The sequence below is a fragment of the Corapipo altera genome, unplaced genomic scaffold (assembly GCF_003945725.1).
Source record: "Corapipo altera isolate COAL_440 unplaced genomic scaffold, ASM394572v1 1, whole genome shotgun sequence".
Lineage (NCBI taxonomy): Eukaryota > Metazoa > Chordata > Aves > Passeriformes > Pipridae > Corapipo > Corapipo altera.
Window position 1 is genome coordinate 39,633,043 of NW_020884873.1, and position 72,089 is coordinate 39,705,131.

Sequence of the window (72,089 nt, forward strand, 5' to 3'; positions counted from 1 at the left end):
ATTAAATGAACGTACATTGCTCTCGGAACAAAGTTCTTTATTATTAATGGAAATTCATGATTACTATTAATTACACATTTTTGTGTGCTTTCATTTTAACTTGTCATCAATTTCCAATAGCAAAATGATGTGTTCCAACTTTGAACATTCTGAACTTTACTAAATTGTGTCAAGGGTAGAAATACCATGAGGATACTGAAGCAAATTTTAAACTCTTCCTTCCCTACCCTCTTCCTAGCACCCTATTGGGTGCTAATATGTGCAGTCAGGCATAGGAGATTAATTCAATATACTCATATTTTTTATTTGCATGCAAGTTAGCTAGCTAATGAATGAAATCTAGTTTCTGGATTTTTTTTTATTATTATTTTTACAGGGACTGGCAACAATTCAAGAAATAATTCCTTGAAATGATTGTATTATGACTCATCAGAATATATCTCCCGAAATCAATCTATATATGTAAAACTGACATAGAGGCTGAACCACTTTGCAATGGCAGATGGCAAGACAGATGTTTCAAATGTATTAGAGTTGTAAAGAAACATCAGCACTCTGAGGAATGAATACATTGTCTTCAATGATCCTGAAGATGCCAAATATATTGGCATGAGACAAGGCAAATTCTGCTTTATTGTTATTTTAGAAGTGTTTCATGACCATGACTAGGAATACTATTTGACCTGATCTGTCTTTGAATTCCAGTGTAGAAATTTAAAAATACAGGAGCCTGCTCAAAACCCTGCCAAACCAATTAGGAGGAATATTTACATAGGAAAGAAGCTAGATGGTCAAATCATATAGGAACAAAAAGTAATAAGGAGTAAACATTTAAACAGGCATGTCATCAATGTGTTTGCCTTGTATCTTGCTTCTGACTCTGTGAAAATTGTTCAAATCTTATTCACAAATCTCCCTAATTTCATTTTACTGGTTTTTTTTACAATTTTACTTTTCCTAATTAAACACACTTTCCTGCTTAAACTCTTATTCTGGCATGCTGTCTGTGACTTTCATTCAATGTATTTACTCATTTCATCTCATTAGGATCTCACTGTTTGCTTAACTCTTTCTAGACTGCAATTCTCTTTGCAAAGAAAAAAGAGGAATCCTTCCTTCCTTCCGTCCTTCCTTCCTGCTTTCCTTCCTCTCTCTAATCTTATCAAATTTGAATTCCAGGCGTTCATTCACAATCAACACCTTTCACTTCCAATTCTGCCAATTCTGGATATATTTCTTAGCTTTTTTTTGCTGGTGTGGTGTCAGAGTAGGACCACTGGGAGGTGGATGGAGGTTGGTGATTGAAGGATGACTGCATAAACCCAAGAGGAAGCAAATCTGTTTAGTGCAAAGGAAAGGAGAACCTGGTCTAGGGACTGGGGCTCACATGTAGCTGGCAAGGGGTTGTATACAGGAAAATAAAGAAAGGAGTAGTGAGTCATTTCTGGAGAATAGAGAGGTCTGAAAGCTGAGAGACTGACAGAGATAAAATTCGAAGTGATACACAGTAAGGTGAAGCATAGACAAGATAATTTAGATTTAGCTGCAAGTCTAGGAAGTAAAACATGCATTTTAGCAAGGGCATAAAGAAAGAAAAAGTGATTTAATGGCAAGTTGCAGGTTATGGAAGAAAGACAGAAATGAGACCATGGGAAATCAGAAGATATTGCAACTTAAATTAAGTCTATGGAACACAAAAGCTGTTAGAGGAAATATGTCTCATATACTATGATGACTTCATCTGTTGCCACAGATTTAAGGATGAGTCACCAGGGATGAATATTACCTTATTAATTTAAAGAGGATAAAATGTTAATACTAATCTCAAATGGACAACCCCCCAAATATAAAAAAAACTAGCTGCAAGCAATTTATAGATATTAAATTAAAGGATTTATTGCTGTTGTGTCTAAGGAGAATTGAGCAAAGGAAAACAGGAGGTAGATATGACTTTTGGGGGCTCTCTTTTCTCATTTTTGTCTTTATAGATTGTGATTGTTGTAGAATGCTACTGTACTCTTTTTACTCTTTTCTTGGTTTCCTTTATAGCAACAGCAAAATGAATCCTTCTGTTTGTAAAACAGAGAGAAACATCTAGCTTTGAAAATTCAGTCCCTTCCTTCTTTTACTTTACTACAATGATGATAACAGAGTTGAGTCCAAATGCCAAAATCTAAACCCAAACTCACAGCAAAATACCTGACAACAAGCAAACTGCACAGACAAAAATGAGGATACCTTCTGAATCCTTGCATAACCTAAATTTATCTATCAATGATATTTTATTGTTAAATACGTTTTTATTACTATTTAGCAAGTTCCCAAAATTGTCTAACTGCTTTATGGAACAGAAGAAAAGTACAAGATTCCACCCCTAAGAATCTGTGGCTCTGATTCAGATGTGAAGCAGCAAGTAAAGAAGCAAGAAAAGAAGTATAAGGAGGAAGAGCTATCCAACAGAGTAGGCAGGTTGTCTGGCTGCATTTCACCTCTGTGGTCAGCTAGCTAAAGTTACATGCAAGAAGAAAGACTTCACAACTGTCCTAGACTCAGAATCACAGAGGGTTAAACTGTGCATTATGTCTATCTCCTCTCTAGCATTTTTTAAAAATGTGTGAAGAGTGTATAAGACTTCCAAAAAGCACTGACTCAGCTGGTAGATGCTAAAACTAATGTGCTAACATTTTACTGGCCACTCTCTTATGTAATGAATGGGGAAAAACTGTTTATCTCATTTAGCTGTGTAGTTACCCCTTGACATGGAGTAACCACTCTCCCTATCCCACCTAGCAATTTGCTTTTCTTTTTGCCATGGAACCTCTAGACACCTGTGATTTTGCACAGTGGTTGAAAGTTATTCATGCTATTTTCAAACAGTGCAGGACACAAGTTTCCAAGTACTAAGATGCTACCAGTACCCTGATCCCAACAGATCTCTTTTACTTTTTTCATGATGACAGGTTTGCTTTCCTAGAGTGAGGAAGAGATGTTCTCTCTGGTGGCCAGATTATAGGCTGTGTTGAGGTCTCAGTGTAGTCCCCAACATTAAGAGAATTGTGACTATGTCAGCTCTGATTTTTGTGCTAAGAAAGAGGGGAACAGCCTTGTAAATACAATGTAATTGCGGGTTTCAAGAGAAGGATTTCCTTGGGCATTTAGCAGTCAAAGAGGAAGATGTTGGTTCTGGTCGCTATAAGGAACATGAGATTTTCCATAAAAGTAGATAAAATCAAGTAAGAGATTTTTATGTTTCTTTGTTTCAGCTGAGATAGTTACATGGAATTGTACTGGATAAGTGAAAAAAAAAAAAAGACATTAAATGAGTGTTCCGGAAAGATGTTTCTTCTAAAGTAAAAAATATTCTACCAAAAATGAGATTGCCAGTGCTGCATGCAGACAAGCTTTATATTATCTGTGTTCATAAAGTAAGAATGATTACATCAGTAAAGAGTGATTCATAGTTAAGCGGTGCCTTTCAACCATACGACATCTATTGAGAACAGTGTTCTCCAGATGGAAGCCAACTAATGCACTAACAACATAATTACAATGATTACAGCTGTGACAAAGGGTATGAGTGGCTTTCAACTACAACATACAACAGTTTACAAGAAATGCATTTTTGTTAGTTAAGTATGTTGAAATTTTAGTTATGAGAGCAACCAGAATGAAATTGGACCTGTTGGTTTATACTAGACACTGCAGAAACTGATAAGAATGGAAGCTATTAAGAATGTAAGAAAAAAAAAATCTAAACCCAAGATAGCATTCTGCCATTATTGTTATGATACTGCTGTGATGCCTGTGAGTGTTCATGTGCATATATATGATGAAAAGAAGAATAGTTCCTGTTTTCAGATGCTCACTCACAAGAAAATAGACTGAGGGATGCGATTCTTATCACTGGATTTCTGACTCTGGCTCCCTGTACAGTTACTTGAAATGAACAGACTCTTTAGAAGTGTGATTTATTTTGCCCTATTTTAAACTTTGACTTTTGAGTAGAATTATTTTTGAAGAAATTTATTTGCTCCTCTAAGGAAAGAGAACTAGGATGTACTCACATATGCGCACTCCCATTGTAAAAGTCTTCATTAGATCAGAGGCATTATACCTTTGAATGAATACAAAACCACAGCTGAAACAGTGCTGACATAAATAAGACCATTCATCTAAGTTAAGAATAACTGTAATACCCAATATAAGGTGTCCTGTGTGTATCAAAACAAAAGAGAGCTTTGAGAAAGGCAGGAAAGGTGATTATTTAAAGAATACTCATCCCAGAAACAAGGCAATGTGTGGAAAATAGTGAAGATTTAAAGATTTAACAACAGTGAATATTGCAGGTATGTTGTAAATGGAACTTTGCCTCTGAGGTGACAGTCTGTGAAGGGCTTTCAAAGCAGAGGAAAATGTGGATTTGCAGAAAGGTTTTTGGTCAGCAAATACAAAAGGAAAACTCATCCTAAAATCCAGCACCATGAAGTATGCTACCCCACAGATCTTTGCAGTTTGACATGACCCATCCATATATCTTACCTCTCCCAAATCCACCATAGGCACAAATCTGCACTGAAATTTCTGTTTCTGAGGAGACAGGTCACCCACAATCTGATGTGTTCATACCACTACAGATACTGCAACATCACTGAGCAGGCTGAATGATAAAAAGGACAGCATTTATTAAGTAGAACTTTAGGTCAGATAATTTATTAAAGAGATGGAAAAAGTTTGCATAAAATGAAATATTTTAGTAACATTCTGTTAAATTTTATTAAAAATCTGGGACCTTAGAGTTCAAAGAATAATTCCCCTTCCCTGTTTCCTCCCAGCAGCTAACCCCACCAGATCCCAGCCCTTCACTCATTTAAAAAAGGTGGGAATATCATCTCCCTATAGGCATGATTTTCGTGTTGATCCCCTCTAAATTGTTTTTACACCTTCTAGGTTCAAGATAAATGCTCCTTCCTTTCCTTCTGCATCCTTAATTCTTATATCCAAGTGCAGTGAAACAGAGCACTGATAGCTTATCTAGCAGCAGAACCAAAAATTAACTTTGCTATTTAAAGCACTTTCTGCCTTATTAAAGTTGGAAGCCTTTTTCAATCTGCAAATTGCATATCACAACAAGTATTAGCTATACATATGTTCTATTTAATTAATATTCTTTATTGTACCTTAGCTTTTGGCAGGGACTACTTGTTGCAACCTATTATTACTTACTGACACAGACTTGAGAAATGTTCTGTCAAAACCATCTTCTTTCTCTTTTATCCCAATCTGTTATTTTAGAGATATCTAATACTAAAATAAATAAAAAATCGAAACATATTTTTAGGTACTGTTTGGAAAAGAACAGAATAAATCGGAAAGCAGCACTACAAAGCTGCGTACATCCAGGATGTCCCTGTTGCTTAAGCATTTTTTCCAGTTCTGTTCATCATATCTCAAAGGGATAGAGTATAACTAGAAAAATTACTAAGAGAGGCCACAAAAGTCACCAGAAACATGAAAAAACTTTTCTACAGAGGCTGAGTAGAGAAAGGGATTTTGGATTGGGAAAATACATCCAAATATCAATAAAATGGAAATTTATATAAAGGTGACATATAATTTATTCAGTAAGTACCAAAGTGAAAGAAAAAGAGTACACTGACTGATATTATTTGGCATGTTTAGAATGAACTGGCAGTAGAACTAAAGATTAAACTGAGATTAGTTTTCCCAATAAGTTGTGCTGTCCATGTTTTGGGCAAGTTCAAGGGAACAGGCTTGCCCAGGCTTACTGGGTATCATGGTCCTAGTGGTCTCCATCTCAAGAATTCCCTGGATGATTGTTCTCTAGTAAATTTCAGGATTTTCATTGGAAAGGAGGGGGTGGAATAACTTTTTGTATATCCTTGTCTACCAGCCCCCAGTTCAGCAGGACTAAATCAGTTGGCTCACATCACCTTCACCAGCAGTTTCAGATGAGCCATCTGACTTTGCTTGAGCTGAAAAAGTTTTGCCTTGTTGAATACTCAAGTCCATTTGGCTCAGACAAGTTGATTCAAGCAGTTTGTAGATGACTTCATTTTAACCAACTTGATACTTCAGTGCTTATAGAGTTTTCATGCTTCTAACTGAATTTACAAATAAAATCTTGGGCAAAAGCTTGTAAATGTGATTTTTCCATAATCTCTGCATGAATTAGGTCAGGTGCCTGTGCACCATAAGAGAATTTAAACGTCCGTTCCAATGGCAGTCATAATCTACCAAAGTGCAGGCATTTAACAGGAAATTAAACAATAAAATTCTGTCAGACATGGATTATGTGCCTGTTGCTAATTTGCTGCTTTGGTTCTCAGAGCAGTCAAATCCAATCTCAAAGCTCAGATCGTCTACAGGGCGAAATGCTCATCTTGTTAAATTTAGTGGCAAAATTGTTCTTGTCAGGAAAGTCAGCTTTTCAAGATAGTTTTCCATAGAAAGATAAATCATTTTGAGGTTATAGAAGTCTTGCTACTGCATAATTTTGTTAGCTATTGAGTTCATACGTTTAAAATTTATTTCAGTTCTACTTTACCTTTTCTTTTTATTTCTTATTTTGACTTGTTCTTTATCTTTTTTTTTTTTAAGCTCTTACCCACTGGGAAATAAATCACACTTCCATTTGATATTGGTAAATGCAAGAACTGCTTCCATTTTTTTCCCGTCATTAATCTCTGTACTTCTCCTTGTACCATTGCTCTTTAACTAACACCAACTTGTGTAACAGCAATATGTTTAGGGACTTCATATTACTTGGTGATTTTGCTGGTCCATTTTACTATGACTTGGCTCGTGCTTCAAGGAACTGATCGCATTTACTGGGCACAACACAAAAACATTGTTATTGAGGTAAAGTATGTGGTTTATGTATTTTTTAGTGTCTAATAGGGTTTTTGCAATATTTATTTCCTCCCTTCATCAACTCTTCTGATTCTTGGCCTTCTGAAGTGAAATTCCATCTGGTCCATCCCAAATAAAATGTACCTCAGATGTTTTATCTGAGTTTTTGTTTGAAATAGAATAATTTTTAGAAATGGTAGAATTTACGCTGGATCCCCCATTGTGCAAGTGGTTGTATTTGGTCCTATCACCTATATAAAAATTTGATATGTCAAATGCCAGGGACTAAGACACACCATAGCCTGTATTAAGGGAGGGATCTATTTGTTGATATTCCTTCTATGCAATAACAACAACAAAGAAGACATGCTTGTTGCAGATGAATCTCTAGAGGTTCAAAATTTTCATTCAGATAAGCTTGTTGACTTTTTGATCACTATTTGATGATTATCCAATTAACTTTTCGATTTAATTATTCATTAAAATGATGGAAAAAAGTAAGGAAAAGTTAGTACTTTCATATTCAGAAAGTGCAGGAACAGTTTCAGCTAAAGCAGGATTCTGGGAGATGAAAAATGGGAACTAATTCCCTGCTATTTAAGAATGGATTTGTGATTCCTGAAGTATGTTCATTTTTTGTTGTTAAAACTTGAAGGAGGCTCGAGCTGTCCTCAGAGCCCTTGTCCAATAGCAAGTGTTCCGATAATATTTTTTTTGCTGCACATTTATTATAAAAAATAACTGCAATGTCTCTGATACAGTTAACTTCATTGAAACAGCTGGCAAATTCTAGTTTTTAAAAAGAGGACCACCGTTGAGCATTCCAGTTGCAAAGAGGATATAAATCATAATGAAAAAAATCATGGTGTATAAGAGACAAGACAATATGATCAGTGGTGGTATACAGAGGGCCAGATCACACTTTTCACAGTACTTAATCAATGCTAATAAATATGTGTTTGCATCTGTCTTCATTTGAGCTTAAGCTGAAGTTAACATGCTAGCTTGCTGAGACCTCCTTTATTATATAAAAATCCTTTTTTTAGTGTAAGATGGGAAGCATGGATCAGTGCTTTACTTTGTTAACAGGTATATTTGAAACCCAGATTCTGATGAGAAATATCATTTTTAGAATTTGTTCTAGTGCATTTTCACATAAAATATCTTTGCTGTGTTAGGTTAGAAATTGAGGCAGAATTCCCACATTCTTCAGAGAAATAGGCCTAGATAAAAACAGATACTGGGAAACAAGGAAACGAGAAATTTGAAAAATGAAATGCTTGCCCTGCCCCATTTTGAATTCAGGTTTGGTGAAAGTTCTGGATATAGTGCTCACCATGGCAGGGAAGTATCCGCAAATAGTCACAATGAAGCTTTGCTAATGTTAAAGGGACTTGGCAACTTGGAAAGTAAGTTACAACCACAAACTCCATACTTTCTAGGGGGCCACAAACTAGAGGATGGAGCAGAACTGGCAACACTTGCTGATATGCTTTTCCTCAGGGACCCTTTTAATGGAGAAGAAACACTGTATTATTCCAAAGGGACACTACTAATCCCAAATATCTTCTGACAAATAATGAATACTATAAGATCACGAAGACCTTTCTAATGCTTACTCATATCCAGCTGAGCAGCATCAGCAAGTTTTGAACTCAGACTGAACTCAGGTTCTGAGTTCATGATCCAAAGATGTGTCATGAGCTCCCCGAGAGCACTCCTGAATTTCCGTGGTGTTTTGGACTGACAGATATGAACAACTCTATGCCACATACTGAAAGGAAATAATAGCTGGGATGCCGAGGGTGACACCAATACACAGAGGTGGTGAAGTCAATAATACACCTGAGCATCAGACTGGCCCAAAACAGAGAGGACAAGTGACCATACTGTTTCCTTCTGTTCTCTAGTCTCTTTAGGTCTGGATCTTGGGAAAAAGCATATGGGGAAAATGAGCTGGGGGGGGGGGGGGGGGGGGGGCAGGGCAGGGCAGAAGGGGTTAACTCTCAGCATAGGAAAATGGATTGATTTGTTTTGGAGTGGTGGTGGTGGGGTGGTAGAGAAGGAACATATCTATAGAAAGAGTCTTTCTGGCTCCTATCAATGTCCCTTTGCTGGACAGTTGTTGGCACTTCAGATGAAAGTAAAAATTACCCTGAGAATACATATAGGCATAGGCAGAAAATGTCTTTCTGACCATTTCGGGACAAGAGCCAAGAGATCTGGGGCTTGGTTTGAGCATGCTGTTAATGTACAGCTGCCAATACTATCAGCTTTCTGAGGTGATGCAGGGAATCTGGCTCTTCCTGTGGGACAGGAAAGAAACAGAAACATCTGTGTACACATACACCCCATGGAGACCACTATGACAAGCCAAATGAATCTCAGACATAGAGATTGAAAAACATATTAAAGGGTACAAGCACACCGAGCCTACTTTCTCTTGGTAAAACTGTCACAATGTTAAATTGCCTTGCATCTCTCAAATTGTTCTTTCTGCAAGATTGAAATAGTCTTACTTTCAGCTGTATTCTGCAGGACTGCATATAACTTTTTTAGCAAGGTGGAAAAAAGATCTCATCCCTGCAAACCTTTCTGTATGCAAGTGCAGTCACCTAGCTGTGCCTTCACAGTCTCTTGTTAAACTGGTTGAGTTGTTTAATTCTCACATTTAAAAGGTTAGTTTCCTGCTTGGGCCATTTTTCCATCTCTCTTTTGAACTCTAGTTTGTATTTTTGTGTCTTTATTAATTTGTATGAGAATGGCTGCTTCCAAAGCTGTGTACTGCACCAGGTCGCAGTTTAGTTTTCTGCAGTCTTCTCGGGAGTGTGCTCGTGTTTCAGGATCACCTTACTCTGGACCACAATCCTGGGCACAGTGCTGATAAGAGGGGTATTTTCTCTCCCCTCCATCTCATATGTGGGAGTTTCCTTTCTGGAAACTGAGCAAGTAAGTGCTTGTTCTTTCCTTGTGAAGAAAATTAAGATATTGCAGGGGAAAAGTTTTCTGACAAGCCAAACAGAAGGATAGGAAGGAAGGAACAGTGAGTGACAGGCAATCAGGTCTCTGTCTGCAAGGATAGATGTGGGAGGTGAGCATCCCAGAAGCCCAGAACCCTAGTGCTGCAATTCCAGATCAACATAAACACTAGAAATCTGTTATTTCAACATGCAGTCGGATGAACAGGACCATACCACCTCCTGCACAGTCCTGAATATGCTCCTTTTCTTTTTTTCCATTTAAAAGGACTTCCTAGCTCTTTTTGTTTACATTCAGATGTCACTTTGAAATGGTGATGTGATGTCTCTAAGTTTATTGTCACAATATTCTAACACATAAGCAGTCTCTGACCTACAAACTTCTAGTCTTGATGCCAAACATATTAAAACTTGCAGTAGGTTATAAGCATTTAACTAGGGAATGCAGTATTCTGAAGCAGTAGTTTGTCTTCTTCATTACTTAATGCTCCGCCAAATTTTGTGTCAATTGCAAAGTTTATCAGCAATGATTTTACGTCATCCTGTAGTTTTCATATTTGCTGTATTTTATAGTACAATGCAATTATAAGGCAATATTCTGTTGTTGACTGGTGAAGGGACTCAAGCACAAGTCTTATGAGGAGAGGCTGAGGGAGCTGGGGTTGTTCAGCCTGGAGAAGAGGAGGCTCAGGGGAGACCTCATCACTCTCTACAACCCCCTGAAACGAGGTTGTAGCCAGGTGGGGGTTGGTCTCTTCTCCCAGGCAGCTATCTGCAAGACAAGAGGGCATGGTCTTAAGTTGTGCCAGGGAAGGTTTAGGTTGGATATGAGAAAGAATTTCTTTACAGAGAGGGTAATCAGGCATTGGAATGGGCTGCCCAGGGAAGTGGTGGATTCTCCGTCCCTGGAGGTTTTTAAGACAAGATTGGATGTGGCACTTAGTGCCATGGTCTAGCAACCACAGCGGTAGTAGATCAAGGGTTGGACTTGATGATCTCGAAGGTCCCTTCCAACCCAGCTGATTCTATGATTCTATGATTCTATGAAGACATTTGTTTTGATTACTTAAAATAAAATGCACAAATTGTCATAGGAGCTTTTAAAAATAATGCAAAGAAAGGATAAATAATACAATACAACTATGAAACCTGAAATCTGCTCCAAACCATGACAAATCACTTCTGCACTGCTGTAAAGGACAAGATACCATACAATTATCTTTTGGCATCTCAACAAACAAGAGTATATAGTTCTGAGTGTTACTCTGCCCTTCAGATCAGCCAGAGTGAGGCCCCTTTAGTTCAACTCATGGCAAATCTGAGACTGCTTTGACACAAGGACTCATTAAAGCAGGTAGTTTTTAGCCTGAGTGTTTCTGCCACTCTGTATATGGCATGAACCAGCTCCCTCTAACTTTCCTGAGAAAGGCTCAAAGCCTGTGAGCACTAAAAATTTTTTCTGCAGCACACAGTCTAATGATCATTCTTAAAGAGAAGTTATCGTTTCCATGCAAAAAGAAACTTTAGGAAATTCAGGACTGCCTTGGTGCTTCTAGAGTGGCCTCTGTGTGGTGGTCCTGTGCTTCACAGACCTGGATTGAGTGGTGTTTGGGGTGCTGTTATGATCATAATGTTATGATTGATGATGCATTGTGACAGTGAGCAGGTTTCCCTGCGAAAGCAACCAAGGTTACCAGGTTACTTTGCATCTACGAGTGTTCTATTAGTTGAAACACAGTTTTCTCATTCTGATGCTATTCAGTATGTCCAAAGACTTCTTCTTCAGTATGTCCAAAGTGTATCCTTTCAAAAACTCAGAGTATTTTATGTTAGGATTTATCCAGAATCCAGAACTTTTCCTACTTGCCGTATTATCACTAATGACCACTTAAAGGTTATACACCATTGGCTAAGCTACCAAAGGACAAACGTACTTCAGAGCCATCGTATGCCTTGCATGGTTTCCTGAGATTTTCAAGGATGTCATTTGCACAGATTGATATATTGGAGAACTATTCTTATTTCTAAAGTGTTTTATCTCAAATAGGTTTACTTTTTGAAATATGACTGGATTATGTAAGATTTTAAATAATTCAGCCACCATTATGTTGAAAAGTAAAGAAAGGCCATTCAAGGATGTTGATCAGTTAGCTAGACAACTAGAGAACTGTAGATCAGTTAGCTAGATCAGTTAGCTAGACAACTATACTGAATAGCCAGTGTTATTCCCCTCTAATTATCTTCTAGTGCAGTTTAAAGCACCCTATATATCTTGTTAGACATTATTTATACAATGTTAAGCAATGATCCCTATTATGTGGCTATACTGAATTGTTATAAGACTGAATGGAGTCATAGTAGACTTCATTTATTTATGAGCAGAAAGAGCACCATTAGAGTTAAGTTAATGTTAAATTGCCTGGGGCTTGGGTGTCAATAGCAAAATATTTATTTTCTTATTTTAAAAATGTTTCACTTATTAGGGGCTTTTTGGAGTGTGCTGCATTGAAGAAGCCTTTTATGTGTTGAAAAAGCATTTTTCTCTGAAAGTTTGAAATTTTTTTACAGAAATCATTCTGCTATAAGTTGACTATGTTGTTCTTCCCTAGGAATTTTTATGATAAGACCTCTTAATTATGTGTGGTCAGATTTCTGTATGTGTGGGAAAGCCCCGTGAAAATGTTTGTCAGAAGCTTTGCTAGTATCAACCCAGCTGCAAGAATCAGTGCTTCCTAGAGGACCACATTTCCAGCTGGAACAGAGAGCCTGGTCACGCAACTGTCAGTCATGTGCTTGTTCCTTTAATTGCTATAAAGGGACTCCTGGCATGACTAAGGATTAATCAAGAGAATAAAATTTGTTAGGTCAGGTCCCAATTCCGGAATGTGATTAATTCATTGCTTGTAAAATCATGCTGCATTTTTCAATATTATAAAATACAATAATAAATAAACAGGGCTTATATGACTCTGAGATTTGTTGAGGATTGTCATGAATTCCAGTTTGTGAATTAGAACTGGCAGGCTGTGCAAGAGTTTCAAGCCTAGTGCGATGGATCTCCTGGGAGCTATTTCAGCTTTTCTAGTTATTCAAGCACTGATGTGGATTCTATAAGAAGCCAACAGATTTAAGAGGAAAAGAATGGGGAGGACGGGTATAGTAAGTCAGAAAGGTTTTTCATGTTATAGAAAATATCTGGGAACATTGTTGTGTGCTTCAGGTCTGTGAGATTTTGACCTTTTGTTGGCTAATGATTATAGTACCCGATTGTCTCCTTTAAAGTATAAAAACCCCAAACTAATAAACAATAAAAGCTTTTAAATATATTGGTCCACTCTGCTAACTGTCATGAATCTGATGACTTTTCGACATTAATTTTTATTGGTATAGCCTTTTCCCTTATATTTTTCTTCTGTTGAGACTGACTACATTTACCCAATTAAATCTATTGCCATAAGAAATCAATACATATTCCTTGATAATGATTTGGGCTTCTCATTTTAAACTACTTCAATTTTCTGAAGAGGTGGGCTGCTTAGAAATGAATGTATTCAATTAATTTTGGTTACTAAGGGTGTCAGGAAGAGGTTTCACTCTGCTTGTTGAATCACTAGAGGGAGCTCTAGATGCATGGGAAGGGAAGGCTTTGTTCTCAAACCGCACAAAACTCAAGAAACTGGAAGAAATACCTTTCCCAATGGACAATGATTGCTAAATGTCTAAAAGAGGAGGAGAAACTTTTTTTTTTTTGAAGTTAGAGCATTTTGTACATTTGTTTCCCAATCATACACACCTCACAAGCTAATAACTACAGCATTTAAAGGCTGGTAACACATAGTGTCCAGTTAAAAATTTTGCAATTTTTGAAAAATGCATAGGACCAATGCTCTCAAGCAATAGCAATCAAGTGGCTGGTTTGTCAGAATGGATGAGATAGATATTCAGTAAGTTGGAACTAAACCTTTCCTCTGATGCAATGCAATGATTCTAAAGCAGCATAACATCTCTGTAAGTCTGCTGATCTGATATATGATATGCATATAGAGCAATGGTTCTTACAGTGCTAAAATGGGGGTAATTTTTGATGGGCACAGGGGCATTTATTTTGGTGAAACATAAAGTGGAGGGAACACAAAATACCATAAGCATTTTGAGTGTTTATTATTTGCAAAATTGCTTCAAATGCCTTAAGAAGGCATTTTGGTCTGGCCTATACTTGAAATGTTTTTGGTTTATTTTCAGTGTTTTTAAGGAGATTCCTTTATCTTTACATGACACAAAAATCTGTCAAATGGTCTAGTATCTTTTCAGAGTTAGCACTGATATCTCTGTTCCCTAGAATATTTAATTTGAGTCAGTAAAAGTTCTATAAATAAGCATACACAAGCACAAAGAGTATGAGGATGGAGCTCATCTTTTGAGCTAAGTAGTCATCACTGGGGTCATTCCAATCTCAGTTAGCCAAACAACGTATAAAAGCAGTCTTTTAATATCAGCTTTATATATCTGCTTTCCTAGTAAGTGGTGTTTTCTGTGTTAGTCTTTGAATATTTGTTCCCACATATAAAGTAATCTTCTTTAAAAGATATATCTTGGAAATACTACATTTTACATTATAGTCTTATATAAATACCAAGAAATAACATACAGTGTCATCAGACTTTCTGAAATTTTATCAAATATACCTGTTACATGTCTTGTTACATGTGTATGATAATTGCATTATGTTTAGGGAAGATTGCAATAAAATACTATTTTGTCATCACTCAGTAATTTGTACTGGGACAGAAATTCATAAAATGTTCTATTCAACCCTGTTTTTTTTGTAATATTTGATGCCACACGCCAACAGTGCTGCAGAAAATAGAAAAAATAGCTCTGTATTTTCATGCCATTATTGATGATATAGAAGTGTATGGCTCATCAGAATAAACTAGACTGGCTTAGGATTTATGGAAATATTCACCGTTGACTTCCACAGTATTCATACAGTATTCACTGATTCCATGAGGAAGGAGGAGAAATGCTTTATTCTCGAGGCTGTTATCTGATGAGCAGTGCTGTAGAGGATTATGTATTTTTAGGTACCATCAGTGTTACGTGATAGTCACTGTTTAGTGAGTGGCCTTGTTAGCTGAGTGAAGCATGTTCACTTTTACAATCCCTCATGAACTACTTACATGTGGTACAATTTTTTGGATTTCACCTGCTATGAGCTTCTATGAGATATCTATACCTCACGGATATGTTAGAGATAACATATTTATACTTTGATGTCATTTTAATCTAATAATAATATGTTTGGGCATGAAAATTGTAGGGAAAAGCAAAAGAAGCTTTCTTCCCTCCCTTTCTTTTTAAGGCTAGAAATTATAAAGATGTTTCTTCCTCCATACAGTGTTTTTAATGAAATAGGAATATGAAATATGACATTTCTTCCAAGAGTTTTGCATACTGGTTTCAGAAAGATCTATTTAAAGCTACTCAACATGTGTAAAAGCAGGATTGGGCCTGTGGAGAGAATCTGATGAAATAAGTGTAAGAAAATCTCACAAACTCTGCTTCTGTGTAGCATTAGGATGAATCTTCTATAATTTTGAAAAAGGCTAAAATTCTCCTTTTTATCTGTTTTAGTTCAAATGTTTATCCACAGTAACATAAAAAACCACAAAAACCCCTCTGGACATATGTCCATACATGTTTTTCTTAACGAGAGCAAAATAAAAAAGGTTGTGATGTGCATATTGTTCAGTGCTACAGAATTAAACTCATATCATTCTGTGGTGTTTTGTTTCTAAAAAAAAGATTGTTTTTTTTAGCCCTGCTTCTGCTTTTACCACATCTTTCTGAAATGTTGTGCTAGAGACAGGAGAATTTATATGACGCAGTTAGTCCCCAGATTTTCTTTCCTGAAAATAGGCTGTTAAACAATTTAAGCGGTAAATGGTACCACAGTTTTCTCCAGAAATTGGCAAGAAAGCATCTGTGCTGAACACAGTCTCTGTCCTAGCCCATGTTCTCAGTGTTGCTCATTCAGTGATGGGAGGATTCTTAGCTTTGCTGTATAGGCCAAGTCACAATGTAGCTCACAGTGCTTTACGTTTTCCAAGCACTGTGTAAATATTAGTGGGTCTTTGTGACACCTCAGTGAGGCAGGTAAAGATTAGCAACTTCATTTTCCAGGAGGTGAGATATACCTGTAGGGAAGCAGTGTCCCAACTGCTTTTAGAACTGAGAAGTCTCTTCCCAGTGAAACACAGTGTCTTGGGCTCAAAACCCACAGAAAAATCAAGCTGTACAACTATTACCATAGAGACAGTAGTAAGCAAGATAATTAATATAGGTCTGATATAGAATGCCAAGACATAATGATAGTGTCACAAAGTGTATTTTAAGGCTTGAAATATGTAGAGAGTTTAAGAAATTGTAATTATCACTCCCTAATATTTTTGTGGTCATTTTGATTCGACAAGCTGGAGACATATTTCATGTAGTAGAAACAAATGTACTGAACTCATGGTTATGTGTGCACTGTGTCTAGACACTAGGGCAATTATAAGGAAAATTACATTTTCATTTCTATGCAAACTGTCTTGTTAATCTGCTCAGTATTTCCTTACCTAAACATTTTGTTCAGCAGTTCTCTTCTTTAAAGAAGGTCAAACAAGCTCTTTTCAATGTTACTGCCTGCTGGAACTATAATAGGGACAATAATAATCACAGTTCATTATTATCATGCAAAAAAAACCCTCTTTTTTTTTTTTTTTTTTTTTTTTTTTGTAGTGGAGATAGCTGGTTTACTCTTAAAGTTTCAACATTTTATCTCTATAACATTTGAAAGAATGTATCAGGGACCAAGATGTGGTGAGTTCTCTTCCCAAAAAATACCTGTTGGTCTTTGTGCTCACTGCTTTTCTAGTACCCCCAAGAACTGTAAAAGGTGACTAACCATTTCCTTTCTCTCCAGCTGTGGAAGAAAAGAGAGAATTTTGCTTTTCAGGACCAAATAGAAATTCCCACTGGCAATATCATATAGCAGGCTCCCAATTCCAACATGGATATAAAGCTTAATGGCTTGGAAACTTGGTCTTTTAAAAAACCAGGAAGAGTGCTTTTAGATCTTCTCTGACTGGGAAAACAATTGAATCCCAGGTATCTGCCCTCCTAGAAGGCAATATAACTCACATCATCGTGATGAAATCACCAACACAGTCATCTGGAAGAAGAGAATAAACAGTGCAATTGTAATTAACAAAACACACTTAAACTGTTTAAGAACTTAGGTATGGAAAATGATGCCTTACTCTGAACACAGCTCTCACGGAAGTGTTTCACTCTAGCTTCCAGACAAGTGACCAGGTCCAGGAGCAAAACAGTTGTTGTATGGTTTAAGCATTTTCTTCTGGCTGTTTTAGGTGTCCCTTTGTACAGCTGACTGTGAAGCCCTTTTGTAGATGCCTAAATCCCATGTGACAATAATGAGCTTTGGATTTACCACTGTAGAAGGAGCTGTCTCAGCACTGCTGGAGCTGAGTCTGTCAGTGCACTGTAGTGTTGACCATCACAGTGCTGATGAATCTCTAGGTGTACAATGACTGAGAAGAAGTTCCAAGATTTTTCCCATCTGAGACTAAATCATCCTCAGTGCAATCCCACAGCACCTACAGGATGGACGAGAGATCAGACCCAGCCAACACGGGTTTAGGAGAGGCAGGTTCTGTCTGAGCAACCTAATCTCCTTTTATGATCAGGTGACCCACCTGGTGGATGAGGGGAAGGCTGTGAATGTGTCTACCTGGACTTCAGCAAAGCCTTTGACACTGTCTCCCACAGCATACTCCTGAAAAAGCTGGCAGCCCACGGCTTGGACAGGGGCCCTCTGTGCTGGGTTAGGAACTGGCTGGAGGACCGGGCCTAGAGAGTGGTGGGGAACGAGGTTGCATCCAGTTGGCGGCTGGTCACTGGTGGTGTTCCCCAGGGATCAGTGTTGGGCCCAGTTATGTTTAATATCTTTACTGATGATTTAGATGAGGAGATTGAGTCCATCATCAGCAAATTTGCAGATGACACCAAGTTGGGGGGGAGTGTCAATCAGCTGGAAGGCAGGAGGGCTCTGCAGAGGGACCTGGATAGGTTGGAGAGTTGGGCTGATTCCAACGAGATGAGGTTCAACAAGGCCAAGTGCTGGGTCCTGCACTTTGGCCACAACAACCCCCTGCAGTGCTACAGACTGGGGACACAGTGGCTGGAGAGCAGCCAGGCAGAAAAGGACCTGGGAGTTTGGATTGACAGAAAGCTGAACAGGAGCCAGCAGTGTGCCCAAGTGACCAAGGTCAATGGTATCCTGGCCTGGATCAGGAACAGTGTGGCCAACAGGTCCAAGGAAGTGATTTTTCCCCTGTACTCAGCACTGGTGAGGCCACACCTGGAGTACTGTGTCCAGTTCTGGGCCCCTCAGTTCAGGAAGGATATTGAGGTGCTGGAGAAGGTCCAGAGAAGAGCAACTAGGCTGGTGAAGTGACTTGAGCACAAGTCCTATGAGGAGAGGCTGAGGGAGCTGGGGTTGTTCAGCCTGGAGAAGAGGAGGCTCAGGGGAGACCTCATCACTCTTTACAGCTCCCTGAAAGGAGGTTGTAGCTAGGTGTGGGTTGGTCTCTTCTCCCAGGCAACTATCAGCAGATTAAAAGGGCATGGTCTCAAGTTGTGCCAGGGGAGATTTAGGTTAGATATTAGAAAGAATTTCTTTACAGAGGGTAATCAGACATTGGAATGGGCTGCCCAGGGAAGTGGTGGATTCTCTGTCCCTGGAGGCTTTTAAGATGAGACTGGATGTGGCACTTAGTGCCATGGTCTAGTAACCACAGCAGTAGTGGATCAAGGGTTGGACTTGATGATCTCAGAGCTCCCTTCCAACCTGGCTGATTCTATGATTCTATGATAAATATATTCTACTCTTGTATAAACTTTCAGAGTTAAATTATTTGTTCTGAATTCTTACAGCAACTAATAATAACCATCTTAGAAAATGTAGTTGTGACTTATGAAATGAGAGGCTGCCTGTGAATGACTAAATATGAGGAAATGACCACTGCAGAAAATAGAACAGTAGGGAATGATTTAGTACTGCAATTATGCAAACAAATAATAATCTAAACTACTCAGAAGGTATTTTACCGCTGCAAATTGTTATCACTGTCAACAGTTTCTTGAAATCACAAGCTGTTTGCTGAATTTCTGAATTGTTCCTACTAGGGAACATATTTCTATGTAAATGAATACTATTAGACAAATGCTCCTGTGGAGATGACACAAGTTCCTTTCCACATTATCACAAGTTCTTCCCTTAGGCATATTGCAGGGAGAAAAAATAAAAAGCCATTCTGATTATTCAGTGTCCTATTTGTTTCTAAAATGCAGCAAATTTCAAAAATAGTATACGTGTCTGTCTGTGTATAAATCTTCTGTAGGACATATGTCTTTTCCTAATTTTTAGAGAATATGGGAAAATTAAATGCCCATGTCGGTGCTGATTCTTGTTGACCTGGTCATGATAGAGACATGTACTTGTTCTGCTCATGAAACTCAGGGCCTCTGTTATCCTTCAAATTAACTGAAACCTGAAAAGATGCAGTTCTGAATATTTCAGGACATTCTTTTAAACCATATTTTAAATGAAAATGCTGAAAAAGTTTGCTTTGTTGTCTCTATCATCTCCTTTTCACCACCTATTTTCTTGACACAATCAGTAAGACTTTGTTTACTTTATATATAAATAGATATTTACAGTTGTATCTAATGGTTTAAGAAAAAAATAGTCACCCTCCATCATTTTTGTACAGTAAAGGAGCTTTATTGGCTACTCATCCCAACTGTTCTGAAGTTTTTTGAGAAGTTTCTGGGCAGAAATTGTAAGGTTTGAAAACTCAGTGGAAATAACAGTGGTGAATAGTAGTTTCTAGTGAAGATGTAAAGGCCACATGAATAAAAGAAACAGAGAAAGAACTGGAGAAAGAAAAAGATCTGCTGTAAGAATGTTAGAATATAATTCTGGCCTCTCTGATGATGATTTGCTGTCTCAGTTTTCCTTGTATTTGTTCAGGATATATTAAGACTGAGTTTACTTCTCTTGTAAAGAAAAACTGTGTGTATGTAATTGTTTCCTTCAGGAATACAGACATGGTTTTACAAAAAACTGAGGAGCTGAAGATTCTAGTTAGATTCTAGCTTCAAACAGAAATGGACTTTTCCTCTTATTGTAGTGGGTCAACATTTCAAATTGGAAGGGAAAAAATTATTATTTGTGCACTTTCCTTGGTCTATGTGCCTTAAATTATTGCCTTATTCACTGAGGTGATATGTTACAAAAATTAGAAAAGCAAGAAAATTTGGAGATAAATAAAGGACTATGTAGATAAATCTTTTCCTTCATTTTAGTTAATGTTATTTAAGCTGTAGTTCATTAATGATTTTGACTTCACAACAAATGAAATATTCCCCAGTTAAGACCAAGGAGGCATTGTCAGCTTGAATTTGGTCCTAGATTTAAACTGAGAAAAAGGAAGATTTAATTAAATCTAACAGTGGCAGGAAAGCTTTTGTAATTAAAAAGACTTGAACTGTCCCATGTTGGTAGACAAAGATTTTCCCGCAGTCTTTGAATCCCAAATTATGTAATACCAAGAATATGACTTTAAAGACAATTACTTTAGTTCAACGAAAAATAAATTGATTTTCACTTTCCACTGCCTCAACTGTAGAAAATTTGGATTGATATTAAACAAAAAGTGAAAACAAAATAAAATTATTTTAGTCTGTCTTTAAAGATCAATGATCATAGCAAATATATGTAATCATAGAAATATTAAGGTTGGAAAAGAACTCTTAGATCATTGAGTCCATCCTTCGACCAAACACCACCTTGCCAACTAACCACAGCAGTAAGTGCCACATCCAGTCGTTAAATATAAATTGGTTTATAAAGTATTTAGTATAAGTAGCAGAAATTTTGGTAGTAAAGGTGGGGAAATGATTCTTGTCAGAAATTATTGATCCATAAAAACATTATCAGGGCTAATTGGCTGGAGTTTTTTACCAAAATGAGATACTTGTAGCCTTGTTTAAGCATGCTGCACAAAAGGTACCCCTTCTCTTGAAGTTACTGTTGCTGGCTGATAAAGTGTCATTTTCCTTCTCACACTCAGAATGTTCCTAATTTAGCCTTCCTTTTTTTTTCTTTTGCACTTAGTTATATAAATATTATAAAGACATATTTTTCTCACTAATTTCCTTTCTGCTTTAAAAATACATATAGGTTAACTAATTCTTCACTATTGTGGTGCCATTTGTTTAAGTAGTTACAAAATATGGCTATTTAATATTGTGATGGTCATGAGTCTTAGGCACCTTGAATAGAAAGACCAGTTTTGATAAAATTTAAGAAATGATTTAGCATAACAGGCATTGTTAAGAAATAAAAATCTAATAAACTTTGTTTTAAAGTTTAAAACTGGCCTAACTTATCAGTCCTCTAGAAAGTCTAAATGGTGGTTTATAGTTCCCAAAATTACTTCAAATTCTTAAACTATAAATTCCTAAATTCCTCCAACTCCCTTAAGAGGATCTCCTATATTGTCTAAATCTCTATATATGTCTACACACATATTCAGTTGCACCTCATTCTGCCTGGAACATTCAGGAGGAAGATGCCACCCAGCTTGAAGATAGACCTTAATCTTCCCTTCGTCAGTCTCTTGAGGCTGAAGAAGGAAGATCCTGTAAGGCCTGAGCCATAAAGGCTCTTTGGATTTTCAGCACCTGAAGTACCAAGGATATCTTGAAGACTAATTTATATTTTCCTCGGAAATATGATCCGGAAAGAGAATTTGAATTTTGACCTTGCTTAGAAATGTTAAGATAGTCTTTCTTTTCATTGAGCAGATACACAGTGTGTTCAAATATGTAAACTAGGAACATCCACTGAGGAAATAAAGCTTCCTCAAGAAAATCCACTCTCAGAATTAAAGCTGTCACATGTGGGGTACTGTTTTGATACTTCTCCCACCTTCTTCTCTACTTCCTTAGAGAATTTTTTTACTTTTGATTTTTTTTAAAAAATATTTGTGAAATTCATGTATAACAATGATTGAATCTTTTGATAATAACATCTGATTTTGTTTTTTTTTTTTTCAATGATTGGGCCACTCATTTGCCTAGGATATGCCTTAGAAATTAATATTCTTCTAATAATAAGTATGCATTTCACATTGCTGTGACAATGGAGCCAAGTAAAATTTTTACTAGCTTTATAAGGCCAAAAGTACCCATAATGATTTCTCTGCTTGAGAGTTCTCCAATAGTCTGAGCTCCCTCTCCTCCCCATCTGGGCCAGGAATCTCTCATTCCTGACTGTCTGTGAACTAGCAGATGAGGACCTTTTCTCACATGCAGGAGCTGCAGGTTCAGTATATCTTGCACAGAGGAGCATCTAAACTTTAGTTTGCTATTTTGAGGATGGAAACTGTGTATAGCACCTTCAGTTCCGTAACACTTATCTATCAGGGTTTCATTTTGGAAACACATATGTATATATATATTTATGCTTAGAATCCTATTTACACTTTTCTCTTAAAGTGAAATTTTGGAGAAATGAGGGTACTGACGACTCATGTTTCCTATTTTTTTTCATCCTAAGCCATTAAAAGCATGTATAATTAAGCGCTAGTCTTTATACCTTGCTGACTTCTTTTGTCTTTCTGGAGGAGTTGTGGGGAGTTCTAATCCAGCATCCTTTGGAGCTGTGGTAGCCTTCTGCCCCTCTCCTTAACATGCCTCTCTCTGATAAATATTTATTATTTTTGTGATCTGAGATATGATGATTCTATCTGCAAGCAGAAACCTTGATTTTAGGAATATATTATAAAAATACAGAGATTAAAAACTAGTTTCTGGTTTACAGATTTGTGAAATAAAAAAAAATGACTCAGTGTCTGAAGACAATAAGCAAGCCACTGGCCCATATTCATAAGGTTTGATATGGCAACTCCATGATGCATCCTCTGAGTTTGATGAATTACACTTTTACTGAAGAAGATGAAAATATGTCTATGTTTGGTGCATATATTTGATGGAATTATGAGACCATGTGATATTTTTCTTTTGACAAAGCTTTATGGAATTCACACTTTATAGAATGAACATTGAGCTACTGAATGAATCATAAGTACAACATGGACATTTTCATTGGCTGGGGCAAATTGTCAGGTGATATACCTAAAAAAAGATAGCTGACTCATTTCATTGCTTAAGATCTTTGTTTGACCATCAGATATATTCAATTTAGCATTTGTAATTATCAAACAGTTTACCTTTGCCTGGCAATTACCTACATCCTATTTACAACATTTATATTAGTTTCTCTTAAAAGTACTTTTAGTAATTGGCTTTAATATCTAATTAGTTCATAATTGTAGCATACATTCAGAAAAGTAAAATATACAACAGCAGAAGGCCTACTTTGAAAAGGGTGAGAATGTTGAAGTAATAGGAACAAATAAAAGTGATATATATTTTCAATTTGCTCATTGAAATTGAGGGGATGAAGGTCACAAGATTATTTTTTCTTCTGAGTGATAATTCAGATCACAGCTCCAAACAGGCTGGAAGCCTGAGCCCTAAATTATAATATTTTAAAGAATAAGAGGCAGGGGTAAGTTTCAAACTAAAAAAAAAATCACAACAAACTTTGCTATAAGTATTCCATAAACCCCATGTGTAGATGACGTCAAATGAAATGAAATCCTGTGAGTCCTCACTGACTATTCAGGATCAAGCCCTTTGTGAACCAAGTATTCTGTTACATATACTGGAGATGTTATGGAAGAAAGAGACCCTGTGGTCCAAATCAATTCATGGGAGCACTGGAGCTGCTTTATTTTTTAACAATATGTTTTCTAGGGAATGGAATACACATATTTCCCTCTAGGAAATGATTTTTTAATATCTTGTAGTCATACTGCTTATGCCTTTCCCAGTATGATTTTCCAAATTTCCAGGGGCAGACAGAGACACTGTGGAAAGCAGTTCCACATACTGTCAAAGACTGGTATTCTCACTGTGTGTTACAGTTCCTTCAGCTCTGGATCAGGCCAAGGGGAGCAACTACACTATCAGCAGATTCACATTAGGTCTTCATTTTGTTTATCAGTATATTTTTATCTTTCCCCTCTGATTTGCATACAACAAAAAAATGTGGTCCCAAATGCCAAAAGGGACATGATGCAAGGAAAAAGTCATTTTTTCTGTGCTGATGTCACTAGTAGCATGACATCAAGAGAGAGATTTACAGTGGAAATGGTCATAAAGACAACAAATTTTGCTGTTTAATATAACTGTCAAATATATCTTTCGTCTCTTTTTGTCTGTTCCTATATAATAAGGAGACAAAGAAACAGAATTGTTGGAAGAAAGTTGCTTTATGAACTTAAAAATTTTTTCCCTTGTACTGCAGTTATTATGACAATAATTGTCACCTAACAGCAAGCAATGTTGGCTCCACAGCCATACTCAGATATAGAGGCTTGTGTTAGGATTTCTGCTCTTTTAATATAATTTAATTTTGGTTATGATCTAATCAACAAAAACACTAACTTACTGGCCTGCCTTGTAAGTTTTTCATTTGTGAATATAAAAATTTAATACTATAATGAGTACTCATAAAATCAATGTTTTGATGTTTTTGATGCTAAAGATCTTAGTTGTTTGCATTAATATGATATGGTTTTTGAAATGCAGAGTAGAATGTAAAGTAACGCAAGTAGAATGAATTTGAATTTTCAGTTTAATCCCAGGCTACAAGTTTACTCTGTTCTCCATTCTCTCTGGTTTATTTGACACCAGTTTAGTTTTTGATAGGATTTGGGATATTGTCTTTGTGGATCATAGAATCATAGAATCACAGAATCAGCCAGGTTGGAAGAGACCTCTGAGATCATCAAGTCCAACACTCGATCCACTACTGCTGTGGTTGCTAGACCATGGTACTAAGTGCTACATCCAGTCTCTTCTTAAAAACCTCCAGGGATGGAGAATCCACCACTTCCCTGGGCAGCCCATTCCAATGTCTGATTACCCTCTCTGTAAAGAATTTCTTCCTAATATCTAACCTAAACCTCCCCTGGTACAGCTTAAGACCATGCCCTCTTGTCTTACTGATAGCTGCCTGGGAGAAGAGACCAATGCCCACCTGGCTACAACCTCGTTTCAGGGAGTTGTAGAGAGTGAAGAGGTCTCCCCTGAGCCTCCTCTTCTCCAGGCTGAACAACCCCAGCTCCCTCAGCCTCTCCTCATAGGACTGGTGCTCTAGTCCCTTCACCAGCCTTGTTGCTCTTCTCTGGACCTGCTCCAGCACCTCAATATCATTCCTGAGCTGAGGGGCCCAGAACTGGACACAGTACTCCAGGTGTGGCCTCACCAGCGCTGAGTACAGGGGAAGAATCACTTCCTTGGACCTGTTGGCCACACTGTTCCTGATCCAGGCCAGGATGCCACTGGCCTTCTTGGCCACCTGGATGAGTCAAAAAGCAAGCCCTTCAAGGTTAGGATTATTTTTCTCTAAATCAGTGGTCATCTTGTATGTTGTGATGAATCTGTCTTCAACAAGAACGAAAACAGGCACCGTTAGCTGCAGAAAGATGTAACTCTTCTACAAGAGGGGATTGTGTAAAACTGTAGTTAGATTATGAAAACAAACACTTCCCCTGTCCATCTTCTTTCATATCATCTTCTCTTTCCTTGCTTTTCTACACATGCTTATCCTAATCACAGTACACAGAACAGATTGAAACATCAAGTATATATATATACGTGTAGGCAAAGACTAAAAGATCATGCTGTCAGGAAACATTTGCAGATACATATAGAAAAAGATGAAAATAAAAGATATTTTATCTTTATATTCTTTGTCATAAAGAAACTTTCCAAAGTAGAATAGGTGCTACCTTACTTCTACAGAAGCGATAGCATTGCCTCTCAAAGTAACAATAGCATGGATACACTTGGGAAGAGAACTGTGCTCTGAATCAGGATATCCCTTTGGCACTCTTTCCATATAGAGTCCAAGATATAAATTAAAGTTGTTTTCCTGACAGAACTAGAGTTAGTTTCTTTCTTCATCTGACAAGCCTTATTAGTGGATGGCAGTGCACTTTTCACCTTGTTTTGCCAGAAGGAGTGATTCTAGCCCATAGGGAAAGTAATATTTCTCTCTCTAGGCAGCTCATAAACTGCCTTGTTAGGAACATTATGGGGTGATGCTCATGTTTCAATAACAGCAAAACCAGACAGTGCAGTAATGGTAATGCTCATTTCTTTCTCATTCAGTTTGTATTACAAAGGAGATAAATCCTCTAGGACCTTTCAGAAAGAGGATAAATGAAGACTCCAAATTTCGGTTTGAGTCATGACTACAACAGCAGGAGGTTTTGAATCAACAGGAAAAAAAATACAGCCTGCAACAGCTTCACAGAGATAAGACAAAAAAGTCAGTGTCATTCTACTAAAAAAAGGAGGAAAGTTTTCTGTGATTTAGATTAATAAAGCATGACAGAAATACGAAGACTTGCAGATAACTATTTTATATTAGAAATACAAATCTGATGATGAATAACAATTAATTTTTAGATTAACAACAGTTTCATAAGTCATATCCAAATATAGCAATATTTCTTTAATAGTTTAATATATTTTAATAATTGTCAAGAACATATAGGAGATATTAAGCAAGAAAAAATACAGGACTTGTCATCAGACCAATGATTTCTCCAGTCTATTCCCTACTGGTCCTTTATACACTCAATTCAGCAATAAACATCTAGACTGACTAAATCAGTCACTGAACATCTTCAGTTTGTCTTTATCTCTCACCCAGCTTCACCAGGAAGTTATATGATTGCATAGGCAGAAACTCTAAACTAGATACCTAAAACTTAGATGTTTTTCTCAGGGTCTTTACATCTATTAATCTTTTTCTCCTATTTCTTTATGTTTTTTTGAAAACACATCATAAGACCCCAAGATCTGAGCTACGAGCTCACCAAGGGAGTTTTATTTTAAAAGTATACAAAACTCCAACAATATCCCCCCTCTGGATATATTCAAAGAGCCTTTCTTTTGACAACTTAAGAGAGAGCGTAAAGGAGAAAAGTCACATGCATTTTCTCAGGAGGTACTTTACTGGTAAACTTTAGCAAATAAGAGATCTTGGCAAAAGTTTAAGGTTTACAACTAAAACAAAGCATTTCACAAAACATTGACTTAGCACATGCTAACATACAAAATCCATAGCTAACATAGCAAAATCCAACCCATTTGGTCCCAAGTTACCCAAAATATTAAGAAAAGAGAGTAAAAGAAGAAAAAGGGTTAAAGAAAGAGAGGGAAAAAGAGAAGATTAGATCTCAGAGAGTCCTGTGCAAGTCCACCTTCCATGTGGGCAGGTGGCAGGTGTCAAGTGAAATTGGACAGCATGTTTGGGGTTTTTTTAATGTGCTCTGACCCCCTGAGGCCATGCCTCCCAGGTGGGACTCCCGGCCCACTGAGCACTCCGAGGCTCTGGGTGGGGTGGGGAGTGGTGCTCCCACTGTGCCAGCCCATCAGAGGCTGGGTCAGGGCCTCCAGGGGGTGGTATGGGCTGTGCTCCCAGGCTGCCTTTGACTGACAGCTGCTCCAGGACTGGCCCAGGACACTTGCAGGGGCTGCTATGTGGGACAAGATCTTACCCCACCTCCGTGAAATTCCACCTGTCCCTCTCCCTGCCTCCCTTTCCCCCCAGTGGAGTTGTTCCAACACTATGTAATAATCCAGTCTCTCACATGCATGACCAGAACTAAATGCGGTATTCCACATAAAAATATATATATAAAAAGGCAAGCTACTGTATGTGCTAATATGTTGAGGATATTTTATCTTTCTTTGTATACCACCTAACATTTCTTTCTTTAGCCAAAGTGAGTAATGAGTAGAAGTTTTCACTGTACTATTGATAGTGATGACAGGGTTCTTTTCTGTATGCCTCTGGTTACTTTATAGCCTTATAGTGTGTATGAACTCTTAATATTATATCTCCTTTCAGTGTGCATTACCTTGCATTTGTGAACAATTAAAGCCCACCTGCCAAACTTTTCAGTGCTGTTATGTTATTAAATAGTAGGAGTTAAATATGTATATGAAAGACTAGAGCTGTGAAACTCAAAAGGTTTTTCTCCAATTTCTTTTTGCTTGGAAGGAAGGATATTGTTGCTCTGGACTTGGTATGTGTGAATAATGGCCACATTCTATCTTTGAATGCACATAATCAGAGAGTAAATAAGTAATACTTTTTGTAAACCATTACAGACATTAGCTTTTTGTCAGAGATGTTCTTAAACAGTTGCAATGGGTGCTACATCTAGTGATCCTGAACTCCACAAAGCCCTATTCATCTTGGTGACTTTTCATTCTATTTACAAGTCTCAGTGCCCTTATTGGCAAGAGAAACACTGAAGAAATATTTCTCTATTAAAACACACAAACAAATAGTTTTAATCTTCTTTCATCTATTTATATTTATACATACATACATACATACATAAATGCATATATATATAAAGATTGTCTTGCACCTGGGGCCCAACATTAGCAAAACATTCTTGGCCATGCTTTGTTCTAGCCTGGGGCATTTCAGCTCTTTCACCTGACACAGAATTATAAGGTTAGAAATTGTCAGATTTCTTAGTGTCAGGTTCCGTGCCTTTACATGATAAGAGGTATATTTCCATAGCTATGCCACCTACAGAACTTCTTTCTGAAAGGACATTGGCAGAAGAGAGATTGGGCTAGAATCAGAGGTCTTTGCCTAACCCACCGTCTGTGCAGTGGCCCTTTTCAAGCAGCCATGAAAATCAAGATTTGGAATTGGAATGGTGACTTAGATGCTTTAATTCTTAGATGTGTTATCGTTAAAAAACATGGAAGAACCTTTATTCTGGAAACCTTAGAGATTGGATGATTCTATTCAGGCCAAGTGTCTGGAATGTCTTTCTCATCACGAATTTCCCTGGAGTCAAATTAGCATAAGGATTTCCTGAACAAGATAATATTGGCTCTTGTCATGTAATAATTTCCTAAAATATCATGTTATTTCTAGTGCATTTTTTCTTTTTGTATCTATATTAAATTTCATTTTTGATGGCATGTTGTCTTTTTTTTTTCTTTTAAAATATGGAAGAGATTTTGCATGGCTTAAGCTTCTGGAGACCTACTAGAGTGCTATATGAGTTATGCTTTAAAATATATCAAATAATTGATGGGGTTGTGAATAATTGTTTTGAGGTATTTTGCTTTAGAAGTAATGATTTTAGCCCTCTCTTGGACTATTTAGGAGGATTTTTAGTTTTCTTTGTGAATTAATGAATCTATCAATTTTCTCCTTCCTGAAGCAATAGTTGATCTTTACAGCATAACCCGTCTAGCACTGTGGAACCACTAGAAAATTCAATTGATCTTGGGAAAGGAAAAAAAGTCATCTTCCTTTATTCTAATTCCTCCCAACGGTCACTTTAATTTTCACCCAAGGGCAAACCATTTTTATTTAATTCCACTTGTCTTTTCTAATAAATAGGCATATTAACAATGTCCACTAATAGAGATGATAATTTTTCCATTTTAATCTTGAAACTTTGCCTATTCATGATTCAATCAGAGATACATTTAAATAGGGCATACAGTAATTTCTTTGGAACTCTGATAGTTTCTTTTTGACTCAAAGCAATAAATATTTTGTATTGTATTATCAGGGACAAATGGTGAAACACAAATACTGTAGAAGTCAAGGTGAAACACATCTCTAATGTTACAATTCCTAATAAGCATGGTGATAGATTTGACTTTTATTCCAAATAGTTTTAAAAGGTCTTTACTGCTAATAATTTGCACTTCTCCTTCCTCTCAGTGACAATGTAGCCACAGCAGCAAGTCATGCACCTCTACGAGGGGAGGTCAGAACAGGTCTGTATATTTACAGTGTTTTACATGGAGTTGTCTGTCTATGTTGACTGCATGTTGTTACTGAATTAGGTGTTCAAAGCTCCTTGAAAGCAAGCTGACCATAAACATGTGCCTTCAGGAGTATGGGTTGCTCAGCTGGGAAGTACCCTGGTGATGATGATGTGTAATTTTTTACTAAGCCTATGTCTTATATATTTTTGTTTCTACTCATTTTAACCACTCCTTGTTGGTGACTTTACCAGCAGTGCCTGCTGCCCAAAACGTCCACCGGCTGAACAAAGACTCAGTGTGAGGAAAATGCTGTCTTCTTAGTCTTTTGAGGTAACTACACTGGGAGAATGCTCTAAATGATCTGACTCCTGCCCTCCTGGGCCTGTTTTAGCCTGAAAAAATATATGACTTCTGCAAAACTTATAGCTTCTGTGCCCCAATCAACTAAGGCTGGTGGGACAGCGTCATGCTTGGGATATGCAACAGCCAGCAACAGATGATAAACTTTTGGAAGTGGAAAGTCACCAAGGCCCTTTGTTTGCAACTGACACCATGACTTGTCAGATAGAATTTCAGGAGCCTATACTGATAAATCTGGAACTTAGAGGGTCTAACCATTCCAGGGCATGCAAGGTTGTGACTGATGTTTCAATGAGTATCCACTGAGCCCTCACTTTTGGATACTACAGGCAGCAGATGCTAAAAAGCATGTCTGACTTCCATTCTCTGTTGCTTCTGCAGCGTGGAGGCTCTTGTGGAATGTAGACTCCAGCTTGATGTCTGGTGGCAGGATAGTGACATCTGTGCAGGAGACAGCATGGCAGCATTGTCTGTATCTATTTCCCTTTCTGAACCTGATTCCAGAAATATAGAAAAGCTGCTGATAATCAAAACACTTAATCAATCTCTATGATTCAGTTTGTTTTTCACTCCATGACTTATGTGTTCTCTCTGGTGTGCATACATTTTTTTTCTAACCCCTGCTCTGTATTCACAGGCTTCTGGTGAAAAATCAAGTGAACAACTATGAGACATTATCAGAATTTAATGTAAGATTTCTGTAGGTGCACTCCATGGTTTTGGAGGAAAAAACTGTGCAGAAGTCTTGGCAGGTCCTGACTGTACAGATGCAGAAGACAGCACTTACTGCCTTTGTTTCCTATCAGTCCGGCACATCCATTTAACAGAATGTTTGCCCTAAAAAACCCTGTGATTGAATCAACAGTCTCTCAAAATGGCAAAGACTCTCAGCAAAGGCAGACGCAACAGGATTAGAGACAGACAGTAAAACATTTGCTTATAAGGCTACTCAAAATCTCCCTTCTACTCATGATCCCTTCAAGAACTGTAGGATATGTTCTCAAACCTGCCAGTGCTTCTGCTCCAGGGAATTAATGTAGGTGAGATAAAGCATCTGTATCCCATTCTGCTTTGTGAAAAACAAGCACACTCAGAATTAAACTTGCCAACACGTTCTTTGTTGCAATAGTGAAACCACTCATTATATTTCATTGTGCAGTTTTATTCATGTTTTCCGAGTTACTAGACAGTAGACTCTCAGTAATTAGTAATCTCTCTATATATGTAAAGACGTTTGAAAACCATATTGCAATTGTCCTGACATATTTAGATATATTTCAAATGTTCTTTATTTTTCCTTTTTTTTTTTTTTGCCAGTTTTTAATCTCTACCTAATCACAAAGTGTTTCTTATACTCCTATACAACAAATGTTAGACCCTTATACTTGGGAAACTATTCTGCCCATATCTATATGGGATTTTTTTTTTTTTTTGGTAAGCCCTTTGGAGCTTTTTGGCTCAACCATCACTTTGTTTATATTTTTTTAGATAGACAGATAGAAAGATAAATAGATAGATACCTAGATAGAATTAAATGTATAGTTATATGGTTATATACTGCATAAGGAAATTAACTTTTTCAAAACAGGGATTGAAAGTGAACATAGAACCATTTGAGAGGTAGCAATCATTTAAGAGGACTGAATTCAAAACCTGAAGGAATACTTGGGACACTGTTGAGTAATTTCCTTTCCTATAGATCCTGTAATGCAAAAAAGAGTCATTCAACCAGAATGAATAAAAAGTAGATGTATCTCTAATAAAAAAACCCAGGAAAAAATAAACATGTAAAGATGCCTTTGAGGGACTTTTATACTGACAGTTTTTTCAAGGTTGAATTGTCACCTAAAATAAATCCCTTAGAAAATTCCTGTAAAGCCTTCCAAAGTCACAGTTCTGATTAGGGTTCCCTGATTTGAATATTTGTATATGAATGACATGAAATGACAAAAGTAAGGAAAGGTGTTTAACAATCCTTGCTTTATAACGAAAAGAAAGGACAAATACTGGAAAGCCAGGAAGCTTGCTGCTTCATTGCACACAGAGGCTAAGATATAACAGGATACTGGTCCTTTGTGTAAAACTGTATATTTTATTAACTGAAACTCTCTTTTTCAGTTCTATACTTTTTTTTTCTTTCTATACTTTACACTCAGAACTCTGTCAGACTTTATCCTTGTTCTTAAACAGTTGCCATCCAGTCAACAGATCCACTTACCCCCATACAGAACTAATTTTCATTTTATATTCCTTCAGTTTAATCTACTGGGTAAATACTGAGAAAATAATCAGATCTAGGCTCTGTGAAGTGTGTGAGAGTTTAGGACTATATTTTAGTACTTTCTTTTCCTGATTTTTAGTTGTCATTTAGCTCCGCTGTAACTTTGACAACAAATAGTCTTTCCACTCTGCTTACTGGGCTTTTTTCTCTGAACTTAGGTACATTTTTTTTTTTTTCTGGGAACCTATGTAAGTTGCTGTGCTAAAACTCTGACACTTTCAGGATAAGAAAAACTTCAAGAGAAAATACCACTTATTTCCTAAAGTACCACTGTTTTCTGATCAGGCATATTTCCGTGTGGGCATCCAAACAGTGATCTGAAGAGGCTGTTCTCCTTGCAACTGTAGAAGTCTGTGTGTGAGAGAGTAGCTTCTGGCTTGGTAGGGTCATCTTTACCTCACTCTTCCACCTTTACAAGCATATACATTACATTTGTTAAACACATTTAGTGTTCCTGGATATTTGTTAGCTGCTGAAACAAGGAGGATTCTCTCCATGCAGGAGTTTGCCTGACTTGCAATGGGGGAAAGACTAGAATCTCTTCTTTGTAAGGATTTGGACTTTCAGAACTTCAGACTTAAGTCCATTTTGAATACTCCCTTTAACTGCCTAAGTACTTCTGGGTTTCAGTAAAGTATTATAGCAGCACTGTATATAAATGCATACAGTTAACCAAACATAATCTTCCTACAACTGAGCTAAGAAAGGTCACTTCCAGAGGCTCTAAAGGCTCTTTATCTCTTTATGAAATCACAAATAATAATACACTCCATGAAGGTGGTTAAAAAAAATAAAAGAATGAGAAAAAATTCTCTCTTGCAGTTGCTAGACTTTCTAGCAGTTGCTAGGAGAGAGGTAGCAGTGCTCTGTAATTTTGGAAAATAGGTCCCATGTTAGGGGAACAAGGACTGCTTTTCAAACTACTAGCAGTTTGTTGTCCAGGTATTGTATAAGCTAATATGCTTCCCTAATGAAGTATATGTACACTTATATAATGGCCATATTAGAACAATCTTAAATGTTCTTGGGTTTTAAAATTTTTGAAAGTTTTCCTTTTTCCTTTTTTTTTTTTTTTTTGACACCCTAGGATTTTAGAAATACCAGATTCAGAAATAGCAGGAGGATCAGAAGCATTAGAAATAGTGTATTTGACATTGCATTCCAAGCAAGCCAGAAAGGTTTCTTACATCATGCTATATGCCTTTTCTCTTTGACAGATCCTTTCCCTTTGATTTCCTTTTCATTCCCCTGGGTTTTTCATTATCTTTCCAGCGTGAAACATTAGACCACCATGCTACATAATGGAAATGAAACTTTTAAGGGATACTGAATGCTGTGGTCTCACTGTAGATCAGAAAAAAACCCCATTTGTCATTACTCTGCCTGTAATTGTGGTACATATAAGTTTAACATCTTTGAAACTCACACTCCTATTTGTATGATAGCTGAGAGTAGCAGCATCATACTGGGTTCTAAATTAAATGTGTAGGATTAATGACTTACTCAAGACTCAGTGAGGGTTTTCTATTACTCTAACTGGATTTTGAGTTTATATAAATTTGCTTCTGTCCTCTTGGGAAAAAATATTAAATAAGTCAAAAGGTCTTCTGAGGTGTACTTTGAACTGCAATGGTCTAATTCCAATAATATATTGGATTTCTATGGCTCTCAGAACCTTTATCAACTTCAATTTATTCCTATGAACATCAGATCTGGCTATGTGTCCATAACACAATTGACTAAAGGACACTGGGCATCAATTAAATGCCTTTATTTTTTAATTGATTTAATATTTTAATTACAGGTTTTGAGAATACTGACTTCTACTTTTTGTAAAATAGGTTGAAAAACAGTGGAATGTGAATGCTAATTCATTGACTCGTGAGGAGTTGTGGAGGACTGGAGGAAAGGGACATAAATGACCCCAACAATCATGAAAGTATGAACATCATCTTAAATCAGAAAGTTGCTCACAAGTGCTTTTAGAGTGTTTGGTTAACTTACACATATTATGTATTAGTGGAAAAAGGGAAAAATAAAACCCAAAGTGAACATAATATAAACTTGCATCAGGTCAGAGTAGACCGATTTTTATCAACTTGCAATTAAGAATTAATTTAATTCATGAAGCCTGTGGTATAATTCCTGTCCTTGGCCAAAATTTATTCTACTATAATCTGGAAGAAAAACAGTTCAGGATCTCCATTCATTGCCCTGTCTTACAAAAAAAGGGTTCAATCTCTGATTCTCCATCTGAAGACTGGGCACTTTGCAGCTGATGAAAGGTAAAACTCCCACACTTCTGGGGATCTCTGACTATTGAATGATATTTTTTTGAAAAACATTGGTATTCTTACAGAAACTCTTGTCTCCCTGGGGTCTGGGATGCTGTTGTTATCAACCCTGAAATCATTTTTAATGCTGGACAGATTACAAGATCAAAGGAAACTTGAATTTATTATGCTGCACTCAATCATTAAGAGGTACAGAGAAAGAAAAGAATAGTACTAGAACCTCTAATGTTGACTTTAAGGTAGTATTACAAAGTCTCTCTAACCCCCTGGACAATTACTCTTTCTCCCAAGCTGGGATCCAGTTTTCACCTCAAGACCCTTCCCTACATGTGGCTTTTCAAGAAAGTGAACTGAATTTGGGTGGAAAAAAACTTTCTTACATTTCCGTTCTCACTTGTATTTTTTCTGACTGTAATTTCTCTCCTACACATCCCAGTGTCATGTCTCTTTTACTCAGAGTATCAGCTGGATCTCATTTCTCATGGAATGCTTCTGCCACCATCACAATCCCTGTCACATGGGGAAACTTTTGTGGTGCAGCCTCACACTACAAAACACAGACAAGCTCATGAGACAGCTTAGTTCTCAAAAAATCCATTTGTTTTCTCTCCCAAAAGCCAGTAGCTGAGGGAGGCTTACAGCACCCTAATTTTGCATATGCTTCTACACATAGTTCCTGGTACACCTACTTGGAACTAATCCTTAACCAGCATACCAGTGAAAGTGAAGAATGCACTTCATTAATGGATTCAGATAAGGCCTGGACATCATGGCATGCATATCATTTCTGAAAACAACGTGTTTAAATTAGGGAAACCCTAGATGTAACTTGCTGGATCTGTAGTCTCTTCAGCTCACATCCTATCTTTGTTTAGATACCTTCACTCCTTTTCTTTGATATGCATGCTGGCCAGAGTCCTTGAAATGCTAAATACTCTATAAATATATGTAAAATATAATATAAATTACACCTGTGATAATAGATTACAGTTCTGATCATGATGATAAAAGAAAAAAAAAGTGTACAAATAGGCTTTTTGAGAATGAAGTGACAGACTACAAAGATTTTTGTTTCCTAAATGATCCACAGACACTGTTCATTGAAACAGAAGATGTATAACTAGTTAACCCCAAGGATATTTTTTTATGAACTAAAAGTTATGACATTTCTTTTAGGAGGGCAGATACATCTGAGTTTCTTGGAACTTATTTTGTCCAAAACTATTTTACAGCATCCAGATTTTAGGCCAATTTAAGGAGGGAAAGATCTTTAACAATTTGGCCATAGTACAATTCTGTTTACAAAAGCAGTTCAGAGTAGTCCTTCAGTTTACTTGGTGAAAACCCTTAGTTGTCCCAAGCCTGAATCCTTTAGAGTAAATAAATATTGTAGGCTGTGCAAAACTGTCCTGTCACGTGCTCTGACATGAAATGCAACTTCCATTTTTACAGTTTCTTTTTATAGCACATATCCTAACAGGAATCAAATCTCTTATCCAGATCCTCCAATCCTCAAACATCATGAAGTGAATGAGGTGCATTAGTTTACCCTGCTGACAGGAAAACATTTAAACATTCTATGTTGCCTTAACAATCCCCTGACGTATTCAATAGCTTTGTTTATTTGAACCATGATCTCTAGCTCCAGTATTGTGCACTGGACTGTATATTTGTAAAAAGAGTATTCAGGGTTTCCTCATCCACAGGGTTGGGGGGGTCATGTGATATAATCACTTACACCTCCTTGTTCCTGTATTTAAATATTATTGTTTTAGAAGGTTCATTCGGGAAACATTAGATTCAGACACACACAGAAACATTTACACTTTCTTCATCAGGAACAACCAAATACAATCATATTGAGGTCACTTATGCCTCACTAAAAACCTGATGACTGATAGTTGCTTTGCCCTTCTAGCCAAAGGTACTGCAATTAAGAACAAAATTTTTCCCTATTGCTATTACAGGCAAATCATAGTGCTCGCCAAATTTGTAGAACACATATAAGGAACATTATTCAGTGTAACACAGTACTAATATGTAATGAAACACATTTACATTTTTTCATTAGCTACATTTCTCATATTTCTTCAATGACATCTTAATTATTCTTGGAGGATAATGTTCTATTTCTGCATAAAGTCTAGTGTGAGTTCAGAGTTGTAGCATTTTTAAAGAAACTTGTATTTCTACATGTATTTTTTGAATTCTACTGATCTGGTTTCACTAGATCTGTAATTTAAAAGAAGATATAGTTGCAAGATTTTAAATACTTGACTGCATAGCTTCTAACCTGGCTGTTAGGAATTAATGTTAAAACTTGAAAAGAAGTATAGGTAAAACTAATTAGTTGTTTAAAACTGAAGCTCAGGATATATCTTGGTTCCTTTAGTCTTGTTTGTTTTCATGCACGGTGTGAAATTATCCATATGCTTATCGATTTCATAGAGCACTTTCTAATTAGGCACCATCCAACCCTGTCTCACAAACATACAACCAGTTCTGGATGTTTTTTCTTTTACTTTTTTTTTTTTTGCAGAGAGGATGGGAAGCAGTGGTCTGACTAAAAGTTATTCCTTTATTCCTCCACATGACTTAAAGTTGTATATTACTAAGCCTATAAATAAATTTAGTTTTCTGATCCTGTAGCTGGGTACTCCCCACGGTACCATTCACCTCTGGCTTTCTCTGAAGATAAGTTTTTCTGTGCTTACAACACTTTCCCAAGGTTGAGACGCTGTTTGTGGTTCCATTGTACTTGCAGCAGTATTGTCAGCCTTGTCTGAGCAAACTGCAATTTGCTGGTACCTGGGAAAACAGTCCAGGGAAGTACAACTTGTACTTTATAAGTCTTGTTTTAATATAGCTTCTGAGGCATTTGCTTCTCTGTACTGTCAGACATAATATGCTGGTTCAGGTGGGCATGTGAACTCAATGCTGTTAGGCTTTTGTAGTTCCAACAGGATGACTCAGGGATTTGCCACTGAAATACGGCATTAAGTTGATATGCCTTTAGGTTACCGTTTATTCCTTATCTGTACATTGCAGGGGAGAAGGAAAAAACCCCATTTCTAAGACTTTCGGGTGATGTGGTGGGGTACTGGAACAGGCTCCCCAGGAAAGTGGTCATGGCATCAATCCCAAAAAACTTCAAGGAGTGTTTGAAAAATGCTTTCAGGCACGTGGCAAGATTCTCGGGGTTGTCCTGTGCAGGGCCAGAAGTTGGACTCAATGGTCCTTTGGGGCCCTCCCAACTCAGGACATTCTGTGATGTGATTGGAGGTAGAAGGGTCCACCTGAGAACTCCTTTTTTCCACAGTGATGCAAGGAGGGTAGAATTGGAAACACAAGGCAAAAGAAGTGTTTTGGGCAAGTCTTTGTATCTCTTAACCAGAGGATGAGGTGCCCCAGACACTTGTATTTTCCTCTGTCTGTGAACAGTCTTTTACCACTCTCTTCTCTCCCACCTTGGGTCCCACTGCTTGCTCCATCTCTGTGCCTTGCTTTACCTTAAACACAGGATAAAGCTCGTTCTGTAATGCTTATTCCTCACTGCCTGAAGGATCACCTTGAACTACCTGAATAAGATGAATCTTTAAAAAGGGGTACTTTTTCCTCCTCTAGTCATAAAGATGTTAAGCTCCTAGGACAGGTTTTCTTCACTCAAAGCAAGTGGAGACTTCTCCTACGCAGTTTCTGCTTTGCAGTGAAGTCGAGGGAAAAAAAAAGCTACTAGAGTAAAAAGAAGCAAAGATAAGCATATCTCCTGAAGAAACTCAGAAATATATGAGGGAATCGCCAAGGTTCCATCCTCAAAAACAGCTGGAAATCTCTAGACTAGTGCTGCCGTGTGTATTCAGATGATAAGATCACGAACCTGTGTGTTTCTCCTGAATATACCCCATAAACAGGCTTTGAAGCCTGCAGGGTATTTCAGAAATGTGTAGAATTTTCCGAATGGTTAGACGGGGCTGAGAATATGCAAGGCTTTCTAGAGTCCCCCTATACATTTGGTATAGAAAAGATTTTTTCTTAGGATAGCTACCTTTTTAAAATTCTTTTTCCTGGAATGTTCTTTTCCCAAAAAAAGAAACATGTTAAATATGCATAAAAAGAAATAAAGAGAGATAATGTAAAGGAGCTATGTCAGCATGCAAGAAAGAATTGATAAACTTTGCTGACAGGCAAAGCATCAAAACAACAGCAAAGCAGAGAGGCTAGCAACCCAAGTTGCCTAAGGATCCATATCTGCTCCAAGTTCATGTAAAGACTCTTCAAGGCTAGTCTGAGATATACGTGTAGCCTATACGTATCCTGTACGTATCCTATACATAGTAGGATTCATGGATATATGTGTAGCCTAAGGCAAACATCTTTAGGGCATATTAATCTAAAAGGGCTATTTCAGTGCATTCATACAGAGGAAATCTAAATAGCCTGTACATGGACATATATTTTTGGTCAGATGAACCCCAACACCAGTGTTCATGTATACCTTCGGTACCACAGAAAGATATCAAGAACAGAGGACTTTTCCCCCATTGTCCCTTTTTACAGTGATCCTTCCAGGAAGACCACAAAATCTTCACCTCAGACACAGGCAACTAAACACCTAGGGTGTTTCTTTTTCTGCTGCGGCTAGGTGGTATATGATGACCTCTTACAGAAAGAAATTCTGGTTCCATGGAAACCTTGCTGCAGCAGATTAATCTGGTTTCTTCCTGCAGTTTCTCAAACTGTTTGGTTCAATGACTATCATAATAAATATACAGGTATTTCAAGTAAACCTTGAGTTTAATCATTGACTTGCACCCCATTTTGATCAAGATCTAGATTACAGTGAAATTTAAACAAATAATAACAACATTTTTGCCATGATGTAATGACTAAGTCTGAAACTTCCTTATCTTAATTTTGTGAAGGATATTATTTTATGTGCATCATTTCAAAGATGTTAACACAGCTAACAAGAAACAAGCTAGTAAAGACGGGAACACAGTTCAAAACTTAGATCAGTCTTAGCTTTATTATATTACTCTTTTAGTTTAATTCAAGGAAATGTGCCCTAGATTTTGTAGTAGCAGATCCTGTTGTACAGCAAAATTTGCTTTCCAATTGGTGTTTATAATTTATTTCTAATTGTATCTGGAAAACAAGTAATGATAAAATAATTGTAGTATTCCTATTGTATCTAGCTGATATACTTTAGTCTCAGCATAAGAAGCATATTGGAAATATAAACTTAAACAGAAATTTCTTGTCAAAGTTGACAGGTTAAGGAGATAAGCTGGTGCAATTAAAGAGAAAGTAGGTAAGATTTTATATTATATCACAGCATGAGCCAAGATTTTCAAGTTGTTATTCAAAGGTGAAAAGATAGAAGATTACAGGCAACTAAGGGACCTGCTAACCTGAGTGTAATTGCAATTGAAACAAGATAAGCTAACATACAAACATAGCAAACATCTACTTTGCTGGTATTATGTAATTTGTATGAATGTTGAATATTACACTGAAATCTCATTTCCAACCTTGGGTTTTTTGTTCTTTAAATTGGCTCTCCATGTTTTCGCATGTTAAAAATCTAAACTGAGCTCCTTGATTTAACTCCTAAGTGCATGCAGCAGAGGAGCTGAACTCTGGCATCTGGCCAAACATGTGATGGCACTCCCTTCCCTGGTGCAATTGGGAATGGCTTCACATGGCACAATGAACACATCCTAGTCTTGTGTGTTGATAGCACAGATAGAAATTAAATGGTAGCAATTCTATTTCTAATTCCTAAAAATCAACTATCTTGAACTACTCTCACACCATTTTCAGTTGTCTGCCTTGTACAAGCTATTTGTCCACAGCAGGAAGCCAATGTGCTTTTTTCCTGTTGGATAGCTCCATGAAAAAAATATATAGTTGAACACCAGATGCAGCTAAGAGATAACAGAATAAAAGCAAATACTGGTGAAATGACAACAGGGGTGGACACAAGTTGCAACATTCAGATAGGACTTATCCCAGTATTTGGGACATGGTATGCCACTTGACTAAAATGTTGAGTTTTAATCTATTTACATTTCAAGCTTGCAGACAAAATTCACTACAGCTCTGGACTGTTTAAGTGAGCTAGGAACCAGGAGTTGCCGGTATGCCACAGACTTGGTACACTTCTCACAACTCTGTTTTTTCTTAACAAATAACAGGTTATTCACACTTGGGTGTTAGCGATTTTGGTTATGAATTTCTTTACTTAGAGAGGCTGAAAATATCTGTTAGTAAACATTGTTAATCAATGAAAGCTCTAGCTTACTGCACAGTGATGTAAATTAGGATAACAAGGCAGTTGAAAAAAAAAGAAATTAAAAAAAGTGAGGGTTAGATGAAATGAGCCTACTGACTGCTTTTTGTTTCTTTTGTTCTTCATGCTGTCTTTTCTCTCAGGCAGACATATACTCTAACTTTTGAACTAGCACATCTAATGCTTTGTTCTGTCTCTGTGTGGTGGTTTGGCCCCAGACAGCAGGCAAGCACCAACATGACAGCTCTTCCACCCCCAGCAACACAGGGGAAAAAAATAGGAAGAATAAGAGAAAAAACCCTCATAGGTGAAAATAAGAACAGTTGAATAGAAGAAGGATAGATAAAGAAAGAAGAAAAAAAAAATCACTCACCCCCACCTCTGCCAGACAATTAACCTCCAGAGAGTAGTCACCTCAAAAGCCACTACAACCATCCTCTGTCTCCGTTTTTAACACTGAGCATGACATTGCATGGTATGGAACATCCCCCTGGCCAATTTGGATCATCTGTCTTGGCTGTGTTCCTTCCCAGCCTATTAATGGTAAACAGATGTACACCCTCAGTCAAACTCTCCAAGTGATGCTGTTTCATCCACAAAAGGACAATTAGTTCCAACCCAGCTAGACCCAGTAGACTCTGTGTCCAAAGGGTCTGCATATGACTTTAAAAATCATTGACATTGCTGACATATCAGAAACAGGTATGAGCACATGATGGATGCAGTTCATGTGACCAAAGGAAGATGTCTTTGTGCTAGCTACATATAACTGCCTTTACAGTCAATTATGTCAAAAGAGGTGCCTAGAGAGCACAATTTAGCTGGCTAACTTTTTGGCAACTTCATTCACCAGCTTAAGTAGAAGCAATTCATACCATTTGAGTCTGGGGTGTATGAGGTCTGAAATATTAGACTGTCATCAGAGCTCATTAAATTTTGCAGCAGCTGTTTACTTAAATGAGAGCCTGTCATAACTATCCTCTGCAAAGAAACTCCCCAAACACCTTCTCTTTAATCTCTCAGTTCTGCAGAAGTATGTATCTGGAGTTTAATTCCATGCTAACAACCAGCTCCACAAGCTACGAGCGTGGGGAAGGAAACAAAATGAAGGAAAGTCACCTACGAATCTGAGCGAGCAGTAGGAGGGAAATTCATCCCCCTTGACGAGAGGCAAGCAAGGTAGTAGGATACCTTGATGGGTGCCCAAAACCTTGTGATTCTGTGAGTGCTATCTGGGACTTTGTGTCCTCAGGCTGATTTATCAGCTTCTGTCAGCAGCAGATGTCCTTTTAGGAGCCTGCAGAGACTGGAATTCAGCTGTGATTCCCTTGGCCTTGGGAAAACTTGAAGGGCACCAGAGGACATGACATAAACCTTGTGAGTGATGGATAACAGCTGGTTTGGGAACCAGTTATGAATCTCTACCAAACCAGATGGAAATTTCTCCAGGGCAGCTTTGAGCCTGTGCTTAGTCATTCTCTAGCTGGCTAAAAGGAGGTGTCTTTTCCTTTTTTTTTCCTTTTTTTTTTTTTTCATCCTGAGAACCAGGTATGTGATGTAAGGTATAGTACACAGGCTGGAAAGAAAACAAAAGAGGAAGGAAAAGCAAGCAAGCAAGTAGTGATGAAAAAATAAACTGAGTTCAGAGGTGACTGACTTCCAGGATTCAGTGGAGGCTTGCCTGTCAGGCAGAGATGCTGTGATCCAGTTGTGCTTGGGTTGAGAGTTCTAGACTCTGCTACTCAAGAAGAGAATTATGGGGTTTTTATGTCAAATCTTAGACTCTTCTTGAGGGAAAATGGAAACTCCTCAATTATAATTTTTGTTTTACTTTAGTTGGTCTATAAATTGTTGGATTCAATATTGTCTGCGGCAGGAATACAAATCGTGCAAGCAACAGGCTAATAGATTTTTTTCCGCCTTTTAATGCTTAATATAAGTTTTATTCTTTTTTAAATAAAAGAAAGGACATAATAAACTCAATAAGGATTTCATAAATAAATCCAAAGCCACATAACAGGCAAAGACACTTTCCATAGTTTCTGGAAAAAAACCCAAAAGCTTAGCATTACAAAGCAATATCTGACATAGTGTATTCAAAGCATGAAACTGAATAGAGCAAATATTAAAATGTTAATTGTTCTCCACAGAAGAAGGTGATTCATTTTTGAAATAAATTCTCCTTTTCCCCCTTGAGAAAGTTCCTTATTAGTGTTTAAAATAGTAATGGACTAGAGAGAGTGGAGAGTATATTTTAAGAAACAATTTCCATACAAATATAGCTAAAGCCTATTTAGCTATGCATTTCTGGGTATCTGTCATCAGTGTGACTAACTACTGTTGGTCCCAATATTTCATTTTCATTGATTAGTGGTATTTAAAACAAATGTGTTCTAAACACTGGTGGAATTATGTTCCACTTGAAGCATAGAAGTCTTGGAATGTAAATTCAACACTTTTCAAACCACTGCTCAGACACTGTAGTAAGTTACCTGTTCTTGCTCTATGAGTAAAATTCTCTTTCCTGCAAGACAGTTAAAGACTCGCCTGTGTTGTTTGCATGTGCTTCTTGGCAATAGAGTTGTTTCTGAGATCTGGCAACGGTCTTCAGTTTTCCGTACAGTCCCAAAAACATGAAAAGGGCATTCTGGTTCTGGAGAAACAAGAGTGAGTGACAGAAGAAGAGAAGGCAGTTTCAGCTGAATCATGCTGTGACTTTACTGACAACTGATTGTGCCAATTTCAGAAGTGTATCTGAAATTCACTGCTATTTTTATTGCAAGACTCTTAAATGCTAGTGTAACTTGGTAGCAAAGATATTCCAGGGGCAAAGCAGTGTTTTGTACAAATTTTAAAGAACAATCCACCCACCATCCCCTGAACAACACCAAACCTAATCATGTTTTGGGTAATACAGAACCATTTAATCTTGAAGCTGAGATGGAGAGAGATGATTAAGTGGGCTTTCTTGAGGTGTTTTCACTTCCATGTTTTGGTTTTGCTTTATTTTTAGAGAAGTAACTAATGTCATAACATTTCCTGGGCTTAGTCCTGTTTGAAATAGAGAACACAGAGAGGGGTTTGAATAATTCAAACAATCAATGTCTTTATTGACTGCATTGTATATGTGAATTTAGAGCTGAGTTTCCAGACGGAGAGCCAGGCTGTTACCAGCTCTCTAGGTATGATCTGGGAATAGAGAAATGCCATATTCAGGGTTGTCAATTCAGCATTTGAATAGAAACAAGACTCACACATTATTTAAAGGACTGTACTCTGCACACATTTTAAATACACTTTACCTTTACAGAGTCTAAAGGGCAAGCTATGAATCCTTTCAAATGCTCTCACCTGATGAGCTGGAGTCGTTGGGGCTTCACAAGTGCTGTTCTTTCTCAGTGTTTCTCAGCATCTGGGTTGGAAGAAGTTCAAGGGCAGGTATCCTTGGCTGGTAAAGTTCAATAACAAATTATTTTTATTATAAGGGAACCCAGTAATTATTTGTAGCAATTATAATATTTTACAGATATTTTGTAAACTGCCTGATTAAGTTATAATATTTCTAGCAAACTGGCACTCATCATCAAAGAAAACCTTACCTGCCGCACTTATATTTTCTGTTAACTAGCAAAGCTATAGTCTCATCCCAATTCAAAACCAAGTTTTATGCTTATTGTTCCAATGTAATTCATATATGTTTATTATCAAAGGGTAATATCAATTGGAAATTAAAACATCTTTATAATTCCCAGTGCTAGTTGTGTGATTCAGTCAATCAATGGGGATGAAACTTGCCCTAAGGTGTTCTCAAAGTTAACAGCAGATGATTATTTGGTACTGTTGTCTACATAGTACTCATCAAACCCATGAAGCAAATAAAAGCTGTGGTGCTTTTATTTTCTGCTTGATGTTTTAAACATGTATCTCATTATTTAAATGTCCATTGGAGTGACCTCTTTTATCGCTCTGAAATGACACGGCTGCAACCAATATATTAAAATAATAGTAGAGATACAAATTTAAAGCAAAACAAGGACATTTCTAGTGTGGGTTGTCACTTCAAGTGTGTGGAATGACAGTTGAAATAAGAATTTCTTTGCTTTTGTCAGTTCTCATGAGACTCTTAACATAAAATTAGTGTACTGTGAAGTAATTTCTTTAACTTTCAGTGCTTGAATAAAATATTACTACGATAGCTACCATGAAAATAAAAATTAAGAGAAAAAGGAATATAAAGACTTGATATAATGCCTGTCCCTAGAGACCACACAACAAGTATCCCAACTTATATGCCTTTTGTAGAAAACACATAAGTCTTCCAAGCAAAATGATTGTTCCAAGCAAAATGTTCTGTGTTTGTGTGGTAGAAATACAGGCCAAAAATAATGTAATTTGTAGAAAGTGGATTTGAAAAAGATAAAATAAAATAAACCTAAAATGTACATTAATGTGGTAAGCACTAAAGTCAAGCTTATTGTCAGCCAAGCTACTTGTCTTACTTCAGTAAAATTTTAGAAGAAAAAATATATTTAACTATACTGATGAATTTGCAATAACATTGTCCTAAAGAAGTGCTTGGTGGTGTTCTTTGTATTATCTCTGATTAGAATGTGTAGCAGTTAAGATGCATATTGGAGAAATGCTTCCTACTTAATGACATGAAGTTAATATGAGACTTCAATGTCTTACCAATACAGCCGTGTTTTCTTTTTTTAAAGTATGCTTTAATTTCCTGCAAGTTCTAAGTGCTTATTTAAAGAACTTGATGCATAAAGTCAAAAATGTCAACCTTTTCCACGGCTGAGAACAGTAAAGTATCTATCTTTTGACATTCTGATCATGTCAAACAACCCACTTTGTTATTTCCTCTTTTAGTATTTATGTCCTTCTAGTCTACAGCTGATATCCTCTTCTCTTTTTCAAAGCCTTAACAACCAGAAGGTTAATCTGCAGTGGTCTCTTCTTACTCTGTCCTCTTTTTCCTTCTAAGAACTCTTCTTTTTCTATCCCCTCCTCATAATAAATTATCTTTCATATTATCACATATGTTTAGAAGTGCCTCCATGTTCTCGTATACAAAGTAATATTTCAATTTTTTTTGGTATGAAAAATTCTTCCCGCCAACCCTTCCCCCCCATTTTCTAGGTAGTAAATAACATTCCTGAGATTGAATCACATAATCAACAGATGTGAGCATTAAAAATGTTATACACTGTTTGAGTGCAAGCTTGTCCAACAATTTTCCAAGATGATTGTGGAACTTACATTAAAAGATAAATATTAGATTCAGATGATGTAATAGTAAAGTGACACTTCACATAGCAGGATTGACTTATGAGAAGAATTACCTGTTTATATGAACGCTTATTTGGTGATTGCAGAAGTAGCAAAGTATGTTTAGAATTATATGCCCATATTTTCCATTTAATTAGGCTAATATGGACATATATATTCTTATAATAACTATTGTAATTTACATTGTGGTAACAAAGATTTATCGCAATTTGTGTCAGGATTTATAGTTAGTGGGAAACTCCAAGAGAATTGATTTGGCACAAACACCAGAAGACTTAAAGAAAATGTAAAATAATTTAAGATTATATGTTTTACCTTTGTTCAATTATGATAATAATTATTTGTCTTCATATAAAGAAGTATATTTTTCACTATGAGATCATTATAAGAATATGATTATAGTAATTAAACTGGTAAGAAAAATGGAAAAAATGACACTGTACTGGTGTAATGATTGTTTTGTAACCCTGAGGAGAAAAACAGTGGTGTTTCTATAATTTTTTTTACTGACTTTATAGTTGGTAAAACAAATGAAGATAATTCATCATTTTCCACATAAGAAAATCTATTTCATTAACTGTAAGAGCTTCTGCACGCTTTCAAATCTTAACGTATCATGCTTACACTTCCCTTAAAAACAAAAGTGTTGTTATTACCAGTCAATTTAGAAGAGATACTTCTTTGGTCATTTTAAAAAAGGGAAGACCCTGAACACCAGCTACTCCTAAGCTATTATTCCATGTTTAAGGATATCAGTCTCATCTTTTCTAGGTTTGCACAGAATGGCACATTTTCTGTGATTGTTAAGTGCTAATATTCCACTTTGTCACTCAGCTCAGAAAATGCACTCAGAAGTTCTGATTGTGCTTGGGACCATAAGAAGTAGAGAGGAACTAAGACCAGGCTTCAGTGAAGAGCATCATGTGTGATGAATTTACTAGGTTTCTTTAAAGGCCATTTTAGTTTAAATACTAAGGATAGAATTATGTTGTAAAATGCTAAATATGTGTATTTGTGAAGGAGCAGGAAGCAGGGTGGGAAGAGTTCCAGGCATGGAGAAAGATATACAGCAATTGTCAGGACTTTATTATATGGACTTTACCGTTATTATGTGGTTTCAGATATGTGTATTGCATCGCATCCACACTACACAGTGCACAGCCTGGTCATGCCCGTGCTTGCCACGAGTTTTGCCTGCTCCCTGCTTCCCCTCTCCCCTCTCTCATAGGCTGAACAAGCTGCAGAGAGGAGACAGTTATCATTCGCCCTCTCCTTACCCGGTTCCTCCCACGTTCCTCCCCCTTTGCCTGTGTCCCTATCCTGATTTGTTTCCTCGTTTGTCTGTCTCATACTCCACCCCATATTCTAGCCCTTTCCCCCCCTGAACTCATAAAACCCTGGCACATCTCAATAAAGTATTCCCTTTGCACCTCTGCCTTGATTCCAGGTCTGTCCGTGCTGTGTCATGGCCCCCCCCCACCTTGGACTGTGGCATGTACTTCTGTTTATATGGAGTATATGATATGACCTCCAGTGGTCCATCCAACCTGATTTATTCCATGATACTATAAAATATGTGTTAAACTGTTAGTAAAAAAATAGGATTATATAATTAATTAAATGATAGAATGGATCAAACAAATATTTTATCTTCATTCGTTAATTTCACAGAGTTTATATTAATAACTTGGACTGGGAATTTCAAAGGAGTTAATGACTGCATCTTACAGCTCCAACACTGGACCTTTAGTTCCCCTAAATTGTCATTAATTGATTTTAAATACCCTGGTTGACACTGACTATGTTATTTTTGCATAAGCTGGTGTGTAAAATGATTGAACAGTAGCTGACATAAATTGAAACTGTGCACCAGTTTCATTTAGGATAAGTGTACATTGAGTCACAGCCACAGATATATGATGGGGTTGCTAAAATATTGATCCATGTTTTAGTGTTTCTACTGTTTAAAACACTTTTTCTCATTCCACCCAGAAATACAGTGAACTGAAAAACATACAGAGTGGTTCTGACCATGATCGGTGCTATTGACACCAATGAAGAAACAAAGATGAAAAACTGACAGTATTTGCCTGCAAATTTTTAAGTTTCATTATTTTATTTATTTGTTTTTCTAAATTGGTCCATTGAGAACCTGAGGTGATAGACTGCCTCCTGCACTCTTCCTAGATCTCTGCCAGCGGTTGCTTCTGCTACAAAGGAGTGTTTCCAGTCTGCCACAAGAAAGGCAGATCCTACCTCTAGTTAGTTGATCCTGGCCAGATGCCAGGTACTCACTAAAGCCACTCTCTCAGTCTGCCTCTGCAACTGGACAGAGGAGAGAAAAAAAAAAACAGCTAAGGATTCATGAGTTAACAGCTGGGAGAGGTCACTTCCTGATTACCTTCACAGGCAAAACAAACTCAAAGTGGGGATAGTACTTAAATTTATTACTAGCAGGATAAGAGCAAAAGAATGAGAAGTAAAATAATCTTAAAAACACCTTTCCCCCACCCCTCCTTCCTTCCATGTTTTCCCTCCTCCCCCCAGTGGTGCAGGGGGACAGGGAATGGGGATTACGGTCAGTTTTTGTTTCTAAGGAAGAGGAGTCCTTTCCCTGCTCCTGTGGGGTCCCTCCCACAGGAAACAGTCCTTGATGGACCTCTCCAGTGTGAGTCCATCCCTCAGGCAGCAGTTCTTCCCAAACTGCTGTCCCGTGGGTCACTCCTCCATGGGGTGCAGTCCTTCACGAATGAGCTGTACCAGTGTGGGTCCCCCACAGGGGCCACAAGTCCTGCCTTGGAAAAACCTGCTCCAGCGTGGGCTTCCCCCTCTATGGGCTTCAGGTCTCCGGCAGGATCTTGTTCCATCTTGGGTCTCTCAAGGGGTCACAGCCTCCTTCATGAATCCACCTGCTCCAACACGGGCTCCTCCATAGGCTGCAGGTGGGTCTCTGCTCCCTGATGGTCCTCCATGGGCTGCAGGGGCACAGCTGCTCCACCATGGGCTGCACCACAGGCTGCAAGGGCCTCAGCTCCAGTGCCTGGAACACCACCTCCTCCTCCTTCTGCACTGACCTTGGTGTCTACCTTGTTGTTCCCATGTTCTAACTCTGCTCTTCCCTGGCTGGAATTCTTTCTGTTCAATACCTTCTGTTCTTAATTATGTTATCACAGAGGCATAACTATCACTACTGATTGGCTTGGCCTTGGCCAGCAGCAGGAAGTCTGTCCTGGAGCCTGCTTCTAGAAGCTTCTAACAGAAGCCACCCCTGTATCCCCCACCACTTCCAAAACCCACTACATTTCGAACTGGTACCTGGTTAAAAACCAGGCAGAAACACCAACCATTGGAGACAATGAATGCCTGCTGAGAAACTGTCATACATGCTGAAGCTCTGCTTCTCGGAAGTGGCTGACCATCGCTGCTGATGGGAAGTAGAGAATTAACTGTGCTGTCTTTCGTTTTACTTCACTTTTGCACATGCAAGCTTCCGCTTTGCTTTCGCTTTAAACTGCCTTATCCCAACATGAGTTGTTTTTCCACCTTACTCTCTCCCCTGTCCGGCTGGGAAGAGGAGTAATATAATGGCTGGGTGGGCACTTGGCTTCCGGCCAAGGTCAACCCACCACAGCGCCCTTGAAAGTAAACTTGATGAGATCCATGCTTGAAAGGGAAGCACTCTTTTCCTTGCACAGGCTGGATGAACTGTGACATTAATAACCCCCTTGACGTCTGTTGAAAAAGAATGATCAATGCAGTTCTGTGCCCAGCTAGAAGGGAGACTGCTCATGGCTTCGACAGGTGAACCCTTCACTGGGTAAAAAACTGGCTGAATCAGTGGACCTAGAGAGTGAGGGTGAATCGACCTATATCCAGCTGGTGGCCGGTCATTAGCAGGCTCAGTATTGAGGCAAGTTCTGTTTAATATATAAATCAAGGTTTAAATTTTTTATTTATCTCTTTATGGTTGCACTTTGCAGCCAGTTTATGTCAAAAAGATTGCTGTTGCTTCTGAAGAAATAATTTGCTTTCTGCTAGCCAGAGTACCCGAGATCCTTTTAAAGACAGACATGGTTAAAGAAAATGTCTTTATTTTAGTAAAATAAAGGCTTAATTTCTTCTTGACTATAAGGTTGGAAAACAAAAAGTTGCAAAGCAAAAAATCCCCTAAGAACCCAGAACAGAAAAGTACAGTCCTAGATCACTCTTATTATCAAAAATCTTCTTTAACTGCTCCTAAATATAAACTCAGCTTAGCATGTAAAGCATGGGAGTTCTCTTTCTGATTCTATATTATGCTGGAACACTGTCCGGGGCTACTTTAACCCCTTCTCAGTTGTAGGGATATGACACAGACATTTCTATGTCCATTATGCATTTTCCTATAGTACAAATCCACATACATATATAGGCAGCAGAAGCAGGGAGCTGGTTCTGGGTCTCTTGATCTTCAGCTGCCTAGTTTCAGTAAGGCACTATTCCTCAGTGATTCCCTGTTTCCTGTTTACAGTCCTGGAACATAATTTCAAACTTTTCAAGCCTTGTTTGCAGAGGATTTGGGGCTGTGAGCATATTAAGAGACAGACCTTCTTGCGATAAGTTTCTGTGGGCAACCACTTCCCTTAAATGAGGATAGTTCTCTGTTTTCTTTGCATGATGCAGAAACAGTTTCACTGCAGCTATTTTTTCTGATTTTTAAAGACTTCAGCAAAGTGACTCTGCTTTGTTTAACATTCCTATGAGGCTGCTGGTGTGAATACCTCCCTTCATTTTCAGTAGTATCACATTTGTATACAAAAATTAAGAGGCTAAGTTAATGTATCCATATGCATTCTTAATAAAGACATTTTTGCCTTTGGTTGAATAGAAAGCCTTATTTTTTCTGCTTCGTTTCTGCTACAGTACACAGGTTTCCATGATGAGTTAAAGGGTATATTTTAGATTCAACTGCAAGAATTTATCTTTTTTAAGTGATTCTGGTACTGTCAGATAATTATAATGCGTCTTCCCTAGCAGTAATGGGCACCACAGGAAATAAAACTGCAGTACAGACTTAATCAAATCTGAAAGACAAGGTCATTGGAAAGTTAAATGTGCTTTTTTTTTCCATATTGATGTGGTCCACAAAAAGAACTATGTTCAAATGTAAGATAATGAGCTGAACCATTTGCTCATAGTTTTCATTTCATTAGAGGCATTTAATTACTTACTAATTACTTAAGAGCCATAGCCATTCTAAAGTGTGCATTGCCGAGACCTCCAGTGTTATTTAGAATAAAACCCTGTAGTGTCTGCAGTTCAGTATCTGTTTATTTTCAATTTTTATCTATTAATGCCATACTCACATTTAATATGTCCAAAGGCTATCTTCAATCACAACGTTTTTGTTATTAAGGTCCTAAAATTTGAATAACTGACAGAAATTTCATTCTGCATGCCTTTAACTTGTCTCATGTCTTCATTTTCCACAAACAAAAAATGAAACCAGTGCAGCTCAAAAGCCTGGAGTCTTTTGTTTGAACTAAAGGAATAAAAGAGAAAACAACTTCATCAAAGGTCAGATCTCCCCTCCTACCCTTTTTGAGCTGAGAAGAAGACTGACTTGAAGGAAAATCTCTATTAAGTTGCTATGAACTATGCTTTTCAGGGGAAGTTATTGCTCAAATCTATGGGCTGTCCCAAAGGACTCCAAGATTCTCTATTTTTGTCCTTCTGTCTGAAGTTGTCTTTTACCTTGTTCTAAAGACCTGAAGATGTATGTCAGAAAGAAGGGAAAAGAACTAGAGGAGAGGGGAACAGAGGGGAGGGGAATGGAAGGGAAAGGAGGGGAGGGGAGGGGAGGGGAGGGGGAGGGGGAGGGGAGGGGAGGAAAAGAAAGGGAAGGGAAGGGAAGGGAAGGGAAGGGAAGGGAAGGGAAGGGAAGGAAATATTTTGCCCGTGATTCAGAAAGACTGGAGCTGTCTGGTCACCACAGCCTAGAAAAAAGTTTATTTAATTTCTTCTCATTCTCTTACTCAAAAGGCATTGTAGATTATGAGAAATGGTCTTATAAACCCCAATATTCCTGTCTATGAATTCCTGGTTTTTAACTTGAAATGTAAAATTACTCTCATAGGCTCAAAGGTAGTGCTTATAAATATGTTCAGTCAGTAGAGGCTTAATTTAGTGTCACAATATTCACAGACAGAGTTTTTGACAGACAGGTGACCCATTATCTGAATGAAAATTTCTTTACAGTAAGGGTAAAATCCGTCAGCCTCTGATGTCCTTAAAGTCTGACTAAAAAGTTGTAACATGCCTCAAATTTTTCGTTTGCTTTGCTTTGGTTTGAGGGGTTTTTTTGTTTGTTTTTTTGTTTGTTTGGGGTTTGTTGTTTGGTTTTGTTTTGGAAGTTTTGTTTGTTTGTGTGTGTGTTGGGGTTTTTTTTGTTTTGATTTGTTTGAGGCTTTTTTGGGTTTTGTTTGTTTTTTTTCCTTTGAGACGGGTTGGGTTTTCTTTGGTAATGACAAATCAAATTGATTAAAAGTTTCTTACTAAAAGAAAATTTTAGATGATTATTTCTTCACAGTGGGAGTTAGGTTATAGGAAAGACAACATATTATATAGATCATATGGTTAAACTTTTCATGTACTTGTCTTTCTCCCCATAACATAATAGGATAAATATGTACAGAAGAAATATAGGATATTTTTCTCTGCGTGAGCCACAGTTCAATTCTATGATACTGGGAGAGAAGTATTCTGGATTCTTTTTCTTTGTTGTTGTTTCATCTTCTGCTGCGTATTTCTTCATAATGTGAAGAAAAAAAAAGCATGTTAAATGGCAATTACTGCTGTTCAAACCCTTTTCCTCTCTGACATACAAGTCCTCGATGTTTTGGGTGCTGCTAGGCTCTAGCATAAACACCTTACAAATTTTGCGAATAACTGACAGAGGCAATTTCTTCTTCAACATTGACAGTTAGAATCGGTTAATAATTCAAAAGTAGTCTTATGCGATTTACTTTTCTCTTTGTTTTTATTTGATATAAGAAAAGCAACTGATCATATGCTTTTAATACCTAGAATTTATGTGGCACAAGATGTGAAGAACATAAAAATTGCTGAAATTTTACAGACTACAGTAAATTCCCAGATATTTGGAAGTAAGGTTTTTTTATGTCTTCCTAATATTAACTTATTAGGTACTGAATAAATAAGAGATCCTGATGTTTAGAATAAATATATAAATAGCAAAATACAACAGTGTATTCAGTTTTCTTTTTGAATTGTGGTTATATTTGAGCTGTTCCTCAGTAGGTAAGAAAAAAAGGTTATTTGTTTTCAAGCTGAGACTGCTACTGCTAAAAAAAAAAAAAGCTGCAACACAACAAAAGACATGTTAGAGTTCCAAGTATGAACAATTTGACCTCAACCATATCAGTATTTTTAATATAAGCATTCTGGTACACATTGTTTAAAAATGCAGAGGCAGATGGGGATATCTTGCATTAAAGGCTGCTTCTAAGCTCTCCTTGATTTACTTCCTAGTTGCGAATAGTCTAAACACAGGAAGCCCTGGAAATTCAGAGTTCACAGTGAGCTATGGAGCCTGACTGCCCAGGATGCTCCCAGTTTAAGCAGTGGTGGGACAGAGAATGGAACACACTTAGTAAGATGCAGCTAGGCTCCTTGTTCCACAAATGGAGAAACACAGTAGAGAAATGGATAGTCCTGTGCCACTGTTAGGAAAGTAACAAAGCATGTTAATCTAAAATTATCTGCCACTGGGATTGGATATATGTGTATCTCACATTATCACTGCGGACTATATCAACTGGTTTATTGGGAGACAAATCCTTAGGAGTGTTTTATAGGTAATTTAGGGAAAGAAGTTAGTTTTGCTTAGGAATCCTAGGGGAATAAGGGGTAAAAAGGTTATATTAAAAGAGTGTAAGGAATAAACTTTGTGGCAAAGCTTGTCCTGTCATACTTGTTTATTTGTTTAGGTAATGCACTGGGATTGTAAACACCAGAGCTTCATTACTTTCTCACAGTTATCGTAGCTGTAAGATACTCAGTAAGTAGTGTCAGTTCAGTCTCACTTTCCACACCCATGGAGAAAAGGGACAAAGATTTCACATTGTGAATAGTGTAAAATAAGAATCAAAGCCAGGACTTATCAAACCCTGCCAGAAGAGGTTATAGATGTATACAAATACATATATCATGCAAATAGGACCTAGGAGTTCAAATCAAACTCATCAGTTCCCCTCAATATGACACATTTACAAGGAAAGATGCGTGAATGTCTAACTTTTTTCTTAGTTACACTTGCATAGTGTATAATCTTGTCAAGAGAAAGAGCTCTTAGTGGTTTCACTTGCTCTTGCAGAGTCCTTCACTTTCTTTTAGGCACAGTGTGTATGAAACTTAAAACAAAGGAAGTGCTCAAAACCTTGTGCCTTTGCTACAGAAGTGGTACTACATTTCTTTTTAGTGAACTGCTTCTCCACAAAGGTGACAGTACAGGGAGCTCTGGCCCAGCTCAGTGACTTGTGTGCATTTGGAAGTCCAGCTCTGCACAATCCAGCACAGGTTTGGGATACAAATGTTGTTTTTTGGGGGGGTTGTGTGCACAACACTTGCTGGTTTACAGTACTTACAGTCAGCTTTCATAGTTCCATAATTTAGAATACATTTGGAGAGTGAAATTTATTTATTGAAATTTATGCTAACACCTTCTTGTAGGTTATTTTATTAATTTTTGTTGATTTTTTTTACATTCAAACTAAATTATTTGTATAGTTTGTAAAATGAGAAAAAAACCCAAACCAAAGCAGCTTATCTATCTTCTGAAAAAAATTGCAAAAAATAAAGGCACATGAAAGAAAAAGATTTGTTAGTAGTTTTTATGGCTTTAAACAGATACACTTGCTCATTTTTTTAAAAATTGTTAATTGCAAGAATATGAAAGAAGTTCTTTAAGAATAACCATGAGTTGAAGTAGAAGAAATAGCATGGCTAGTTGAATGGATTGTTTTGGGCTACTTCTTTTTTCATGCAAATCAAGATATGAATTATGTGAGTTTTTGTTGGTGCACCAAGGGCAGGATGTTGCAAATAAAATACACTTAAAAAACTCTTTTGTGGCTGGGTTAACAACTGCTAAAAGGTAGCAGACGTGCAACTAGAGAGTGGAAATTTCAATTTGTCATTACTCAGATGGAAGTATCAGGAAGAAGGAAGAAAGCCAAACAATGTGGTAAATAATAAACTAAACCATATGAAATCCGTCAATATTAGAATCAAGGGAACACCAGAGACATCTTCAAGTTTATGAGACAATAATATATGGAGAGTCTGTAAAACTGTGGGTCACACAGCAATCAGTTCTACAGATATGCTAGTCAAGAAGCCTACAATGATAGAAAGGAGATGTAGAAGTAGCAAGCATGAAAGTTTGTGTAAGTGATAGAAAAGAAAATGATGGAAATTACTAACATAAGCTACATGGTAAAACTTCTGGAAGAATAATGGAGTAAACCAACAGGATAACTGCAAGATACATGAGCAACACAGATAAATAGCCTTGAAAAGGAAATAAAAAAAAAATCTTGTCAGTCACAATTGAATAAGAAGAGAAAAATGGAGACCCACAGACAAGATACAACCAGTACCTTCAGAAAGCTGATATGAGAGAATTCTTACTCCTGAGTGTCAGGAGCATTGGGAATAATTACTCACTAGTTACTGCTAACATACGAAATGTACAAGACTCAGCAAACACAGGTAGAAGGAAAATTTTTGAGAAAGCAAAGGGAAATATTTTTTCGCACGAGCCGTTGTTACACTGTGAACCTCTTTACCTCAGAGTGTCAGGAAAGTCTAAGGTCTAAATGGTTTAAAAATATATAGGTAATTTTTCAGAACAAAGACCTGGAGTTTAACTACTAACACTCACTGGAAGCTTTCACCAGATGGAAGAACATTTCCCACTTGCCCCGTCGGTTACAATTTATTCTTTTTCTAAGTTTCTGGTGTTAGGTGCTGTAGGATACTGTGTTAGACTGATCCATGGCTTGATAACTTAGGGAAATTTTGATCAAGGAAGCATTTTAGGAAAGAAAAAAAATGTCAGTAAATTGAGTTCATCATCGTTCTATGTTTGTCCAGGATATAGATTACCCTTTAAAGCATAATTTTGAGCAGATGAAAGAGTTTCTTGTTTATTTTTAAACATGAATTTAGGAATTTGTTATCAATCTGTCAGTGTTTGAGTAATAACAGAAAGGTTGTCACTTTACATTTAATCAATTTGCCTAACTAGCAGAAAGAAGAAACAGAGAAAAGTCATGCTCGATACGCTGAAGTGTGGGAGCCAGACAACAGGCTCCCTGTTTATCCCTCTCTTGAGGTGGGTATTAGCGAAGTACAGCAATGTGAGCATTCTTCAATAGCATGAAAAAGAGATAATAAGTCTTGCTCATGTAAAAGTAGTATTCGAGTATGTAAAAAGGCATCAGACTCCCCAATAATACATCACTTTAAAGTTTTGGACATTCTTCTCTAGGAAGTGAAAATACATTCAGCTTATGAAGCAATAATACAGTTTTTCTGAATAAATTACACTAACAAAACCCCAAGAAGTACTGTCTTCTGCAATGAAAAAGAATGTTTATGCTCCAGGTTTAATTTTAACCAAATATTTGTACTTAATCTCTGAACAAATCATAAATTCTATTAGGAAATCCAATTTTATTCTTATTGAGGCAGCCAAATGAATAATGGAACAGAATAAAATCATTATTCTCAAGAAGAATGACCTTCTAGATGTAAATAGTAAAAAATGCAGGTTAATTCAACTGTGTGTTTGGCCTATACACTTTTGACCTGTTTCTTCTTGTTGTTAAAAAAAAAAAAAAGCTGAATGTTTACATTACTGCATAAATGGTTGCTAAAGAAGCTTAATTCCTTCCCATTTTGGCCATTCATGCCATTAATATGCTTGCTTGATGAAAACTGACTCAAGAAGGCAAGGAATTTTAGTTTTAGACTGGATTTTATTCAGTAATAAGGAGTCAAAACAAGCAACAAATCAAACTGCAAACACTTGAACCATTGAAAATAACCATCATAACCAGCATCAACTTTTACTTATTAACTGGAGATTTCATAATGATTATAGGGTGAATAGTGTTCTCATCCTCATGGACACTAACAGTGAATACTTTTATGAGCATGTATTTATGAGCACATTTTGTATTCAGGCTATGTCCATATGTTTATCTGCTGTTCTCAAGGCCCTCTCAAAAATGAGATGTTACATGAGGTTATCATGGGAGCACAACTTAAGGTATAATAACTCCTTGCCATCAAATTTAGTCATGTAATGTGAAAAGTATTAGTGCCTGCAATGTGTGTGTAATTCAACAGCAAGCTTATATAGTCTAGACTGGATCTCCTCTTGAGCTTTTAGTTTGTTTCCATTTAATGACTCTGTGTAACAATAAAGATAAATAATGTGGTAGATCAATGAAGTAATTTTCAGAGTCCAACATTTCCCAGTATTTCTAATCAAAGCTGTTTCACACAGAGATTTGTCTGCTGTGCTTCAACCACTGAACACTAGTAAAGTTTATCTATACAGATTTCAAATACTTTTTTGACAAGTAATCTGTATAGCAGTCTCAAATAGTTATTTTTGACTACCCCTGGTATCCACTGAAGTTACATCCATTACTAGGATGACATAATATTATGTTTCCAAAAATATTTTGTTTCCTGTAATTCCAGAGACATATCAGTGTGTGTGCACACGTGTGTGTGTGCATGCATGTGTGTATTTGCTACAAATGTACATATATATGTACATATATATATTTATGTATGTATGTGTGCATATATGTATACATGTATATAAGTATGCACTACTGAAAGCAGTTCACTACTAGGAAAACAAAACCAAACTTTGCAGTCATCTTGGTATACACTGCAGACTACCAGACTGATCGAAAGAGCATAGAGAGCAACCATCCTATAAGCCTTCAAGGTAGTTCATGTAAATCTTACCTGACACATATTAGGAGAAATTTTACACTATGCACTGCAATTTCCACTTTTGTGTCTGTTCTGTGAATAGGCTCCAGCTCCAGGACCATTAGACCAAAGTACTTCATGAACTAAATCCATATTAGCAGCTGAGAATGGCAGCTTTATTGCTGATGGTGAAGTTATTTCACATTCCAACGCTCTAATTTAAAACAAACCTTACTTATTTCTCATGAACATGACTTGCAGACCCTCTATAGATGTAAATTTTTCATATTTTTTGTTATTTGGGATATGGTATGGCCATACTACCATGGTTTAAGCCCACTAGCCATCTAAGCACCACAAAGCTGCTCAGTTGCTCCCCTCAAGGTGGAATGTAGGAGAGAATCAGAGGAGTAAAGGTGAGAGAATTTATGGACTGAGATAAAGACAATTGAACAGGAAAAGCAAAAGCTGCACACATGCAAAGTGAAACAGGGAATTCATTCACCACTTCCCATGGACAGGCAGGTGTTCAGCCATTTCCAGGAAAATAGGGCTCCATCACGGGTAACAGTGAATGAGGAAGACAAACGCCATCACTCTGAAGGTCTCACCTTCCTTCTTCCCACAGATTTTATTGCTGAGTACAACATCAGTATAGTCTGGGATATTCCTTTTGTTGGTTGGGGTCAGCTATCCCTGCTGTGTCCCATGCAGAACTCTTGCCCTCCTTGCTAGCTGGGCAGTATAAGGAGAAAGATTCTGTGTAAGCTCTACTAAGCAATAGCTGAAACATCTCTGTGTTATCCACATGGTTTTGGTCACGAATCCTAAACACATCCCCATACCAGTTACTATGAAAAAAATTAACTCTATCCCAACCAAAACCAGTACAGGTACTTCTACGTGTTTTGATAAAATAAACTCTACACAACTTCTTAGAAGGGGATCCTAAAAAATTAAAACTGGTGTCCCTGTTACATGGAATTGTTTATTTTTAACTTCAGAAACCTTTGCCTCTTTTTCTGTGTTCCAGCTGCCAAGCATGGTAGATAGTTTGTTATGGAATAAGTATAAAGGTAGCCCTTGATATCTGTAGGCAATGACCATTAGGATCAAAGGAAAACTGAGTCTCTTGAACAAATATAAGTGTTCTAGTCTAATGTTTGGCTAACTTTCAAGTATAAACAAAATTATACAGTTTTATACTCTATTGACCAACACGAAAAATCCAAAACCCACAGATGTCAGAAGGACACATCTAGATGATTTTTTAATTTTTTTTTTGCTTCCTTGTTTGTTTTTGTTTCTGTTTTCTTCCTCCTCAATTACTCATGCGGTTGATGAAATAAGTTTAGAGAAAAAGGAAAGATATTTTCTTTTAATAATGGATAGTGGCAAAACAATGGGTGATCGTTTCCAAGTCTGCCATCACACTATCAAACACTGAGAGAATTACGAGACAAAAAATGAGGACCATAACGGTAGTCTTCACATTTGCAGAGGTAACCACAAAGTGGAAGATAATAAACTAATTGGTGAAAAAAAAAATTATTGAAGTTGCAAGATAACAGTAAGAGTAAATGTTCAAGTGTGCAGAATGCCAGAGAACTTTTCTTAGGAATGTTGCCGATTTCATCATTGAAATATTTAAAAGGACTAGACAAGCATCTGCCCTGAATTATATAATAAAAGTGTTCCTGGGTTTACTGCAGGAAGATTGACAAGATATTCTGACATCGTGATGCAGTCTCATTTTCCATAATTCAATGGAAAGCAAATGCTTTCACAGGACAGATTCAGCTTTTAATAGTTCCACAACTTTAATGCTTCAACTGATTTACTGTTGGACTTCATTTTATGTATGATGACACTTCATTAGGCAGTTAATCTGTAAAAGGTTTTTTTAAAGGAATGATACTGATAAAAGGAGTATTTTGGAAACATATTTTGGAAAGTCATTGAAAACATCTAGGACAACCAGTGAACTACTTTTAGTAATGACTCACCACTGTAACCACAGCAGAATTCTGTGACACCTACAAGTAGTGGTCACTACAGAATAGCAAAAGTGGGCACAGCTAAAACAATGAATCCTTAATTGAGACTGAGAAGCTAAGCTCAGAATTATTTTTTTTTAGAAAATTGCCTGCAGTTATGAAAGTTAAGGAACATCATTGTGATCTATAGACAGTATTTGAATCTATAGAAGAATAATTAATTTTTTAATATATTAACACACATAGAGTAAGGTAAAGTGATTAATGTTTCAAAAAGCAAAAACCAAGACAAATTCCAGGAATGTCACACTATTCAGAGAGTCCTGAATCATATATTTTTAATTTCATTCAAAACAACCAGAAAGAGACACTTTGCTGAAAATATAGTCCAGGATGTATTTTATGGGAATATTTTGATAAACAGAAGATATTAACATCTCTTTATTTCAAAATGTGTGAAGAATCTCTAAATCCAGTGTGATTTTCACATTTCTCTGATAAAGGCTTGTCATTTAAGTTCTGAGAATTTCTAAGATCCTGTCTTTCTTATACTGGAAAGGAAAAGAACACAAAAACAGCTTAAAGATCTTAAAATCCTGATAACACTATTAGAACAGAAATTCAGGTCCTAAATTTAATTACATGGAGTATGCAGGTTGAAGATCACTGCAAACAAAGAATCAGTATAGGGGGTTAAGCTAAGGTCACAGGAGAAACTGCAACTGCAGTGAGGAAATGAATGGTATGAAAATGTGTCTGCAGAATATAAATGTTGGGATAATTGTCTTGGCCTCCACAAAAACTTTGAAGACATGAGATGTAAAATGACAAACGTATTTGCTGAAGCTGTGATGCCAGTTTTATATCAGCATTTTATAGCTGAACTTATCAAAAGTGATCATAGGTCTTGCTGGTGCCAGTGTTTAAAATTTCAATCAGAATTAGAAACTCAATTTCCTGGCAGTAGAGTTGGACTAGGGGAGATTTAATAAATAAGGAATTCCAAACCTAATAACCACAAGTACTTTAGGTTTCCGTTGGTAAAGTAGATAAACTGTAGAACAATGTCTAATGATCAGGTACATTAATAAACCACAGTACAATGCTGTGTTCATTTTACCATCTCCCATCTAAATCATTCACTTGGATTTCTTGAAGAACAAGAGGGTTTTGCGTACTCTGGTAGTTTTCAGAAAACTGGGAAATGGAGAATATTAGATTAGATGAATATCACATAATAGACTTTTAATGGAGTAAAGCAGTGAAAAATTGCAGGAAAAGAGTCAGTGTTGGAGATAAATGTACTAAACTGTGAAGAAAACTCCTTCGATATCTGGCATGGGCTGAGACAGTGCCAGGTTTGCCAAAGAAAGACAATAGTTACATTGTCTGAGGCTCAAAAAACAGCCTGAACTGATCAGTCTTAGTGAAGGCTATGAAGTAAATGCACGTGCTTTTAGCCATGACAAAGAGAAGTAGTTTAGAGACCTGAATGCATTTTGCCTCGTTTCTGCAAAAGACTATTTAAATGCAAAGGCTATTACTGCAGCCCAGGTGATATGGATTGAACACGGAAACAGGAATGCATCACATTGCCTTCACCATTACAAATACATTCTCTGGGTATTATGCTTAAAAACTTCTCAGTTGCTTTTGCAACTAACTAATGTTATTTTCTATTTTCATATTCTGGGTCCTCTCCCATGTTGTATACACATAAGTGCAGGAAATATTTCAGTATTAATGCAAAAGTACACTCAGAACATGTTACAAGAAGTTATTGAAGGGAACTATTTTCTATCTTGGAAAAAGATGTTCAAAATATACTTTTTATAAAATGTCACAATTGAATATTATTAGAAAATAGAATGCAGTAACCACTTTGAAAGCATACAAGGTGTTGCTCGTTCAAAAGTAAAGGACAACCTGTAAATTAAAGCTAGGACTGGAGGTTAAGAGGTTTCAGCCCTTGTTTTTGTTAGGGCAGAGCCCTACATGTGAATTTTGATACATACCCTTCTTCCATCATTTCCCATATGTAAGTGATTAACATCCTGAAGATCTGCAAGATTAATTCCCCCACACTTTCAAATTTGCGAGGAATTCATTAACTACTGTGAGCACCATCCAATCATATGTAAAATAATGTCTAATATAATCTTGTTATTTTGGAAAGAAACCTGTGTACCCCTTCGCGGTTGTGAGCTATGCTGGTGATGGTACATGCCTTTGGCAGAGTCTCCCATGCCAGACAGGTCAAAACTGCAGGGTCAGATACAATATACCCATGGGCAAGATGAGCCTACTAGCCTTCTGGTAGTCATCCTAGAAGAAGGATGCCCTGTAAGGCCATCCATCTAAGAGAAGGTCACTCTAATCAAACCTACACCCTGAGGACCTCACTGCCACCGTCCAAGCTCGCTCGGCCCTGGTAGATGAACCTTAGGATTAAAGGGTGGGTCCAGTTCCACACTTACTGCATCTCACCTAAAAAATCCACTGCACAGGCTCAAAGGCTTTACTCGCATTCACAAAGCCCTGTAGTGACGGGCGATGGTCAAAACAGCAGGTGAAAGCTGCACTGGAAGCCGCAGACCCAACTCCACATGCAGGCGGTTCAGGATATCAGTCATTTGAGACAGTCAGTCATTTGACTGACTGTCCAAGAGATGACAGTCTCTTGGACGGCACCCTGAACGACCAAGCAGCCTTTTCAAGGACAGCACTGCTTGCTCCACTTGGAGAGGGGCCTAAAAAAGGTGACCTAAACAAAACTCATCTCCACATTTCACCCGGTTGGTTAACTGCGGCCAATGGGCATCTTCTACTTATGCGGTTGCACAAAGATCAAGAGACAAAGGCACACACCTGCCTCCAAAGATGTAACCAAACTGACTCTAGCCCGCTGGAACATCAGAACCGTGCTTGATTCTGCAAATAGTGGATGCCCTGAGCGTTGCTCCACCCTAATCGCCCACGAACTATCACGTCTCAACATCGACATAGCTGCTCTCAGTGAAGTCCGCCTCCATGAGGAAGGCAACCTTAGAGAACACGGTGCTGGTTACACACTCTTTTGGTCAGGTGAACCCAGAACCGAAAGGCATCTTTCAGGAGTTGGCTTAATGATTAAAAACTCTATTGTTCCTAAACTCAAAAATCTGCCAACAGGTCATTCTGACTGCCTTATTTCCCTACGCCTTCCACTCCACAGCAAGCAACATGTTGCCCTCTTCAGTATATGTGCCCCAACTCTCCAAGCTGACCCTGCCGAAAAAGATAAATTTTACACTGACCTGCGCTGCCTTATCCAAAAGGTGCCTGCAGATGATAAGATCATTATCCTTGGTGATTTCAACACAAGAGTAGGAAAGAACTTTGAAGCCTGGAAAGGAGTATTAGGCAGGCATGGTGTTGGAAACTGCAACGATAATGGTCACCTTCTGCTACAATTCTGTGCGGAGCAACAGCTCACCATCACTAATACTATCTTTCAACAGAAAAATAGTCTGAAGACAACCTGGATGCACCCCAGATCTAAACATTCACATCTCATTGATTACGTCTTGGTGTGACGGAGAGATGTTCGCGATGTCCACCACATCCGCGTGATGCCCAGCACAGAATGCCAAACAGACCATTGGCTTGTGTACTGTAAACTTAACTTCAATCTTAAGTTCAAACCTAAAAGGGGCAGTATCCCAAGGAGAAGATTCCAAGTTAAGAATCTCCAATCAGCCAGAGTGAGAGGCAGATTCCAGGCAAATCTTCAAACTAGGCCCGAAAATCATTCTATAGATTCTACAGATTCCTCTCCTGAAACACTCTGGCACCATATTAAAAACAGCATCCAGCAGTCCTCTGAAGAATCCTTAGGGTCCTCCTTCAAGAAGAACAAGAACCGGTTTTATGAAAACAATCGAGAGATCCGGGAATTGTTGAGGAAGAAGAGAACCGCTCACCAAGCACACCTGGTACTGCTTTCCTGTCATGTAAGAAAAGCAGCCTTTCGTCTTGCATGCAGCAAGCTCCAACAGAAACTCTGTGACATCCGGAACAAGTGGTGGATCAATCTAGCTGAAAAAACTCAATTGTGCGCAGATACAGGTGATCACAGAGGATTCTATGAGGCCTTGAAAACAGCATACAGGCCTACACACCAGGTCCAAAGCCCTCTACTCGGCGCAGATGGTCAAACGCTTCTGACAGATAAAACTTCCATTCTGAATCGTTGGTCTGAACACTTTCAGACTCTCTTCAGTACTAGCTGTGTAGTTCAAGACTCAGCAATTCAGCCCATCTCACAAAAACCGGTGAAGAATGAATTGGATACTGCCCCCACTTTGGGAGAAACTCTTAAAGGCCATACAGCAGGTGAAAATTGGCAAGACAGCTGGGGTTGATGGAATTCCACCCGAAGTCTGGAAACATGGGGGCCAAGCACTCCATGCTAAATTTCACGAATTTGTGGTGTGCTGTTGGGAACTAGATGAACTACCATCAGACCTTCGTGATGCAATCATCATCACTCTGAATAAGAAGAAAGGAGTCAAATCAGGCTGTTCAAATTACCGTGGTATTACTCTGCTCTCCATTGCTGGTAAAATCCTGGCAAGAATACTTTTGAACAGATTCATACCCACTATAGCAGAAGGAATTCTACCTGAAAACCAATGTGATTTCAGAGCCAACAGGAGTACCACAGACATGGTATTTGTTCTCAGACAACTGCAAGAGAAGTGTAGGGAACAGAACAAAGGTCTCTATGTAACCTTTGTTGATCTCACCAAGGCTTTCGATACTGTGAGCAGAAAAGGTCTATGGCAGATTTTGGAACGTTTAGGCTGTCCCCCCAAGTTCCTTAAAATGATCATCTCACTCAATGAGGATCATCAGGATGATGCACTTTCTGAGCCCTTTATAATTACCGATGGTGTGAAATAAGGCTGCATTCTTGCACCAACTATATTCACAGTCTTTTTCAGCATGATGCTCCAAAAGGCCACAGCAGACCTCGATGATCAGGATGGTATCTACATCCGATACCATACTGATGGAAGCCTTTTCAACCTAAGGCGACTGAAGGCCCACACTAAGACCTTAAATCATCTTGTCCGGGAGGTGCTCTATGCTGATGACGCCGCCCTTGTTGCCCACACAGAAGCAGCTCTGCAGTGTTTAACATCCTGCTTTGCAGATGCTGCTGAGCTCTTTGGGTTGGAAGTCAGCTTAAAGAAGACAGAAGTTCTCTATCAACCTGCACCTCAGGAAGTCTTGCATCATCCCCATATCACCATTGGCCAATCAGAGCTCAAATCAGTCCAGCAGTTTAATTACCTAGGTAGCCTCATTTCCTTGGACGGTAAGATTGATAGAGAGATAGACAATAGGTTAGCAAAGGCATACAGTTTTCGGAAAACTCCATAAAAGAGTATGGCATAATAAACACTTGAAGAAAAGTACCAAGATCAGTGTTTACAGAACCATAGTGCTGTCTACTCTCTTATATGGATCTGAATCATGGGTCGTCTACCGCCACCACCTGCATCTCTTAGAACGCTTCCATCAACGCTGTCTCTGTACAATCCTAAACATCCACTGGTCAGATTATGTGACCAATACATCTGTTCTAGAACAAGCAGCAGTCACAAGTATTGAGGCCATGTTGCTGAGAACACAGCTGCATTGGGCAGGGCACGACTCCAGGATGAAGGACCACTGCCTCCCTAAGATCCTGCTTTATGGTGAACTTGCCACCGACTGCTGCACGAGAGGAGCCCCGAAGAGGAGATACAAGGACTCTCTGAAACAACATCTCAGCCTTGGCCACACTGATCAACATAACTGGTCTACTCTGGCCTCAAATTGGGAGGCCTGGAGACACACCATCTATGAGGCTGCTGCTTCCTTTGAGAACGCATGCAGGATCACTCTTGAGGAGAAAAGACAACTCAGAAAGATTCGTGTCCTGCAGAATATACCACCTAAGGAGTCTTCCTGCTGTGCCTTTTGCAATCGGATCTGTCTATCTCATATCGGCCTCATTAGCCACCAGCGTGCTTGTAACAAATGTGGATAGAGCCTTTCCCAAATCTTCGTTGCTGAAGTCTAGCCATGATGATGATGATGATTTTGGAACTGAAAACAGATAGCATGAGATAATGTTACAAAGTAAGATTTATGGGATAAACTATCATGAGAGATTTTGGGCACAGCTTTTCTGTATACAGATAAGCAAATCCTGTTTCTCTGGTATCACTGAAGTAGCATACACATATACAAGCACTAGAATGGAGTCCAGCTCATCATTTAAGCCCAGGGTTTTTCTGTGCTACTAGAAAGGCTGTAGAACAACTAAGGGTAATAATTCAGAGCAATACCAGAGTAGGTCTGCAGCATCTGAACAACTGAAGGAATGAAGATTATATTTTTCTCTCACACACATATGCACATACACACTTTCAATATAGCCTGTGGCAAAATTCTCTTGGGCTAGAAATGGGTCAAGCTAGATGATGCTAAAGCTTATCTACATAATACTTCTGTTCTTGGGTCTTTGATTTTCTGGTAACAATCAACATTAGGAAAATTTTTCCTGCTGCTCAGTTGGAGCCAGTGTTCAAACTGCCTGTGAAAAGCCAGTCCCTCCTGCTGACCCATTCACTGGGTCAGCAAAGACAGCAGCTGGTAGGCTTGATTCGTTACCTAAATTTAGATAGAATGTAGTTGTGCTTTCTCTCTTGGCAACAAGTATTAATAAAAAACTGCTTCATTACATGACTTCACACTCTATTTCCTCTGAAGATGAAAATTGTTATTACAATTATAAAATCCAGTTTAAATTAATGCACACGCATTTTGGCATGCAGACGTTAAAAAATATCTTACCTGTCAATAGTAATACGAAATGTAGGGGATGCTTTGCACCTTCCCAGTGCTCTCTGGGACTATTTTCAAGGTTTCTTTTCAAAAGTGCTTCAATGAAAAATACTGAAAATGTTTTCTTAAAGATTTTTTCTCTGCTTTTGAAAAGCGAAAGTGTGAAAGAAGCAACATGATGCCTCTTTCATTATCACAGATCTTACACACTTTGCAGGATCAATGGTTCACCACAGCATCACAAAGTCATTAATATGTGGCTGCCAAAACGGGCTTTGAAGCACAATTGCCAAGTCAGAAAGGCAGAAAAGGCCCACATACAGTGTTGTGAAAGCCGTATCTGTGTAAAAATCTCTTAATGGAGGCTAACGAATTGACAGCTTCCCAGGTCTAGAGATGTTTTCATCTTTATGGTCTTTTGTATTTGTATTGATGATACAAACCTGTAAACATGAACCCATGAGCACATCTAGACTTAATCTCATGCATTCTGAGTAAACCTTTCAAGTTAATAGATGCTCATATTGGATCAAAATAAATCTATTCTGTAAGTCTTTGCAGTAGAGGTGTATGCACTAATCAGTCTTTGAGTTGTAACTCTTTCTCTATTAACAATGTTGATGTTGAAACATATTTTTCATAAATCCAGGGTTATTGATTTCGGTGCATATCGGTTAAAAGAACAGGCTCAACATGCATCTTAAAAATAATGAATAGAAAGCCTTAGAGACTTTGGAGAACTAAAAGGTTAGCCAAACTCTATTTCTCAGGATTCTTGATGACTGCTAGTGAAAAATTGTACATTTGACACTTCTACAACGTGAACTGGGAAGATTAAAGAAAATATAAGAAATGGTACTGTCCTGCATTTTCTTTTTTTTTTTTTTTTTTCCCTACTACTGATTTGTGTTGTACCATGATAATTTTAAAAGTGATCTCTGCAATCCTTATCTGTCATGGAAACAAATTCATTCACTGGGTGACTGAGAAACATGAGGTGAAATAAATTTCTCGGAACACTATCCCTGGAAGGCTGCTATCCATTACTGTTACAAGTTTGCAATGGAAATGGCTTTACTGCTACACAGAGAATATAAAATTTAAAGCCCTGTGAAAGATGCATTAGAATAATAAACATAGTTCAAATAATGTATTAGTGACAAAATACTGCTGGATGTGATATGTTTATTTATTCTGACAATTTTTTGAGTTTATCAAAGTAAATAAATCTGGAAGTTAACCCAAGGAGTAATAAAAGTGAAAAGTATGAATGAATTGATGTATTCACATAGCATGGGGATTAACATTTTCTCATTTTAACTATATATATATAGTGCCTAGGTTTGCAAACTCTCTGGCAGATGTAATCATCATAAATCAAAAGATGCATCATAGTCAGCTACCTGATTCCTTCTTAACTCTTCCAGATGTTCACTGTCTATACTTTAAAATCACATTATGGATCATTATCATTTTTTCAACCAGGAACATCAAAGCCTGTATATCTAATATAATTACAATTAAAGCCTGATCACATAAGGCACTGAGTAACCTCAGCACACAGCCTTATTTACAACAAAGCACTTATATTTCTGAAGATGTGTGTTAAAATACTATTACTTTAAGTGGGAGTTGGGACCAAGCTTAGACGAAGGCATTAGTTTTAAACCTGTAATAAGTTGTGGGTTGATGGTAGTTACATTGCAGGTTTGTTGTTGTTCTTCCAGATAATTCCAGCTTTATGATATTTGCCACTGATATATTATATTGAAACAGTTTGATTGAATACCAAATGGATAATACAATAACTACTCCAGTGAAGCAATAATTTACCCTTTAAAAGTTTTCCCAGATTCTTTAAATTTCAATTCCTCATTGATTTTTAAATATGAAAGTAAAGAAAAGTGCCATTTGTCTGAATAAGTAAAAATAATAATATTTAATCCATAAAAAAACTACTTTAGTCTTTCCCATTTTCAGCAAAAGAAAAGAGAAGAAGATATTTAGATAAAGATTTAACCTTAGAGATTTAACCTTCTCCATAAGAGCGAATTCTTGCAAGGTAATTTCTCTGGTTATCAGTCTGTGTCTGAGCAGCCTGGGATCCATTACATAGCCTCAGGCTTTAGAGTTTTGCCTTGTTTTATTCCCCCTTGACAAGGACTCTCACTGCATGATCCACCTCTCTTTTGCAAGGAAGCCAGATGTGAAGTATAACATTTTGCTAACAAAAGAAGAACACAGTCCACGTCTATGCTTTAGGGTGTATTCCTGGGGTGCAGCCCAGGTGATGAGTACTTTGCATATGCATGCTCCCATCTAGCTCTTTCATGTCTTGAGTTCGATGCCTGAAACTTCTGGCTGCTATGGTCACTTCCCCATCATGCTTCATAAAGGCCTGCTAGTTATTGGATCCTCTAGTTTAAACTCTCTAGTGAGTATGTTCTGGGGTGGGGGGAAGAGTGAGGACGGTGGGTGGGATGGGGATATGTTCTTACAACTCTCACTTTATGGTCCTTAGAAATTCTGAATTCACTACCAAATGTCAGACTTTCTGTGAGGTATTCCCTGCCCATTCTGGTTTCACCTTTTGTAAATTTGAAGTATCTCAACTTGTTAGACTGAAAAACTCATCTTGCCCTCAATTCCTTTTGCATGAAATAACTATTTTGTTGTCTTCTATGCTTATTTGCATTGTTCATGCTAGCAATATAAATTCAAAATTGGTTTCCACTTCTTTATCCCTGTTTCTTATATGGCAAGTTTGCCCTTTTCTCTGCAAAGGATCTTTGAACCAAAAGTTTGATGTTCCATGGAAATACACAAGTAGCTGAAAGATAAACAGCCAATTGTCATTGACTGTAGCATTGACCATTTCTCAACAATAGTTTTTATTGAAGTTTTAAACCATTTTATTGGTCAGAGTAGCTGTTTGAAGTGCAATTCAATAAGCTGTCAAGTGAGAGTTAGGTGTTAGCAAATAATACAGAATGGGGTTCCTACTATAGATACATCTTACAATTTGTAAAATGGCCATTAGTCCTGTTTAACAGTACAGGGCATCAACAATATAAATTATGAGGAAGAACAGTGTTCACAGACAGCTCTGATTCTTTTTTTCATGCACTTAACAGTGAAGCAGTGAAACAAGATGAACCTGTATTTGGTAAAGCCAGTGAAATATAGCTTCCTTGACTTCAGTGAGATCTGTGTGCAACTTATTCTTCAGCTTACTCTGTGTGAGCTTCAGAATAAAATATATAGTTACATTACTGTTTATAAAGTTAGGATATTATTTTGTAACTGGTTTATGTTCATGTGTTACTAGGAGAAGGGTTGGAAATTACATATTTGCAGGGAACTTCCTACTTTCTGAAATAACACAACTTTTGCATGGTAACTTTCTCAAAGTGAACATCTTCTCTAAGTTATGGCTATACGGGTAAGGATTTCAGGAGAACCACATACTTTACAGGTAATAGGATGGAATCACAGTTCTGCTAACTCTCTGCTAAGGAATACAATTTTTTTGTGTTCATATTTAATTTTTCTAGCCTGCCTGACCTGTCTTACACTTTCATTTGAGTCAACTGAATATTTTACCCTTACCTACCCTTTGGCTCCAATAAAAGAAAAATGAAATAATATTGGCATACATTGATCTTCTATCTTTCCATAATCCCTTTGTCAATGTCAAAAGGAGTAAAAAGTTACAGTAGCCTTTTTGTAGGATATCAGCATATCTCAGGTGAATGAGAGATTAAATAACTGAAAGTTTCCATGACAAATGAAAATTAGACAGTCAGTACTTGCTAATGATTAATTTTTAGATATTATCTAAATCCAGTTTGTCTAATCCACCTTACAAGATTTAATTATAAGTTTGCATTTAATTACAATGGAATGTTATTTCTGCCATTAAACACTGCAGAACTGTTTCAACTGTTCTAATTTCAACTGGTTTTTTATCCTTGTTTATTAAAGAAAAATGTCCAAGTTGATGCTTATCAACTAATTTTGAAATTACAAGTGGCACTAAACCCTTCTGAGAGGTACGTAGATGAAGACTTGCTCTTTCCTCTATAAAGGCTACATATTTTTATGAAGACGTCTAGAATTTACATAACCATGGCTTAGCAACATATCAGAATATCATGGTCATGTTAGAATTAATGAAGATACCAAAGAAATGTAGAATTTAAAAGTGGGTGATGGTTGCAAAGGTTGTTTTGGGATAGTACTTACAAGTGAATGTAGAAGCAATTCAATAATATTTTTTGCATAATTTTCATGAAGATTTTTCAATGCAATTTGAAAATAGCAATGAGGGAGTGATGTATGTGTGAATTTTCCACCCAGTAGGATACAAAAACATAATAAGCAGAGACATAATATATGGTAACCTGCATGTTTTAAAATACTGCTTTAAGATGTTCTACCTTATAGGATATCTGTGTCTAAATATCCTAGGTGATGGACCCCAAATTATTTTTATTTGACTGCTAAATTCATTTCACCTTAACATAAATCCTTTTATGCTGATGTATAAATGATTCTTAGTATAAATCAGTGCAAAGTGTCAAATTTTTTTTTCATTTTCTTCCATAATATAAATTGAAATCAGTTCTCCTTCTTGCAGGATGGTGCTATAGCTGAAAATGGTGCTCTCAATGAGTACGAGAGGCAGCTTTAGCATAGTCAGCTGGAGGATCAACATCTTATGATGCACTCATGATTCTTGAGTTTGGTATAAAAAGAATAAAGCATAGTTGAGAGCCAGAGATTGCATAAACC